The following is a 71,763-nucleotide window of genomic DNA, read 5'->3' as shown; positions in this document are numbered from 1 at the left end:
AGCACTTTGGGAGGCTGAGGTAGGCAGATCACGAGGTCAGGAGTTTGAGACCAGCCTGACCAACATGGTGAAACCCCGTTTCTGCTAAAAATACAAAAGTTAGCTGGGCATGGTGGCATGTGCCTGTAATCCCAGCTACTCAGGAGGCTGAGGTAGGAGAATCGCTTGAACTCAGGAGGCGGAGGTTGCAGTGAGCCGACATCGTGCCACCTTACTCCAGCCTAGGCGACAGAGCGAGACTCCATCTCAAAAAAAAAAAAAAAAAAAATCAGATTTAAAGATATTCTGGGGAGTGCCAGGATAACCTGGATAAAAGGAGAAAAGCAACTGGGAAATAGAGTACCCCTAGCCATAAAACTGCCCCCACCTTATAATACCAATGTAGAAACCATCCATGCTTAGTCTGCAAAGGAAGTTGCCTGTGTGACAAAGCCTGGATGCAGAGCCTGGGAAACATCATGGATGGGAAGGGCAGGACTTTGCTGCTGTAAGAAGTCTGGGGAGAAGAACTTCTTGCCCTGGGCCACTGGCACATTTAGCAACCTTCCAAAATTTAAAGAAAATTTATGAAACTTGGGACTCAAGTAGCCATGTGCCTCCATTTGCATGGATGGAGCCTGGGTATGGTGGATTTTGGATGATTTTTGTCAATCTATTCAATTCAATTTAATAAAAATATCCTGATCCCTTTTTGGGTGAGACATAGCACTAGGAGTTGGGCATCCGGGAAAGAACAAGACAAGTTGACACTCTGTGTTGCTTGCAGTCTTCTAGACTGATGTAGGGGGAGGTATGGATTAGAAACATAGGGTACTGACCCCTAGCTGGTGGTAAGGGGAGGCCCGACCTAAGACTAGAAAGATGAGAGTGTCTGGTGCCATTATGCTGTGCCAGGTGGGTCTATTTCCTCCATTTATTATTTACTTTGTCACTTATTAGCTGTGCTACTATAGGCAAATCACTGAATTTTTCTGAGCTTGTTTCCTTTTTTGTATAATGGAACTAGTATTAAAAACTTCCCATTTGAAATAGGTTTTGTGAAGATTAAGAGAGACAATGAGTATAACATATTTATGCAGTGCCTGTGTAATCACTGGACAGGTGGTGGTGGTAATGATAGTAGAGATTTGACCCTGAGAGGTCCAGGAGTGGAGGAATTAGGATCTCAGAGTGAATCTATAGTTGGTGCCTTATTATCTGCCTTCCTTTGGCCTTCTCAGACTTTCTATGAAGCTCACAAATTCTCCTTCCCTCTGCCATCAAATCCTGGCTATTTCTACACTTAAGTTCAATTCTGCCCTGATCCTGGTACTCCTCCCTGACAGGTGCAGAAAGAAAGAGATTCACAGAGAATAAACACAAGCACAATTATATTTCATTTCTAGCCTTGGCTTTGGTCCCAAATCCCAATGAAACAACAGTGAGTTGAACTGGATCTCTTTCGTGATCATGTCAATTCTTCATCTCTACAGAGAAATTAAAGTCTAGGAACCTCCTTTTCCTCATTTTATTTTTATTTTCCTCAGTCCCAGACATGAGAAGTCTTTCTCTGGAGCATCCAAGTATAGTCTGATTTCCCTATTTAACAGGGCTATGTTGTTAAAATCATCTCCTATGAGTATAGATTTTCTATTTCTCCTTATTTTTTCTGTTAGTCTTTGCTTTATGCATTTTGAAGCTATGTTATTACGTGCCTACAAGTTAATGATTGTAATAACTTCTTGCAATTTTTTCCCCATCTGGTTGTAAATATTTCCCTTTCCCCCTGCCTTACAACGCAGGGCTTTATACCATAGGGGAAGAGTTGCAATCGAAATCCCTCTCAACTAGACAAAATTCTTTGATGGCTCTATGAATGATTTGATTTAAGACAGTTAATTTTCCAGGTCTTGCAATTTCTGATGTAAAAGGTCTGTAAAGAGGATCAGAGCTAGAAAGACCCCAGTAAGATCTCAAACTGCTGAGAGAGTAAAATTGCAGAGAAGTCCACCTGATAACCCTGCTCAGCAGCGCTTCTCCCTCACTGTCCTTTATTTTTACTATTTATCTTATTTCTTCCTTATTAGTCTCTGAAAGCTTACAAAGCAGTTGGACTGCCATTATACCTCTGTGGATTGGAAAAATGATAATCCCCTTTTTATAAGTGAGAAAACTGAAGACCACAGAGGTTGGTATGACTTGCCTAGGCCTCCTCACTCAAAAATACTCATAATGGCAGAAACAAGACCAGAACTCATTTATCTTGCCCCAAATCACTGCACAGTGACAATTTTCTGCACTCAATTCCTTTGTTTCTTTTTTTCTTTGTAAGTAGTATGTTAAAAACAAATGTTGATTGAACCTCTTTCTGGTTTCATGCACTGTGCTAGGCATGTCCTTTTATGAGGCAGTTATGGCTCCTGCCCCCTCGAATCTCATATTCTGGTGTAGAAAGCATGTTGACACCTCCACACAAGTGCACTGGTGAGCATCACACCAGGAGTGCCCTGTTTCTCCCCAACTCAAAGGCAGTATCTTTGGATGTAGGAGTTGTGTCCTTTTTTTTTTTTTTCTCTGCATCCCTTTAGACTAATGAGTCCTAGTCTAGAACTCTGTGACCAAAGGGATCTCAGTTCAGACTGATGCCTAGTAGAGGTGAAATGGCCATTCCCCCAGTCAGAATTATAACATGTGCAGTTTGTTTCTGTTGCCCCTCTTCCTTATTCTGTCTATCTTTCTTTCCTCTCTCTCTCTCTCCTATCTTTCTTCTGATCTCTGCTACTTCCATATTGACCTGGATTTTCCAGTCTGCCAAACTCATCCCCTCATCTGAGGGTCTTGTGCTTCACCACCCCACATCTTCCTCCAGGCATGTGTGTTGTAAGGAAGGAGTCACCAATGGTGGCATCTCAGGCAACAGCTGTGAGGCAGAAATTCGGATGATGCCCTTCATGTCTTCCTATATATAAATCAAGAGGCATAAGATTATATCTGACAGGGACTGCACTTTTGTGTCTTCTGAGTTTCCTTCAAAATTCCCTGGGTTCAGGACTCTGACAGCTGCAAAAGACGCCTCGAATAACTACTCCTTCCTGAGTATCTTCTGGGGAAGAGTTTGGATAAACAATGATTTCACAGGATGTAGGTCAGGACATGGAGAAGAATCCAAAGTGGTCTCCTCTCCCGCATTCCTCCCACAGGCACGTCCTTAAGATGTCAGTCCTGATGGTCAGGAAGTGGTAAACAGTGAAGACACTGGGCCATCTCTTCCCACCGGATGGTGGGGATGACCATCCTTGGGACTTGACCAAACTGGACAGAAGTTGTCACATAAGAAAAATTACTGCTACCCATTCCTTGCTCCATGGATCACAGCCTCCTCAAATGCAGTCACCATTAAAGTAAATGTTCACATTTCTCATCCCCTGCTGCCGGCTGCCCTGGCCTGCCAGAGGATGAAGTTTCTGTTTCATTCTATAAACAGAGCAGAGGACATGGAAAATCTTTGGTGGCTTTCGGCAGAAGGATCAAAGCAGTATTCAGCAGCCAAATGCACAGTCAAAAAGGCTGAGATCAAAGAGGAAGGATTTGATTTGAGGGTAAATTCTCCTGTTCCTCATTACAGTCCTCACCAAGGCTGCAATCCTTCCATGTTGAAAGGAACAAGGATGAGGAATTTTGGCTGCTGCTGGCTGCTAAAGCCACGTGCTAACAGACAGACAATCCCAGCACAGCTGCAATGTAATTGTAAGCCTCAAAATTAAAATAAAACCCATTGATATATAAGAGGAAAAGAGGAACAACACCAGTGGGGTCAGAAAAAATATTTGCAAGGGCCCTTGGGTTGGCCTAAATCCTGCATATAAAATGAGAGGTGTAAGTGTTTGCCATGGAAGCCTTCAGAGGGAAGCTGGGGGAATTCAGGCCTTGGCAGGTGATTCCAGTCCTCCACTATGGCTGGTGCTCAGTGCACCAGGGAATATAAATGCCACCTCGATAAATAGAAAATCTGGAGAGACCGGAGCCAAGGATAGGGCGCAGTTTGTAAGAGGAAGGCTTTCTTGCCAGGATGGGGAATTTGCTTCCCAAACTGTATGGTCGGGCAACTTTGTGTATTTTTTGCTGAGGGGCTTTATTTTAACTTTATAGTGTGAAGCTTTAAAAACAAAACAAACATCTTTTACTAAGATGCCTACAAGGTATGTGCTTGCTGGCTTTATTTCCCTTCCTTTCTGGGAAAGGGCCTGTGTTAGTTTGTTTTCATGCTGCTAATAAAGATGAACCCGAGACTAGGTAATTTATAAAGCAAACAGGTATAATTGATTCATAGTTCCACATGGCTGGGGAGGCCTCACAATCATGGTAGAAGGTGAATGAATGTCAAAGTCAGGAGTCTTGCATGGCAGCAGTCAAGAGAGAGTGTGCAGGGGAGCCCCCCTTTATAAAACCATCAGATCTTGTGAGACTTAGTCACTATCGTGAGAACAGCACGGGAAAGACCCACCCACACGATTCAATTACCTTCCACCAGGTCACTACCATGACACGTGGGAATTATGGGAGCTACAATTCAAGAGAGATTTGGGTGGGGACACAGTCAAACTATATCAGGGCCCTGGTGTAGATACGAGAGAGGTGGGCAGCTCTCCTTCTGACTCACGCAAACCACTTCCTCTTTGTGCTTCAGTTTCCCTATCACACAATGAGGATGCGGGGTGGGATAAGCACCTCCCACGTGTGCTTTATAGACAAGTATTTGAATAAAACTTGGGCAAGGTACTGAGTGGATGAGATTTAAGTGTCCTGGTACTCAAAGGAGTGTGAGTGAGTTGAACACTGTATAAGTTGGCAGGTCCAACTGCCTACCGCTCCCTGGCTTTTGGCTGCAGAGCAAAGTAAGCTCGACTCTTGTTCCTCACCACAAATCTGCGTGGTGCACTTGCTTTTTTCCCCCTGGACGAGCACCAGGGGACTTCTCAGCCCTGACAAGCAGAGCTTTGCTGTAGGCTGTGGGTCTTCAGCCCCTGAAAGTGGCTGTGGCATCGCAATTTCATTTTTCCTGGAAGACAAGTTCCCCTCCTCTCTTTCAGGTCCCTGCACAGGCTTTACTATGGGATTCCCTGGACTCATTCTTTTAGAGTGAAAGGCTCCTTGTCCATTGGTGCAAAGCTATTATTCCTCTAGAGGAAAGCCCTGTCATTCCCAATGTGCTCCTCACATGCCTCTTCTGTCTTGATCAACCTCGTGGGTGTTAATCTTGCTTAGTTCCCTACAGCTGACCTTACTTTGCATGGGTGTTTGAAAATAAGGTTCTTTTGTTCCCATTTTCTTTCTTTTTAAGCAAACAGGTTTTCTTGTGAGTCTGAATGAATATCATCCCAAGTTTGTGATGGGAAACGACTCTCTGGGAAACTTCTCATGGGGCAGGGCACGAGAGCAGTAAGTGGGAAAGAAGCCATTTCCCGTGGTGGGAGAAATGAACCGGGGATGGAGGTCAGGCTTCTGTGTTGACAGAGAGGGTCACTAGGGATGAAGGGGGGTCTGCATTCAGGTCTGGATCCGCACTTGCTGCCCTGTGACGTTGGGAAATCCCCTTACCCTCTCTGGGCCACATGGCTGCCTTCTGTGCAAGGAGGGGTTTGGATTTGATTAATAGCTTGCAAATTTTAAAAATACTTCAGAATCCTCTCTTCAGCTGAAATCTATTGAAACTCAGTGTGAGTCATGGGAAATCACTGGGTGTTTTTGTAGGTCAAAATTTTCAAATATAGACAATATCATATGTTTAGCCAAGGGTTTCTCAGCCTTAGCACTATTGAGCTTGTGGGCCAGAAAATAGTGGGAGGCTGCCCTGTAGGATATTTGGTGGCATTTCTGGCCTCCACTCAGTAGATATCAGTACCTCTCCACTAGCTGTGACTACCAAATATCTTCAGACATTGCCAAATGCCCCTGGGGGACAAAAACACCTTGGTTGGGAAGCACTGCTTTAACATAGTAAAACTTAGAAGGTGAGATTCTCCTTTGAAGGAAGGTCCATGGAAGGAATGTTACCATACCAGAGCTCTTCTGATGAACCAGTGTTGCAGGAGACAGTTTGACAACAGATAGACCCAGAACCCTGAAGCCTCTCAGCTCAACACGACCATGTGAATCCAGGATCCTCTTTCCAAGTTGGATTTTTCATGGGGCCTCAGGAGATAATTTCAACAGCTTCCTCAGTGTTGCTGGCTCCCAGCTCAGAAGGATATGCAGCAGGGCAAGGTGTTTTCTAGCCATTCTCATTTGGAAACCTTCTCCAGGAAGACTTCCATTATAATGGCAACGAGAGTGCAAGCTCTTGACTTCTGTATCTATCCTGAAAGGGAACTGTCCATTCTGTGCTACCAATCAGAGCTGCTCTCCCCCTTCCTCTATAGGCTCAGGCATTCAGGACCTTTGAGATGCTAGCATCAGGACCTAGGGCAGGCACGTAAACAGGAGAGTCTCCAGCTAGGTAGGCCAGGTGCATGCTTTGCTGGTGGTAAACAAACCTGTGGTGTATTTATATCCATTCTGAGTCATGTTGTATGGGATTTTTAATGCTTACCTTAGTACCGCTGTCTCAGCCTCCCCCAGGTACTGCCACACCAGTTGTAGGAACTTGAGAAAACCTCTTCTTCCTCATCTACAAAATGTAACCATCAAGACTTCCATTATGAGGTGGTTGAGAAAAGTAAATTTGGCTGCCAACCCAGTGCCAGACACACAGTGGTCTCTGGGAAAGTGGTCATGAAGGTGACCATGCCTGTGATGATCCCAGGGTTGGGACCACCATATCCTGCCTGGCCAGATGATCTTCCAAGAAGGCCCTCAGCCTCTCCCATGGTGCTGGAGACCTGGATTGACTGTGGCAGTGGCCCCTGGGCCTCATATGCCTCCTAGTGATGCATCCTTTTATGAGGACAAAATCTTTCTTCCATAATTGGAGATGAGACTTTAAAGCACTTCTCCCTGAGTCTCAGTTTCCTGGTCCGTCGGAATGACTTCATGGGGTTGTTCATTCATTCTACAGATATTTATTGATTGTTTATGATGTGCCATTATACTTCACTTGAAGTCTTCCTTTTTAAAGATCTCTTCAGGGTTTTTTTGCTTTTATTTTACTTCAGTTATGTTTTTCCTCAAAATAAGCAGAACCAGCTTTTTTCCCTGATTCTAAAAACAGTGCATACCTATTGTAAGCAAAGTTTCAAACAATGCAGAAAATTGTGAAAAAAATAAAAGTCACTCAAACTCCTGTCTTGCAGATCTACCCACCCTAGACATCTTATGGCCACGTTTCGGTTTCTTGATGCATCTACACATGATTTTACATGTATGAACTAAAGAATGACCCACTATTGCTTTTACTTTTTAATTGAAGTATAATGTGTAGCATGTATATAGGAAAGCACACAAATCCCTAGTGCATAAATCAATTTTTACCAATTTTTACTCTTGTAGCCACATGACACAGAACAAAATTGAGAGCATCCTGAAACGCCTGATCCTCATAGTCATTGTCCATACCACCAGGGCAAGCACTATTCTGACTTTTATCCCTATAGATTAGTTTGACTGTTTTTCAAATTTACATTCTGGGACTTACTCAGTATATACGCTTTCATGCTTGGCTTTTTTAGTTTGACTTCATCTGGGAAATTCATTCATTTCATGGCATAAAGTAGCAGTTCATTCTTTTTCATTGCTGTATTGTGTTCCACTATATGTATATACCACAATTTATTTATCCTACTACTAAATTTCTTTATTCTACCAATGCTGGACATTTGAGTTGGCTCCAGTTTTTTACTATTACAAATAATGTGTTATGGATGGCAAATTAACTTTTAAAGTCTGATGGTAAAGACATGGTCAACTGTCAGTATTTCTAAAGGAAAATGAAAACATGAAGCTCTCTGTCCCATGTGGGATCTTAGTTTCCCCATTGTACATTGAGAGCTTTGGAAGAGATGCTGTCTCAGTGTCCTTCCATCAGGAACATTTGGGTATTCTGGAGGTGTGTCTCTGCATCCAGGCTCTCAACAGGTCATCTCTAGTCTGAGGCTGGCTTCCACAGGATTAGTCCCTTTTGGGTTGGGTGTTGACTGACAAGAAAGGCCAAGTATTTCCCAAGAAAAGCAAGGCAAATCTTCATCTTGGTCCCCTTCCAGGAGCCTGGGCCACTTAGAAGACCCTAGAACCATTGTTCCCCTCCTCTAAGAACTTTTGTCTTCTACTCCTGGGAGCATCTTGGAATTTTGGTGAGACTAATGAATAGATCACTCCTCCTGCCCCTGGCTTCCTGCTGGCCCTCCCACTAACCCTAGGCAAAGTGCTTTGTTTCCTACATAGGACAGCAGGGAATGGTTCTCTGGCAGAACAGCAGGGAGTGGTACCCTGGGGTTGGATGCTCTTGGCTTGGGTGTAGCAAATGGAATACTTAGCAGTCCCTGGAGACACAAGCTGGAGAAGAGCAGAGGGCGAGTTCTTTCCACAGCAGTGAGCAGGCCATGAGATAGGGGATGGGGGGATGGGAGAATGAGGGTTAGTCTAGGGGTGCAGAAATACTCCTGTGGTTCCCAAATGACAGAAAATCGACATTTGTGAATCCATTCCCTAGGATAAGCACTGCTCTCCTTAGGTAGGTAAAGTAGGAGTTAAAGGCATGGACTTCCGTATAAAGTTTTACTTTCAAATGCTGACGCTGCCATTCAGTATTCAGGGCCTTACACAAGATAATAACTTTTCTAAAGCAGTTTTGTGATATTTAAAATGAGGCTAAACCCTCCTTCCAGGGTTGTCATGAGGATTAAATGAGATAATGGATGTACCCTTTAGTCTACAGTGCCTGTCAGATTGTGAAGCCCTCCACCCTGGCAGAGGAAAGTGAGAAACCTCTACCATCTATATGGAGAAAGACACTGGCCAAGAGTCAGGAACCTCAGTTCTGGCCCCAGCCTTACTCCATCCTAACACTCAGTGTCCCCATCCCTCCAATGATGTCTTAGTCCATTTAATGTTGCTGTAACAGAATACTTAATGCTGCACAATTTATAAAGAAAAGAAGTTTATTTGGCTCATGATTCTGGTGGCTTGAAGGTTCAAGATTGAGCAGCTGCATCTGATGAGGACCTCTGGCTGCTTCCACTCATGGAGAAGGTGGAAAACGAGCAGGCATGTGCAAAAAAATGACATGGCGAGAGGAAGCAAGAGAGAGAAACTGATATGGTTTGGCAGTGTCCCCACCCAAATCCTGAATTATAGCTCCCATACTATTCACATGTCATGGGAGGGACCCAGTGGGAGGTAATTGAATCATGAGGGTGGATCTTTCCCTGGCTGTTCTCATGATAGTGAGCAAGTCTCATGAGAGCTGATGGTTATATATGGGAGAGTTCCCCTGCACATGCTCTCTCTCTTGCCTGCTGCCATGTGAGACGTGACTTTGCTCCTCATTCACCTTCTCCCATGATTGTGAGGCCTCCCAAGCTATGTGGAGTTGTGAATCCATTAAACCTCTGTCTTTTATAAATTACCTAGTCTCAGGTATGTTTTTATTAGCAGCATGAGAACAGACTAATATAGAAACTGAGGAAGATAGACTCTTCTTAAACGTCAGGTTCTCCTCTCTCTCAGGAACTAATCCATTCTCATGAGAGTGAGGCCTCACTCATCCCCTCAGGAAGGTATTAATTTGTTCATAAGGGATCCATGACCTAAACATCTCCCTCCAGACCCCCCTTCCAGTGCTGCCACATTGGGGATCAAATTTCAACATGAGTTTTGGTGGAAATAAACTACATCCAAACCATAGCATTCCACTTCTGGATCCCCCAAACTCATGTTATTCTCACATGTAAAATACAATCATTCTATCCAAATAGTCCTAAATGTCTTAACTTGTTCTAGCACAAATTTTTAAATCCAAAGTCCAGCTATGAGCTTGTAAAATAACAAACAAACAAACAACAACAACAACAAAACCAACATGTTATTTGCTTCCAAGATAACAATGGTAGAACAGGCACTTCCAAGATATAATGGTAGACATTTTCATCACGAAAGACTGAGACAAGAAGGTAGTAACAGGCCCCATACAAGTCAAAAGTCTGGCAGGGCAGATGTTAAATCTGAAAGCTCCAGAATAATATCCTTTGACTCCATGTGCCACATCTAGAACACACTGGTGTGAGGGTTGGGCTCCCACACTTTGGGACAGTGCTGCCCCCATGGCTTTGCTGAACACAGCCCATGTAGCTCCTCTCATAGGTTGGAGTTCATAAACGCATTTTTGGAAAGCTTGTTATTTGTTATTGTGGACATTTAAGTCTTCGGTTAGCTTAGTAGTCAGGTAGTAATTTGACAGAGATTTCTTTGAATTCCTGGGGGGAAAATAAAACAAATTCTTCCAATCTTTGCAAATGTACTCTGTGTGTGTGTGTCTTAAGGCAGGCCTTCTACACTGAGCTGGACAATTTACATCTCTGCCTTACCCTTAACCTTCTGTTTGGGCAGAGTCTGAAGGTCAGCCAGATGTGAGAGCTTAGGGCCCTCAGAGGTTTTTTCTGAGTATGCTCCCTACTTTTGGCAAGCACGTGGTCTTCTAGATTCCCAGGAATATGTGAGAGCCTTCAAAGCCCTTATCCCTTATGGTATCTCACTTCCCATCTTTCCTCCCAAGCTTTTTGGTATGTTTATCGTTTCCCCCAAGGATCCACAACATGGGACTCTTGTTTTCCATTGGGATATATTCTTTGTCCTAGGTGGCAGTAGCTAATGCATTTGTCTTGCATTGTAGGCTACCTCCGTCAAAACTGCCATGGAACTAAAGAGTGGAAGAGGGTGCCAAAAATGTGACAAAACTCTTCTGTTGAGATTCAGCAACCTTTTTCTGCAGCGAATGTTTGATTATTGTAAAGATTTTATTACCTTTTTGTGTTCAGATAAAGTTTATGCTGACATTTTTGCTAGTATATTTACTGTTTTTGTAGAGAAATGGGACCTTGGAGTCCCTTGCTCCATCATTTTCTTTGATGTCACCCACATCCTCTAAAAACATCACTTATTATTTCTATTCTTTTTTTTTTTTTTTTTGAGACAGAGTTTCACACTATCACCCAGGCTGGAGTGGAGTGGCATAATCTGCAACCTCTGGCTCCCAGGTTCAAGCAATTCTCTTGCCTCAACCTCCCAAGTAGCGGGGACTACAGGCACCTGCCACCACATCTGGCTAATTTTCTGTACTTTTAGTAGAGATGGTGTTTCACTATGTTGGCCAGGCTGGTCTTGAACTCCTGACCTCATGATCTGCCTGCCTTGGCCTCCCAAAGTGCTGGGATTACAGGTGCGAGGCACTGCTCCCGGCCTATTATTTCTTACAGTGTGGGTCTGCTGGTAGCACATTCTCCCAGCTTTTTTTTCTCTGCATATTTTATTATTTATTATTTTTATTTTATTATTTTATTCATTTTTGAAGAATATTTTCTAAAAATATTCTTTCTATAAAATTTTAGAAAAACATTTATTTTTCATTCATTACTTTTTCATCTTTTGGTTTCTATTACTTCTAACAAAAATAGCCACCATTTTTATTGCTTTTTTCTACAATCCGATGAGTCTTTTATTCTTTGGCTTTTGGCAAAACTTTTTGAAGCTTTAGTTTCAGCATTTGATTATAATATACTAAGAAGTGATTTTTAAATTGGCATTTAAATTTGTATTCATCTTGCCTGAGATATGTTGAGATTCTCAGATATGCAGTTTGGTGCCTTTTATCAGTTTTTCAGCTGATACCTCCTCAAATAGTTGTGCAACTTTATTGTCTTTCTCTGCTCTTTTGGATTTCAATTATACATAGGTTAGATCATTTTATATTATATTTTAAGTTATTGATGCTTTTATTTTTCTTATTTTCTTCTTTTCACTTTGTGCTTCTGTTTGACTCTTTGATATTACCCTCTTTTCAAGTTCACTAATAATTTTTTTCGACTGTCTAGTTTGCTGTTAAGCACATTTAAATAATGTTTTATTTCATGTGTTGTATTTTTTAACTTTAGAATTTTAATTTGGTTTCTTGCAGAGTTTTCATTTCTCTACTGAAATTCTTCATATTTCCATTTATTTTGTCCAATTTCCCCTCTAAATTTTTAAATGTGCTCATAGTAATCACCTTAAAGTTCTTGTCTGTTATACCAATGTTTTGGTCATTTATGGGAACTGATTCTATTGACCTTACTTGTCTTTTGATTATGGCTCACATTTTCTTGTTTCTTTATGATTCCAATTGTTTTTTCTATTTCACACAGATATTGAAAACAGATCTGATCTGATCAGTTTAAGCACAAATTAAGCTGAGTAAGGGTTGAGGCTTTGATTAGTTATGATTGACCTCTGGTTTCAAATGTCTCGAAGGTATAGAAACAAGTCCCTCACTTCTCTGGGGCTTTGATAGATAAGCATTGTGAATACACAAAATTTCTTTCTGTTTTCCAGCCCTTCCTCAGCTTCTCAGTGCCACTACCTACTCAGAAAAACGAAAAACTCCTGTGGAAGAGAATTGTCAGGCAGGGACCAGAAGGCTGAATTTGTCATTTTTCCAGATTTCAACCTGTCAGGCTAAACCACATTTGACTTTAGAAGCTTAGGTGATTTCTCCTTGTCCCTGAATAACTCCCCTGCCTCTGATAGGCTAATCCTTTTACCTATTTTTGACCTTAACTTGGCAACTTCTCCCAAAGATATAACTGTACTCATCTATATTCATCTGTACTCATTTAGGAACAAATTGTTCCCTCTGTGGAATTTAGCTCAATTAGGTTTCTCTGTGTCCATAGTTCTTTGATAGCTTTATATATACAATTTTTAAAAGTCTACCTACTATTTTTGTTGTTGTTGTTGTTAGAGTGGGAGCTGTAAACAGCTTCTATGTCCTAACTGGAAGCAAAATTCCATTAGTGCTCTTATAAGCAGACTTATATTTTGAAAAAAACTTTAATTTAAAAAGCCAAAATTATAATTGCTTAAGTTTTTTGTATTAAGCTAGGCATTTTTTATGTGGTAAACCACACTGATTGATTTTCAAATATTAAACAAACCTTGCACACCAATGTTGACAGAAAGAGTCAAACTCTGCAAAACATTCAAAGAGATTTATTCTGAGCCAAATATGAGTGACCATGGCCTGTGACACAGCCCTCAAGAGGTCAAGAGAACATGTACCCAAGGTGGTTGGGGTGCAGCTTGGTTTTATGCATTTTAGGGAGGCACATGACACTGATCAAACACATTTGAGAAATAGATTGGTTTGTTCCAGAAAGGGGGCAATTTGAAGCAGGGATGGTGGTGTTGGGGGTGTGGGGGGGCCTCCAGGCTATAGGTAAATTTAAACATTTTCTGGTTGACAATTGGTTGAGTTTGTCTAAAGACCTGGGATCAATAGAATAGAAATGTCCAGGTTAAGATAAAAGATTGTGGAGACCAAGTTTCTTTTGAAATCTCATAGTGGCTGCCCTTAGAGACAATAGATGGCAAATGTTTTCTATTCAGGCCTTTAAAAGGTGCTAGACTTTCTGTTAATCTCTTCAGGACTGGGAGCACCTGGAAGAAAAAGATCTAGCTATGTTAATAGAGATTCTTTACAGATGTAAATTTATCCCCACAAAGGATGGCTTTGCAGGGCCATTTCAAAATATGGCAAAGAAACATGTTTTGGGGTAAAATATTTTATTTTCTTCTTTGTCACGTATGTTACGCTAGAGTCAGATTAGAAAGGAAGTCATGACATAGAGGGTTAAATAAAACCCATCTGATGAGAATTTATGGTTTGTAGGGTGTGAAAGGGAAATATTGTGGGTCCCCCAAATCACTAAGCTAAAGGGAAACTCAAGCTGGGGACTGTTTAGGTAAACCTGCCTCCCATTCTATTCAAAGTCATCCCTCTGCTCACTGAGATAAATGCATATATGACTGCCTCCTTTGGAAAGGTTAATCAGAAACTCAAAAGAATGCAACTGTTTGTCTGTCACCTACCTGTGACCTGGAAGCCCCCTCCCCACTTTGAGTTGTCCCACTTTTGCTTTGAGTTGTTCTGCCTTTCTGGACTGATCCAATGTTCATTTTACATATGTTAATTGATGTCTCATGTCTCCCTAGGATATATAAAACCAAGCTGTGTTCTAACCACCTTGGGCACACGTCATCAGGATGTTATTAAAGTTTTGGTGCTGCAAAATAGCACTCGAATATAAGATTTTCTTTTTTTTTTCTTCTCAGCAAGGCAATTTGCTTCTATAGAAGGGTGTGCCCTCACAGATGGAGCAATGGTGAGCGCACACCTGGACAAGGGAGGGAAGGGGTTCTTATTCCTGACGTGTGGCCCCTGCTGCTGTGTCATTCCCCATTGGCTAGGATTAGACCACACAGGTTAAACTAATTCTGATTGGCTAATTTAAAGAGAGTGACAGTGTGAGTGGTTTGGCAGGAAAAATGGTTATGGCAGAGCAGGAAATTGGAATGAGTCAGGGTGGAGAATGAGCAGGTAATTGGAATGAGGGTGGAGCAGATAATCAGAATGAGTCAGGGTGAAGCAGGTGATCGAAAAAGTTTGCTTTACATGGAAGTTAAGTTTAAAAGTAGAAGGAAAAGAATTGAACATACTGACATATTGATTCTTTGAAGAGAAATTTAGAACTCATATCTAACAAGGACCTCCTGAGGCTGCGTCACAGGTGCCCATCCTCAACAGTGGCAAAATAAACTCTCTGAATTAACTAAGACCTGTCTCAGATTTTTGGAGTTCACAAGGGCAAGACTCCCCAGACCCCTCGTATATTTGGGCAAGATAAGAAAAAAACAGAGCTTAGTCCTCACCAGGAATAAGCCTCAGTTTGTTGTGATACATGTTTTTATATATCACTAGATTTGAATTGCTAGTATTTTAAAGGATTTTTTTTCACATAGGTTTATAAGATATATCACTAGTTAATTTTTATTTTTTCATAAAGTCCTTTGTGGGTTTTGCAATCAAGGTTATACAGGTCTCATTAAAGTAGTTTGGAAGTATTCCCTACTTTTTTATTCTCTGGAGGAGTTCCTGCAAGATTGTCATTGATTGATCCTAAAATGCTCACACAGAATTCTCTTCTATATTTGCCTCCACAAATTCACAAACAAAACAGTAAAATTAAAAAAATAATAACTCAAGTCCACATCTGGAACATTAAGCTGCCTCAATCATGTCTGAATATTCATTGAAATTTGAAATTAAGTAATGTGATTTTCTTTTTCTAAACTGGGTATTTCTTACAATTAAAAATTTCAGCTTCTTTCATTTTTTTTTCAAGTTGTCTTGGAATGCTTCTTAAGCTTTCTGCCTTTCTTTTGCCTTTCTCTACTTTCCCATACCTTTTCTCCCTTCTCAGCCTGATGGAAAATATGGAGTCCATCCTTCTTGGATGTTTGCAAGACCCCTACAGACTCAGCTTATGCTACTATCAAGGGCACTCAAAATTTCTTTTAGTGAGCGTTGACTCTGATCCTTTCCTGGCTGGAAGGTCACTATGACTTGGTTCTGAAATCCAATTGTGTGAGAGTCTCTAAGAAGCTTCTATTTTAAGACTAGCCCACTGTGATATTGTGAAATATATAAGTGATCCTCATCCTTCATTTCCTAACATAAAGCTCCTAAAACGTCTTACATTCCTAGAGCAATAAGAGTGTCTTTTGTATTCTAATGAGATGACTGATGGCTGGGGACTCCCACATAACCCAAGGATGGGAGCTGGTCACCAAGGGAACCAACCATGTGATTAGAAAGTAGGGGAGAGACATTGAAAGTTGGGTTAATTATCAATGGCCAATGATAGAATCAATCACGCCTACAAAATAAAACCTTCATAAAAAAAAAAAAAAAAAGGACTGGGTTGGGACAGCGTCTGGATAGCTGAACATGTGGAGGTTTAGGGTCAGGGGTGGGGCAGGTGGCATACCAGACAGAGCATAAGCATTCCATGCACCTTCCCAGATACCTTGCTCTCTGCATCTCTTCCATCTGGCTGTTCACTTGTATCCTTTGTAATATCCTTTCCAATAAATGAGTGAAGTGTTTACTTGAGTTCTGTGAACCATTCTAGCAAATTAATTGAATCTAAGGGGGGGTCATGGGAACCCCAATTTGTAGCCGGTAAGAGTCACAACCTACTACTTGCAACTGGCATCTGAAGTGGGGAGCAGGCTTATGGGACTGAGCCCCCAACCTGTGCGATTTGTTGCTATCTTCAGGTACATAGTGTAAGAATTGAATTGCATTAGAAGATACCTAGTTGGCATTTCTTGAAGAATGTCTTGGTGTATGGGGAAATACATACATTTGGTGTCAGAAGCATCGTGTTGAATGGTGTATGAGAATACAGAGGAAAAAATCTTTTTTTTTTCTATGTCTTAGGCCCACATCCAGTTTTGCCCCTTTAGAGTCCTAGCAGGTTTCAGGGTTGAATATTTTCCTGGGTTTAGGTCATTCTAGGCTACTTTTGAGTAAAGCTCCTCTTTAACTATCAAATTAGAGAGAGAAGCATATTCATAATTTTAAATGTAACATTTGTTAAAGTGCTGCTCTCAGGTTCTGAGCTGGTCACTGAGGGTGCAAAGTGAATCCAAAATGTCCCTGCCCTCATGCAGTTCATACCTTGGTGGGAGAGGCTGAATAGCATGATGGTTAAAGCTAGAGTCAGACAGAGATCTAGATTTGAAGACCAGCTCTGTGACCTTCACTTAACCTTTCTGTGTCTTAGCCTCCTCGTCTATAATTAGAATAACAATAGAATCAACTCCATAGCATTTTGTGAAGATTCAATGTGACATGCTTGCAAAATGCTTAGCACAGTGACTGACACAAGCAATAAATGAAAATGGAAATCTTAGTCTGGGTTCCCTGAAAAGCAGAACCTGAGACAAAGACTAAAGTTCAGGTAGTTTATTTAGCAGACAATCCCAGGAATAAGGGAATAAGGGAACATGAAACAGGGTAGTGAAGGAAAAGTGAATGTAACGGTCTTTTGTTGAGATTTTTGCTATCGTCAACTTGGGTCTTGGTTCCAGAGACCTATTAGACAATTAACAGAATACCTGCTAGAATTGTTCACTTGAATAACAGGAAGCTGGAGCCTTTATCCACTGACTCTTGCCCCATTGGTTAAAGGTTGTGCCTTCCTTCTGTGCTAACTTGTGCATGAGCCAGGTAGACTTTCCAACATCAGGAAGACCCTGGGGACAGTAAATGGAAAGCTGCATGGCCCCGTGATTGAGGTGAAATTTGTTAACATGAAGTGAATCTGTACTCCCATGGTACAGTCTACAACAACTGCAGCTGAAATCAGAGGTGGGCAGAGAGGACGAGATGTGGAACACTAGAGATACCTGTGGAGTCTTAATTAGAAAAAAGGAGTCGGGCTGGCAGGACTGAAGGAAAACAAAAAGAAAAAGCAGATAAGCTACAAGTTTGTCTTTCCTCATGGTCCAGGACACAGCCCTTCCGTGCAAATAACTCACAATATTCCTGTGCCCAGCTATCACCAGACCTTTGGCTGACAGAAAAATTGCAAGTTAGCACCCTGTAACCTTGCCATAATCAGTACTGCATGCAGTACGCTGCAACTCAAGAACCATCCTATACAATTTCCAGCAAGCCTTTGTTTCCTTGGAGTCATCTCCTTTCTTGCTGATTCTACCCATTGCTCCTTTGCAACATATTTTCATACTTTGTCTAATAAATCTGCCTTTTTTAACCCACAACTGGTAAAGTCGGCCTCAGAGAGTCACTGTCTCAGATAGTCACCGCCTCAGATAGTCACCATTCACCCGTGACAATATCTTTTACAGTCCACTCCTTGCTCCACTTAGATCTGCTCATACCCCACATTAAGTTTACACTGTCACATAGTCTTCATACTGGTGCCAGCTTCAATCTCCATAAAAGACCTAAGGCGGTAGAATTAGAAGAACAAGTTCAGTATCTATTGCTGCAACAGGGCCTGAGTCCAAGTCCACCTGGTGAAGTGCTCCAGACCCTTATCCCTGATGGATCTGATACCTTGGTTGACCTGGCTTGCCACAATGAATTTTCTGTAACTGAACAGAAAAGCACCCTTATATATAGCCACAGCCCTAGTTTTTAATGATAATCAGTGTAGTAACTTAGTACCTTTTTTTTTTTTTTTTGCCTCTGGTCCACTGGTAACAAGAGTCTGAAATCATCAGGGAGCAGTTCTAGTTTCAAGTTCAGTGGACTGTTTGCTGGGTCAACCAGTCAACTGTTGACCCGTGGAAGCATCCCTCCACCCCTAAAAAATGACCTGATATTCCACAGAGCCTAGCCTCTGGGGAACATGAAGCACAAATTCTGCAAGTGATGCAGAGTGATGGTGACAGGGGTCAATATTTCTTTCACCTCTTGATTCTCAGACTGGTCTGTTCTAGCCTTTGAGGCACAGTATCACATTTCAAGTATTATAGAGTGTATACTGCATCCTGTAGTACAACATTCCAACCCTGCAGCATGTTGATACCAAGTTTATTCCTTAGCAGATCTCCTAATAGACCTTCCATTGTTCTATTATGCTGTTTCCAGTGGATGCAGCATGTGGTAGGACCAGTGGATCCTGTGGCCATTTGTTCACAGACCCATCCTTGACCACAAAATAACTCCCTTTTGTTGATGTGATTACATCTTATGTAATCACGGGATTACATAGGATCCCATGATACAGATTAGGCAAGGGCCCTCAGGTGGTGATGTTGACAAAGGTACTGTGAGCAGGGAAGGCAAACCCATAAATCTATATCCTGAGTAGGTGTCAATTCTGGTAAGGATGAGTCTACCATGTCTCCTCATATCCCAGAGTTAGGAGTCTGACATAATCAACAAGTTACCAAAGAGAGTTTGATTCCCACTTAGGATAGTGCTGTAGTGAGGGCTCATATTAGTTTCTGCTGCTGGCCAGTGGGCATTCAGGAGCAGTATTGCCAAGATCAACCTTGGTGAATCAGAGCCCGTGCTTAGCCACTATAGCTATTCTGTTCATATTCATTCATGGGTTTGTTGTGCAAGCACTACACGGCTGAGGAGGGAGGCTGGTTGACATGACTTGGATGAGTTTTGTCCCTCTGTTTGTAGAGTTCCTTCTTGGGCATTAACATGAAACACAAAGATCTACACACTGTCCCACTCCCATAGATGAATCCTCATGATTCTTTCTCACACCTTTTTGTCACTGATTTAGGATCCTATCTGTTACTTCCCAGGCCCCTGAACAACTGGCGAAGCCATTCACCACTGTTCAGAAGTCATGTATGTCTTTAACTCTTTTGTGACTATTTAAAGTGGTAACCAAGTATATTGCTTAAAAGTGGACACAAGGAGGATGTTTTTCTCACCACTATCTTTTGAGGTCACTCCTGAGAGTGGCTGTTGTGTAGCAGTTGAATTTTAGCCCATCTTCTTAGGGCAGTCCATATGTAAACCAGGCCTGTTTGCCTCTTCCACCAGCTAGCCATAGGGAATCTGCCATGAGGTAGTGGACGGATGTGATTGAGGGGAAGCACTGGTGCAGTAGAGGGAGACAACGTGGGGTCAGCCATGTGTATGTAACTTTCTTGTGCTAGCCAGACTTGCTCAGTCACAATTTCTAATGTACCAAATGTGCTTGCCTCATCTTGTTGCTGGATCTGAAAATACTCAGCTCATAATGGGCAGCTCTGGTTGCCTACTCACTTGATATCCCATAGTAGGTAGTGGCAATGAGAATGAACCTTGTGGGCTTCTGACTATGGCTTCCAATCATTGAACCAGGGCACCAGCTACTTGCTGCTGAAGTCTGTCACAGCATTTACATCAAGGCCATGCTTCCCACAGGCTGCTCCCAGCTAACAACTGAGTGTAGCAGGGATACAAGGGCAGACCCATTTCTGGGAGACTCAAGACTCCTCTGGTGATTGACATAGGCTCTCAGTCTCCCTGAAACACTTGCTGGACCGTCTTCAGTCTTCATGGTAGCTAGATGCTTTACCCAACCTTATTATCTCTCCTTTGCAGATTGTATCACAGTCTGGCAGCTCTCCTGGACTTTCCTGGCTCCTTCCCCACTTCCCATCCATAGGCATCTCCCCTAATGAAATCTTTGCGTGTTTAATCCTGTCCTGGTGTCGGCTCCTTTGCATGTTTAATCCTTCTCAGACCAAGAAAGTGGTCTTAGAAGACAGGTGGTAAGATGGGGGTCTGGGACTGGATCACCTAGTAGGAGTGGAGGATACCATCTTGGGTGATTGATGAGGCACAAGGTGATGACTCAATTGTTAGATTTTGCTGGTGGTGATCTGAAAAAAGTGTCCCACATTAGGGGGAATGCTGTAGGAGGGGCGATGATGTAAGTATTTGAAAAATACATGGAGAACAAAGCCTACAAAGGCAGTAGAGTAGGCCAGGTATGGCTAAGCTGCACACTGCAGAAGGATAATGAGAGACAGAGAGCTGTTAAAGAGCAGATAATGGCTAAGTGTGAGATCAAAGCAGCCTTGGGGAGAGATTAAGAAAAGGCCCTTATCAGCAGTAGTGGGAGGGCACACACAGTTGAACCATAGGCTGAAGACTTCACCACAAATGTGCTCTTGAAAGGAGCACCAGTATCACTAAGAAGTTTAGTTATAAGGCTGGGCACAGTGGCTCCCTCCTGTAATGCCAGCACTTTGGAAGGCCTAGGTGGGAGGATCACTTAAGCCAAGGGGTTCAAGACCAACCTGGGCAACATAAGGAGGCACTGTCTCTACACAAAATTTAAAAATTAGCCAGGCATGGTGGCATGTGCCTGTAGTCAAAGCTACTTGGGAGGCTGAGGAAAGAGAATCACTTGAGCACAGGAGGTTGAGGCTGATGTGAACTGTGATCATGCTATTGCACTTAAGTCTGGGCAACACAGTGAGACCCTGTCTCAACAAAAAAGGAGGAAGTTTAGTGGTGGCGGTGGCGTGGCCCTCTTCTGCAGGCCAGGGGACATGGCAGGAGAGGTGGCCATAGAGCTGAGTTCATTAACACTGATAGAGAAGAGGGAGTCTCAAAGTCACTCATCCTGAGGCTGGGTAGTGGCATTTAACTGCCAGAAGGCAGGAGGCTGCAATTACTTTAATGATCACCAAGGCCAGAGGATCAGACAAAGGGACTTGACCTGTAAGGAGTGGTGGAGATGGTTAAAGGAGTGTGGTGTCTATAGGGGAACATAGACAGACTATTGACATAGGTGCTGCTTTGCATCCATGAAAAAGGATAAAGCAAGCATGGAGGAGTAGCATAAGGCTGACAGGGGCTGCCCCAGTAAAACGCTACAAATTTCTGCTCAGTTCCCAGATTTGTGCCAATTGTCAGATCTTGAAACCACTGAAAGAAAAGGTGGCCAGGTCCTTAGAAAGAAGGACTCTGCACAATTGCAGCAAGTATATACCATGATAATTTTTCTAGTTCTTTTCTGAAGGTGCATATGGTTATTTATTCGGGTGACTATGTACTGAGCAAATATTTCCAGGACTAATGGACACAGAGTCTGAAGTGACAGTGCTATGTAGAGACCTAAAGTGTCACCATGACTCCTCTGTTAGAGTGGGGACCTACGAGAGCCACGTAGTGAGTGAAACTTTAGCTAAAGACTAGCTCACAGTGGGCTCACTGTGCCAATGACCCAGCTAGTGGTCATTTCTGCAGTGCCCAGGTGCATCAATTGGGAAGGATATACTTGGAGTAATCCCCCATAAGGAATCCATGGTCTGTGAGGTAAGAGCTATCACAGTGGGGAAGCCCAAATAGAAACCTCCGAAACTGCCAGAAGCTAGTAGGCTCCCACTTCATGGCCAAGTTAGTAAAGAAAAAACAATATTGTATCCTCAGAGAGTGATATAGCAGAGATTAGCACCACTGTTAAAGACCTAAAAGATGCAATGGTGGGCCGGGTGCAGTGGCTCATGCCTGTGGGAGGCCAAGGTGGGAAGATCATGAAGTCAAGACGTCAGGACAATCCTGGCCAACATGGTGAAACCTCGTCTCTATTAAAAAAAAAAATACAAAAATTAGCTGGGCATGGTGGTGCACACCTCTAATCCCAGATACTCTGGAGGCTGAGGCAGGAGAATCACTTGAACCTGGGAGGCGGAGGTTGCAGTGAGCCATCGTGCCACTGCACTCCAGCCTGGTGACAGAGCGAGGCGAGACTCCATCTAAAAAAAAAAAAGATGCAATGGTGGTGGTGCCTTTCACAATTCCATTCAGTTCATCAGTTTGGTTGCTGCAGAAGTTGAACAGCCCCTGGAGAATGACCGTAGACTACCGCACACTCAACCAAGTGGTAACTCTGATCATAGCTGCTGTGCTAGGTGTGGCATTGCTGCTTGAGCAGGTGAATAAGGCTTCTCCTGTAACGTATACTGCAGCTATAGATTTGGTGAATTCAGTCTTTTCCATTCCAACTAGAAAAATTCGCATCTACATGGGATGAAAAATACTCAGTTACAGTGATAGCTGCCTCTCACAATATAGTCCAAAGACATCTACCCTGCCTGGTTGTCCCAAGAACATCACACTCACAGGTTCCGTTTACCACTTCATGTTCAACGGACAAGAAGAGCAAGAGGTGGCCAGCCCTCTGGAGGCTTTGTGCTCCAGAGGGTGAGAGATGAGCCCTTTGGAAACTCAAGAAAGGGACATATCAGTGAAGGCTTGAGGAATTCCATGGGCAGAACATGCTAGGATTTCTCCTCTAAAGTAGAAGAAAAGTCTAAGGTGCAGGTGGAGCTTATGGCAAGCTCCAGTGGGAGGATCATGATCTGGTCCCTGCAATTCTGGTATAAGGCTATGTCTACCATAGTAGGGAATTAAACCCCTTTGAGAATTGTCTCTGTGCATTAGTGGTTCCTGGTATCAAAAAAATGCTAGACCACGGGCACCAAGTGACTGTGCATCCAGAACTTTCCATTAAGAGATAAGTCCTGGCTATAAATCACTCTTGGGAAGGATTGGGGATATGTTTATAGCCACTATATCTATGGTGACATTGCATAGTCCTCTCTTGAAGGACTCAGACTCCTTAAAACAATGAGCTCAGTAGGTTTGAGAAGTGGTTCAGGTCTGGAAGGATCTAGTAAGGGATTGTGATTTTTCACTGTTATGGCTGACATAAACTTCTAATCATCATCTCTTGACTTTCTCTGATTTTACAAGTTAAACAATATTCAAATTGGCTGACTGTCTACTTTACTTCTAGGAACACCATGATCTATTAGCCATTGTCATAGATCTCTGTTGGACAAGGCATCTTGGTTGCCACTGTTTTTTTGCCCATTAAGGTAATTATCTCCACCTTACCTCTGGTTATGCAGCACCACCTGGTCTCTGCTATTCCAGACTCATTCACACTGATACCAGGGAGCCCATTTCTATGGTAGCTAACGAGGATTATCACCACTGAGCTTCTCAAATAATTCCTTCCTGCTTAGCAAATTCCTTACTGCCCTAGTGAAGGGATCCTCTGTCACTCTCGGGAAACATTATCAGATAGTGCGTCCCTATTCTAGGAGATGTATTTATTTTAACAGTTCCACATCCCTGAACCTTCTCATCTCTTCATCAATACTTGACCATTCTAACTGGCTAATTCTAACATCTCCATCGCATTTGCTGTAGGCTGTCATCATGTCCATGCTTCATGGGTCCACTCTCATAGTTTATTAGCATCTACCCGAGGCATTCTCTGAGGACAGTAAGTCCTGCACCATGAGAATGTGTTCTTGTGCTAATAAATTCTCTCTACCCAGTCTTACCTTCTGCTCCACCCCTCAGGCTCACCACCATCCAAGACCCACCTCCACGCATGATTTTCTCTCTTCCTATCAGGACGTAATAGCCACATCATGCAATTCATTCAGTAGGAAAGCCCTTTTCTTCTGGGGAAGGGACTCATGTTCTTGTTTAAGCTATGCGTAAGCTTGGCCCTGGTTACCGGCCTGGAACAATGAGTGGATTGGGTGATCTTGATGAGGAAAAGCTTTATCTTGGGAAGTATCTATCACGGGGCAAGTCTATGCATTGTTACCAGAGTACAAGTGTCTGGTGTCCCCTAGTAAGAACAGGCCTGCTTCTGCCAGGCTGGAGAGTTTAGGAGAAGCCAGGTATTCATTGTTCTCAAGTGCATCCATCCAGATGTCTGGGGTATCAGACATTCCATGTCTCAGGGTCTCAATCATTCCCTGTTGGTGTCCTAACTTTAGCTTAGAAGATTTTTCAAGGGTATAGGCTCAACCTTAACCTTATGAGTAAACTCTGGGTCTAATTTTCAGTGTTGTTTAACTATGGTTCCAGGAGACACAGCTATCTTTAAAAGCTGCTAAGAGACCTGATTTTCACAGTGTACTCTGTGTTAATAGCTGATTAACTGAGACTGCCATTTTCTTCAAGATTTCCAAGGCAGTTAACAAAAGGCAGTGAACGCCGCAATAATTGTGATTACCCTTGCCTCTAGACCTAGAGGTGCTAGCGTTAATGCACGCCTCAGTGCAGCCCACCCCTCTGAACCACATCCCGGTCCACCACTGACAGTCTTAGTAGTAGGATGCTGTCTGACTAGCGGGGAGATCCAGTTTCAGAATCTCACTGAGGGTTTGCTCTCTAGGTCTCCTTCTCATACTTATCGACTGACTTAGTTTGTGTGCCTGAAAACAGAGCCTGAGGCAGGGATTTGGGTAAAAAGGTAGATTTCTTGGGAGCAAGGGTGGAGGGGAGGAGGGAAGGTGAGACGAGGGGATATTCCTGAGACTGCTGCTGTGAGCAATGGGAGCCCCACTTCCTAGGACTTTCATGCAGCACACAGAATGCCTCTGAGCTCCCTCAGCTCTCATGGCCCTTCTGTTGAGGGTTCCTCCTGGGGGACTCCACCTGTCCTGTAATTCTAATCTCACTTGAGCAAAGACAGAAGGGACGTTTCTGCCCTGGGGCAGAAAATAGAAAGCCAGGGGCCCACCCATGCTGCAGGTGGTATGCTGTCAGTGCAAAGGGAGGCTGGGCCTGCACACTACGGTCCACTGCAGCTGTGGCTTAAATCCGAGGTGGGCTGAAGTTTTGTGACCTGCATGAGAGATCACATGGTCCTTGTCATAGTCATCATCATCATTATCATTGGGTATACCACCTATAGAACAAGGGCAGCGTATTGTAAATAATAGAGTCATCAAAAAGTGCATGAGTGGGAAGAGGAGAATGAGTCTAGCATTTGGTAATGAGGAGGTCTACATGGAGGAAGTGGTTTTTCATGGAATCTTTAAGACAAGTAGGATTTCATCGGGTAAAGAAGTCACCTGAGTGTGGTGGGCCATGCCTGGCCACACCCCTGTAATCCCAGAGCTTTGGGAGGCAGAAGCTGGTGGATGACTTGAGACCAGGAGTTGGAGACCAGACTTGGCAACATAGTGAGACTCCATCTCTCCAAAAATAAAAAAATAAAAATAAATTAGCCAGGTGTGGTGGTGTGCACCTGTAGTCCTAGATACTTGGGAGATGGAGGTGGGAGGATTACATGAGCCCAGGAGTTTGTCATGCCACTGCACTCAAGTCTGGGTGACAGAGAGACACTGTCTGGGAAAAAAAAAAAAAAAAGGAAAGAAAAAAAAGAATTCAAGGCAAAACATTCCAGGGGAGGAAAATATAACAAACACTGGATATAGTGATGGGGGTGCAGTGATGAGATGCAGGAGTGGAGGTACAGTGATGGGGTGCAGTGATGAGGTATAGAGATGGGATGCAGTGATAGGGCACAACCATGGGCTTGCAGGGATGGGAGGTAGTGGCCTGCAGTGGTGGGGTAGAGTGATGAAGTATATTGGTGAGGGTTCAGTGGTAAGTGCAGTAATGGGGGTACAGTGATGTAGTACAATGGTGGGGTTGCAGTGATGGAGTGCAGTGATGCAGTGCAGTGGTGGGATGCAGTGATGGGGGTAGCAGTGGAGCTGCAGTGGTGGGGTGCAGTGGCAGGGTACAGCAATGGGATAATGGTGAAGGTGCAGTGATGGGGTGCAGTGGTGGGATGCAGTGGTGGGGTGCAGTGGTGGGGGTGCAGTGATGGAGTGCAGCAATGGGCTATAGAAATGGGGAGCATTGGTGGAGTACAGTGGTGGGGGTGCAGTGATGGGGGTAGCAGTGGAGCTGCAGTGGCAGGGGTGCAGTGATGGGGTGCAGTGGTGGGGTGCAGTGATCAGGTGCAGTAGTGGGGTACAGTGGTGGGGCACAGTGATGGGGTGCAGTGGTGGGATGCAGTGGTGGGGGTGCAGTGGTGGGGTGCAGTGATGGAGGTAGTGGTGGGGGTGCAGTGGTGGGTGTAGTGATGGAGTGCAGTAGTGGGGTGCAGTGGTGGGAGTGCAGTGGTAGGGTATAGTGATGGGATAATGGTGGAGGTGCAGTGATGGGGTGCAGTGGTGGGATGCAATGGTGGGGTGCAGTGGTGGGGTATAGTGATGGGGTGCTGCAATGGGGTGTAGTGATGGGGTGCAGTGGTGGGATGCAGTGTGGGGGTGCAGTGATGGGGCACAGTGATGGTGCACAGAGATGGGGTGCAGTGGTAGAGTGCAGTGATGGGGTGCAGTGGTGGGGGAAGTGATGGGGGTGCAGTGATGGGGTGCAGTGGTGGGGGTAGCAGTGGGGTTGCAGTGAGGCATTAGTTTGGAATCATAGAATGGAGTCAGATGAGAAAAAATTTGAAGGTCAAGTTAAAGTGTTTGGGTTTAATATGAATGTGTGAGAGGTTTGAAGAAACAGGTTATGAGATGGAAGCTTTAAGGCTTTCTAGCTGTGGGTCCATATGTGGTGTATGGGGCATTGCCTAGTGACCTGATTCCAGCACCAGAGCACCACTTCTTTGTTTTGTCCACCTACAGGCTGGTTTCCACCCTGAGGCAGCTGCCATTGCTCTCGTACCTTCAAGGTTCCTTTAGCCTCTCTTTATGAGGATCCCAAAGTGGGCTTTGATCTTTACCACCTATCGGCAGAGGTAGATGAACCTATGTTTTAAACCAAGCTGCTTAAAGAACAAGTCCTTAGCCCTCATCTTGGTTTTCTCCCTCAGGGTTTCAGCAGAGTAATCTGGGAGAACAGGGAGAGCCTATCAAAGGTCTGTGTCTCCCAGGGGCCATCCAGGCCACTGACCTGTGCTACTGATGGGGACATCAAGGTCCAAGGTGGTTATTCAGCTTTCTAGAAGATTAAGTAATTTTTCATGGCCCAAGAACTGCAGAAGCCGGCCCATCCTCCCAGATCTTTCTATTGCCTCTCCTTTCCTACTCCCTCCTCCCCAAATTGCAAAGCCTGCAGCTCAAGGGCAGGAAACCTGAGTTCTAGTCCCAGCTGCTGCTTCTCAGCTTTGTGATATTGGACCAGCAATCCCATCTTGCAAAATCTCAGTTTCCTCATCTACAAAATGAGACTAATCACATTAAATTAGGTAACAGATGCAAAGAAAGCATTTAGCCCAGGGTCTGGTACCTATAAGGCATTCTGTAAATGAAGGCTAGTGGCATTGATTCCTGACATTATCAGTATTCCTCACAGAGTAGGTCCTGTGCATTAGGGGATGCCTGCGACAGAGGCGGTACCTAGAGAGAACAGCAAATAGAAGATGTTTCATTAGGAAACCATTTCCTCTATAGTTCTCTTTGCATTCTGATTTTGTGGAAGAGAAAGACTCAGTTTGGTGGTATTATAGCATGTTATATATACATACACACACACATATATATACACACACACATATATATACACACACACATATGTATGTGTATATATATAATGCTTGTTAATTTCCATTTTTAGCATGGAGAATTCTTCGCCCCTCTGGTTAATGATAGATAATTACATCTAACTCAGTCTGGTAAAGTCCTATTCAGTAACTTAAACGGTCTCTTTAGATAGCATAATCACTTCAAATAAATCCATAGCCTCTCAGATTTGCTCCCCACCCCACCCACACTCCTTGCCAAGATGGTGTCAGGCTGTGTAAGTCAAGGGATGCTAATAGGACCACATGAGTGAGAGGGCAGAGGGAGCTTGGACCCACCTGCAGAAGTCCTTGCGTTGTTGTGGTCTCCACAGCAACGTCCCGCTGCCCGGGCTCCTGGGAGGAGGATGAATTCTCACGTGGTGAGCTCATGGTCTGTCCTCTCGTCTTGATCAAAGCCCACTGACCCTCCCTGGCTGGCTCAGTGCCCCACCTCACCGTGCATAGTGCTCAGCACTGTGCTCCAGCACAGGCCAGGCTGTGGTTTCACTCTGTTATCGAGTCCATGAAGCGCATCTGTAGCCCCCTGCCCTCCTCCTCCTCCTCTAGCTCCCAGCCAGGTTGGTAGTCACCTCTGAGTTTTCTTCAAAGCCACACAGTGATGTCTGGATCCATTTCAAGGAATTGGGGATCCAACGGAAGTGGGAGCACTCTCTGAGATCTCTCTTGGCCCAACCACTTCTGCTCTGCTGTGGCTGCCCCAGGTTGGTTGAGATGTGGAACCCTTCTGTCAGTATCCTCCTGGAGAACCCTTCACTGCTTAGCACACATTTCGTCCTTGGCACACATTTCAGCCCCTCACTGCACCCCATCACTTTCCCCTATTGCTGTACCCCTTTAGGACCTATGTCTAAGAGGGGGAGTCAGGGCACTTTGCATCACAGGTGCTTTCCCTACCTCTCTTCCCTTCTCCTTTCCAAAATCCACTGTACAGAAGGGCTGGATTTTCCTGTTTGTCCTATTTTGGGGATCTTCTCCACCATATACCTCCCCTTCATTGTAATGGTTGCTAGAGGTAAGGGAATGGTTTTGTGGTATAGAAATGCAAGATATATTGGCTTGCTCTTCCCAAAACACTATCCTAGTTGCACTAGGTAGATACAATTTTCTTTAATAACAGCTTTTAAAAAAATCTCAATTTAAATAAAAAAAATCAAGTAAATTGATAGTGAATTTGGTAGTGGCAATGGAACAAACTGTGAAGACAAAAGGTCTAGAGCTGAGCTTTGGGAAGCCACAGGGCACATGTAAGACACTGTGATGAATATGCACCTGGAAAAGTCCAAGGTGTACTCCAAGGAGGAAGAGAGTCATGGCTACGGTTTATTAGAAAATAAGAGACGTTGGAAAAGCAAAGCACTGAGAAGTTCAGGAGAATCAGGGGAAGGTTCTTGGAAGAGGTGGCAGTTAAATTGGATTTTAAAGAAGAAGCTGGAGAAGAAAGACATCCACACTGGGGGTGGTGGTGTTGGCAACAAGATAGTTTGTGTGAAGTGCTTTAAAACAGTTGAGTGAGCAGTGGTGTAGAGAATTGATAATATTTCTGGTCAGATGAAGGGACAGATTTGAAGGCCAGGGAGAATCTTTTTGGTGGCAACCATGAAGGGCCAGAGGGGAAATAATATAATCTAAGAGGCCTCAAGGTTGCCAAGGAGGCTGTAGACCAAATGGCCATTGAAGACTCTTGTTGGCAGGGCCAGCCGGGCTGCCAGTCTGAGCTGGCAGTGTTTGTGCCTTCAGAGCCACTGGCTTGTCCCAGCAGCAACCTTCTTCCTCTTCTCAGAAACTTCTCGGCTTCTCCAGCCTGCACTGTGTCCCACAAGCGGGGCTGGAAACCACATTCATCCTTGGGCCTCTGGCACTCGTAATCCTAAAATGTCTTGCCTGGTCTGGAATGTCTTTTCTATTTCCCCCATCCCGGAAGTCCAAAGCTGATCAAATTATCTTTCCCCAACTCAAGAGTTAATCATCAGCTTCTTATGTAAATCAGAACAGGAAAGTCTTGCTTGGTCAATTCCTTTGAGAATATTGTTCTGATGCTGTTCTTCAGTAACTCGGCTGCCTCTGCCTGCCTATTCAGCACTTACCAGTTAACAAGAAGCTCTTTCTGGCTCCCAACTGAAGCTCTCTGAGGTCAGCAGCAGCCGTCGATGTTCACGGAGTTCCGGCAGGCAGCCAAATGAGTGGGAATTGGGTGCACCCAGGCCAGATCCTATTTTGGGCTATCTGGGTCCTTGCAGCCCCCACCAAGGGTGAGATATCCAATGGGGGAGAAGGGCTCTCAGAAGATGGGGTGGGAGAGGATTTTCCACTGGTAGAAACGAGGTTATTTTTTAGAGGTCTCTGAGGGTCTGTGGAGAGCTATGCAGTACTTTGATGGCATCAATGTTCTGGTGTTGCCGAGAACCTAGGACCAGAGCTTCCTTCTTGGGGTGGGTAGAGCACAAAAGACCCTGGTTCTGCCCTTGGATTGCTCACACGCTGCAAGGGGTTTAGAGGGACACTATCCTGAGCACTGGGGAGGTGTGAGGAGCAGAGCCTGTGCTTCTGTACTCCTGGCTGCAGCGACAGGACTTTCAGTAATGAAATGAAATTAGAAACAGTGCTAAGACACCCGGGTCTTGCTAAGTAAGTAGCCGGGCAGTTTCCTTCCCAGGCCTCCACGTTCTGTGTGGTGACTGAGACTCCTGCATGCCCAGTCTCCCAAAGTGCCATGCTGCTGGAAGTAGATGGGTTGATTTCAGGAAGCATCTGCTTGAGAATTTTAAATTTTCATCCATGAATATTCATGTGTATTCAGAAGCATATACCTAACTCACCAACCACAATTCCATAAATGTCATTACTTGGAATTCTTCTAGGTAAAATGTTAAAAGGAGTTTATTGAAATTAAATTTTAAGAAAAAAATAAAAAGCCAGTAATCATGCAGGTGCTGCACAGATGTGCTGGCAGTGGTGCCAGAGGGTGTGGAGTGACAGAAGTGTAGGAACCCCTGGGAAGATGAGTTTGTGGCATCCCAGGATCTACAGAGTTTGGTGTGTGTCAATCCTGTAGAAAGAAAGAGCTCTCAGCAGAAGGGAGATGGGTTCCTGAGTGAATGGGGGAGATTTTGTGGCTAGGTGTTGCTGGGTTCCTAGGAGAAACTAAGTCAGTGGTCTCATGGGGTGACTTCTACAGCAATCTTGGAAGAAGCCGTGGACCTGGATTCATGGAGAGGGAACCTGGATACCGTCAGCTGCACAGCCTCTGGGTGAAGGAAGCATGTCCCCACTGGGGAGCCACAGGCTGGGTGGGCCATGACCCTGCCTGTCCCCAGCCTGCTCCTGATTCCTCCATGTGTTCCCCCAGGGCCTTCTGCTGAAGGGCCACAGAGGAACACCAGGCTGGGATGGATTCAGGGCAAGCAAGTCACTGTGCTGGGAAGCCCTGTGCCTGTGAACGTGTTCCTCGGAGTCCCCTTTGCTGCTCCCCCGCTGGGACCCCTGCGATTTACGAACCCTCAGCCTGCATCGCCCTGGGATAACTTGCGAGAAGCCACCTCCTACCCTAATTTGTAAGACCAGGTTCGGGCCCACGGGTGGTTTGTGGCTCTGGGAGTGGCAGGAATGCAGGTCATGCAGCCCAGTGAGAAAGAAGAGGGATTGGCGTGGATGGGGGAGAAGGGAAAGAGAGGGCTTGAGACTCGAACCAGTGGTTCGGTAATCTCCTGACTCCTAAACCGACTGATGGCCAGGATGCTGGAGGCATCTTTAAAAATATGCCGATTCTCCAAGCTCCCTTCTGAACTTTCTGAATCAGAATATCCCGAGCCGATCCCAGGAAACTATTATCTGAATGTTCTCTAGAGACTGATCACCAGCCAGGTGTTCTGGAAGTGCTGAGATGGGTTTACTGAGTCGTTTGATCAGAAGGGACTGTCTAGGTATCTTCTTGTGACCTCTCACCCAAGCCTGGCCTCTGTGGTCAGACTGGGTGGGGCTTTATTGAGAAGAACCACACTAGAAGGGTGTCAGCTCCAGCTGTCAAAACTGTGCCTGATGCAATACCTGGCCCATGGTGAACTCCATAAATACCCGTGGAATGAACATGTGGACGTGTCTCTGTGACACAGGGACTCTGGGAGGTAAGGAGCTCCTGGTCACTGCAGATTTTCAAGCTCGGGTAGGTAAGCAGTTACCAGATTAATTGTGGAGGGGTGAGGTGAGACTTACTGGGTGGGCAGTGAGACTTGAAAATCCCCCTAGAATCTTCCACCTCTTTAGATTCTGTCAAGCTCTCAGGTTGGGCCACATGGGTTCCTGGTAGAATAAATTTTGGTGGCAGGATATTCCCTAAGCCACAGAAGATGACCCGATGTGGTCCAAGGACTGAGGACATCAAGCTGAAACTCATTTGTTGTGTGCATTCATTCATTCACCCAACTAATATTCATTGAGAACCAACTTGATAACTGGCTCTCCATTAGGCCTGGGGACACGGCAGGGGATGAGTCACCGCTGTCCTCAGGCAGCATGCAGAGGGGTGATGGTGGCAGGAATGTAAACAGTAATTGACAGTTAAAATATAAGATGGGAAGGGCAACCATTAGGGTGTCAGGGAAGGGCGCTGAGGGGAAACAAAAACCCACCTGGCCCAGCTTGGATGGGAGGTCAGAGATGGCTTTTCTGAAAGCACTGAGGCCTGATCAACAACATACAAAAGGGGCAAGGAGGCATGAACACCTGTCAGGAGAAGACGAGCAGCGATATTGCGCACTATTCTGTTACGAAAACAACTAGCATTGATTGTGCACACAGTATGGTAGAAACATTCACATGACAGCCTCACTTAATCTTACGGTGTATCATGCTCTGCTGGTGCTCTGAGGTACAGAGGTGACTAAAACCTCTGTAGAGTCGTAGGCTTTCCGGTGCTCAGAGCTGAGCTGGGGATGATGATAATGCACACGAACAAGCTTAGGACAAGTTCTGGGAAAGAACACAAAGTAGGTGGGTGTTTCCAAAGAAGAGATATAGTAGAACTGGAGAAATCTCAGAAGGCTTCTGGGAGGAGGTGGCAAGTTAGAGTGAATCTGAAACAAAGGGAAGAATGTGAGCACGCAGATATGGGGAGAGAGCAGTCGAGGCAGAGGGCCCGGCTTGAGCAAAGCCTGGGTGCGGGAGTCTATCCCGGTTTGTTCCAGGTACAGAGGACTGGAAATGTTCCTTTGCTCTTCTGGGGACAGAAGAGGGAGCCGCAGGGGCAAAGCCCTTGTTATTCGACTGTGTCCTGCCCTCTGTGGTTTAGGGAATTGTTGGGCCAGCTTGGTTTGTTATGTGTGTCTATATTATCGTGGTGGCATAGGAGGGTGGTGGGTGGTAATGGTGCAATTATTCTACACCATGTGCTTTCCTAGCCAGGAACCAGATCAAAGAGAATTATAATTTGCTTGCTTGTTTGTTTTGGAAACCATGGGGGTTTGGGTATGATTGGACTTTGTACCAGTAGCTGCCTCTTCTGCTCAGGCAGAGGAGACGGCCAGGCCTCCCTGCTCTCAGAAGAACTGGCCCTTCCCAGGCAAGTTTGCTGATAACTTTTTCTGAGGGTTTTCTCCTCTCCTTCTCCAAGGTGCCTCCAGAACTCAGAGTGGCTGCGCTTAGATCAACACATGCTCAAGGTGCATTACCCCAATATTGGCGCATCAGAAGACTGCCTGTACCTGAACATCTATGCGCCTGCCCACGCCGATGCAGGCTCCAAGCTCCCCGTAAGGCTGCCTGCTGTGTGTGCTTCAAGCTCCAGCTAGCAGGACCTTGGCCTGGGATCCAGGCAGTGCAGCTGCATGTCTGGAATCGGAACTACCCCCTGTTGGGTAAAAGGGAAATGTAATCACATCAACAATTTTTAAAAATCATTCGAATGATAGATTCACGTGATCAGTTTTTCTGATTGATTCTTTATTGGCAGTGCCTTGACTTTTAATTTTTATTTTGTTCTGTTTTTCCAATCTGTTGCATATTTAGTGACCTGTAAGCTTTCAGAAAAGACACTACTTAAAAGGAGTCTGACTTTTTTTAAAATTTGAGGTATCTTTTTTTTTTTTTAATTATACTTTAAGTTCTAGGGTACATGTGCATAACGTGCAGGTTTGTTACATATGTATACATGTGCCATGTTGGTGTGCTGCACCCATTAACTCGTCATGTACATTAGGTATATCTCATAATGCTATCCCTCCCCCCTCCCCACTCCCCACAATAGGCCCTGGTGTGTGAGGTTCCCCTTCCTGTGTCCAAGTGATCTCATTGTTCAATTCCCACCTATGAGTGAGAACATGTGGTGTTTGGTTTTCTGTCCTTGTGATAGTTTGCTGAGAATGATGGTTTCCAGCTGCATCCATGTCCCTACAAAGGACACCAACTCATCCTTTTTTATGGCTGCATAGTATTCCATGGTGTATATGTGCCACAGTTTCTTAATGCAGTCTGTCACTGATGGACATTTGGGTTGATTCCAAGTCTTAGCTATTGTGAATAGTGCTGCAATAAACATACGTGTGCATGTGTCTTTACAGCAGCATGATTTATAATCCTTTGGGTATATACCCAGTAATTGGATGACTGGGTCAAATGGTATTTCTAGTTCTAGATCCTTGAGGAATCGCTGAACTGTTTTCCACAAAGGTTGAACTAGTTTACAGTCCTACCAACAGTGTAAAAGTGTTCTTATTTCTCTACATCCTCTCCAACACCTGTTGTTTCCTTATTTTTTTAATGAGTGCCATTCTAACTGGGGTGAGATGGTATCTCATTGTGGTTTTAATTTGCATTTCTCTGATGGCGAGTGATGATGAGCATTTTTTCATGTGTCTGTTGGCTGTATGAATGTCTTCTTTTGAGAAGTGTCTGTTCATATCCTTTGCCCACTTTTTGATAGGGTTGTTTTTTTTTTCTTGTAAATTTCTTTGAGTTCTTTGTAGGTTCCGGATATTAGCCCTTTGTCAGATGAATATATTGCAAAAATTTTCTCCCATTCTGTAGGTTTCCTGTTCAGTCTGATGGTAGTTTCTTTTGCTGTGCACAAGCTCTTTAGTTTAATTAGATCCCATTTGTCAATTTTGGCTTTTGTTGCCATTGCTTTTGGTGTTTTACACATGAAGTCCTTGCCCACACCTATGTCCTGAATGGTATTGCCTAGGTTTTCTTCTAGGGTTTTTATGGTTTTAGGTCTAACATTTAAGTCTCTAATCCACCTTGAATTAATTTTTGTATAAGGAGTAAGGAAAGGATCCAGTTTTAGTTTTCTACTTGTAGCTAGCCAATTTTCCCAGCACCATTTATTAAATAGGGAATCCTTCCCCCTTTCTTGTTTTTGTCAGGTTTGTCAAAGATCAGATGGCTGTAGATGTGTGGTATTATTTCTGAGGGCTTTGTTCTGTTCCATTGATTTATATCTCTGTTTTGGTACCAGTACCATGCTGTTTTGGTTACTGTAGCCTTGTAGTATAGTTTGAAGTCAGGTAGTGTGATGCCTCCAGCTTTATTCTTTTGGCTTAGGATTGTCTTGGCAATGCGGGCTCTCTTTTGGTTCCATATGAACTTTAAAGCAGTTTTTTCCAATTCTGTGAAGAAAGTCATTGGTAGCTTAATGGGGATGGCATTGAATCTATAAATTACCTTGGGCAGTATGGCCATTTTCATGACATTGATTCTTCCTATCCATGAGCATGGTATGTTCTTCCATTTGTTTGCGTCCTCTTTTATTTCACTGAGCAGTGGTTTGTAGTTCTCCTTGAAGAGATCCTTCACATCCCTTGTAAGTTGGATTCCTAGGTATTTTATTTTCTTTTAAGCAATTGTGAATGGGAGTTCATTCTTGATTTGGCTCTCTGCTTCTCTGTTATTGGTGTATAAGAATGCTTGTGATTTTTGCACATTGATTTTGTATCCTGAGACTTTGCTGAAGTTGTTCATCAGCTTAAGGAGATTTTGGGCTGATATGATGGGGTTTTCTAAATATACAATCATGTCATCTGCAGACAGGGACAATTTGACTTCTTCTTTTCCTAATTGCATACCCTTTATTTCTTTCTCTTGCCGGATGGCCCTAGCCAGAACTTCCAAAACTATGTTGAATAGGAGTGGTGAGAGAGGGCATCCCTGTCTCTTGTGCCAGTTTTCAAAGGGAATGCTTCCAGTTTTTGCCCATTCAGTATGATATTGGCTGTGGGTTTGTCATAAATAGCTCTTATTGTTTTGAGATACGTTCCATCAATACCAAATTTATTGAGAGTTTTTAGCATGAAGGACTGTTGAATTTTGTCAAAGGCCTTTTCTGCATCTATTGAGATAATCATGTGGTTTTTATCTTTGGTTCTGTTATATACTGGATTATGTTTATTGATTTGCATATGTTGAACCAGCCTTGCATCCCAGGGATGAAGCCCACTTGATCATGGTGGATAAGCTTTTTGATGTGCTGCTGGATTCGGTTTGCCAGTATTTTGTTGAGGATTTTCGCATCAATGTTCATCAGGGATATTGGACTAAAATTATCTTTTTTTTTGTTGTGTCTCTGCCAGGCTTTGGTATCAGGATGACGTTGGCCTCATAAAATGAGTTAGGGAGGATTCCCTCTTTTTCTATTGATTGGAATAGTTTCAGAAGGAATGGTACCAGCTCCTCCTTGTAACCTCTGGTAGAATTCAGCTGTAAATCCGTCTGGTCCTGGACTTTTTTTGGTTGGTAGGCTATTAATTATTGCCTCAATTTCAGATCCTGCTATTGGTCTATTCAGGGATTCAAGTTCTTCCTGGTTTAGTCTTGGGAGAGTGTATGTGTCCAGGAATTTATCCATTTCTTCTAGGTTTTCTAGTTTATTTGCATAGAGGTGTTTATAGTATTCTCTGGTGGTAGTTTGTATATCTGTGGGGTCAGTGGTGATATCCCCTTTATCATTTTTTATTGCATCTATTTGATTCTTCTCTCTTTTCTTCTTTATTAGTCTTGCTAGTGGTCTATCAATTTTGTTTCTTTTCAAAGAAACAGCTCCTGGATTCGTTGATTTTTTTGAAGGGTTTTTTGTGTCTCTATTTCCTTCAGTTCTGCTCTGATCTTAGTTATTTCTTGCCTTCTGCTAGCTTTTGAATGTGTTTGCTCTTGTTTCTCTAGTTCTTTTAATTGTGATGTTCGGGTGTCAATTTTAGATCTTTCCTGCTTTCTCTTGTGGGCATTTAGTGCTATAAATTTCCCTCTATACACTGTTTTAAATGTGTCCCAGGGATCCTGGTATGTTATATCTTTGTTCTCATTGGTTTCAAAGAACATCTTTATTTGTACCTTCATTTCGTTATGTACCCAGTAGTCATTCAGGAGCAGGTTGTTCAGTTTCCATGTAGTTGAGCGGTTTTGATTGAGTTTCTTAGTCCTGAGTTCTAGTTTGATTGCATTGTGGTCTGAGAGACAGTTTGTTATTATTTCTGTTCTTTTCCATTTGCTGAAGAGTGCTTTACTTCCAGCTATGTGGTCAATTTTGGAATAAGTGCAACGTGGTGCTGAGAAAAATGTATATTCTGTTGACTTGGGTGGAGAATTCTGTAGATGTCTATTAGGTCCGCTTGGTGCAGAGTTGAGTTCAATTTCTGGATATCCTTGTTAATTTCTGTCTCGTTGATCTGTCTAATGTTGACAGTGGGGTGTTTAAGTCTCCCATTATTATTGTATGGGAGTCTAAGTCTCTTTGCAAGTCTCTAAGGACTTGCTTTATGAATCTGGGTGCTCCTGTATCTGTATTGGGTGCATATATATTTAGGATACTTAGCTCTTCTTGTTGAATTGATCCCTTTACCATTATGTAATGGCCTTCTTTGTCTCTTCTGATCTTTGTTGGTTTAAAGTCTGTTTTATCAGAGACTAGGATTGCAACCCCTGCCTTTTTTTGTTTTCCATTTGCTTGGTAGATCTTCCTCCATTCCTTTATTTTGAGCCCATGTGTGTCTCTGCATGTGAGATGGGTCTCCTGAATACAGTAAACTTGACTCTTTATCCAATTTGCCAGTCTGTGTCTTTTAATTGGACCATTTAGTCCATTTACATTTAGGGTTGGTATTGTTATGTGTGAATTTGATCCTGTCATTATGATATTAGCTGGTTATTTTGCTCATTAGTTGATGTAGTTTCTTCCTAGTGTCGATGATCTTTACGATTTGGCATGTTTCTGCAATGGCTGGTACCAGTTGTCCCTTTCCATGTTTAGTGCTTCCTTCAGGATCTCCTGTAGGGCAGGCCTAGGAGTGACAGAATCTCTAAGCATTTGCTTGTCTGTAAAGGATTTTATTTCTCCTTCACGTATGAAAGTTAGTTTGGCTGGATATGAAATTCTGGGTTGAAAATTGTTTTCTTTAAGAATGTTGAATATTGGCCCCCGCTCTCTTCTGGCTTGTAGAGATCTGCTGTTAGTCTGATGGGCTTCCCTTTGTGGGTAACCCGACCTTTTTTTCTGGCTGCTCCTAACATGTTTTCCTTCATTTCAACTTCAGTGAATCTGACAATTATGTGTCTTGGAGTTGCTCTCCTCGAGGCGTATATTTGTGGCGTTCTCTATATTTCCTCTAGATGAATATTGGCCTGCCTTGCTAGGTTGGGGAAGTTCTCCTGGATAATATCCAGCAGAGTGTTTTCCAACTTGGTTCCATTCTCCCCATCAGTTTCAGGCACACCTATCAGATGTAGATTTGGTCTTTTCACATAATCCCATATTTCTTGGAGGTTTTGTTCATTTCTTTTTACCCTTTTTCCTCTAAACTTCTCTTCTCGCTTCATTTCATTCATTTGGTCTTCAATCACTGATACTCTTTCTTCCAGTTGATTGAGTCAGTTGCTGAAGCTTGTGCATTTGTCACCTAGTTCTCGATTCATGGTTTTCATCTCTATCAGTTCGTTTATGGACTTCTCTGCATTGATTATTCTAGTTATCCATTCTTCCATTATTTTTTCAAGGGTTTAATTTCTTTGCTCTGGGTACTTAGTTCCTCCTTTAGCTCTGAGAAGTTTGATTGTCTGAAGCCTTCTTCTCTCAACTCGTCAAAGTCATTCTCCATCCAGCTTTGTTCCATTGCTGGTGATGAGCTGTGTTCCTTTGGAGGGGGGGATGTGCTCTGATTTTTTGAATTTCCAGCTTTTCTGCACTGCTTTTTCCCCATCTTTGTGGTTTTTATCTGCCTTTGGTCTTTGATGATGGTGACATACTGATGGGGTTTTGGTGTGGGTGTCCTTTCTGTTTGTTAGTTTTCCTCCTAACAGTCAGGACCCTCAGTTGCAGGTCTGTTGGATTTTGTTTGAGGTTCACTCTAGACCCTATTTGCCTGGGTATCAGGAGCGGAGGCTGCGAAAGATAGAATATTGCTGAATAGTAAGTGTTGCTGTCTGATTCTTGCTCTGGAAGCTTCATCTCAGAGGTGTACCCAGCTGTGTGAGGTGTGAGGTGTCAGTCTGCACCTCGTGGGGGGGGTTGTCTCCCAGTTAGGCTACTCAGGGGGTCAGGGACTCACTTGAGCAGGCAGTCTGTCCATTCTCAGATGTAAACCTTCATGCTGGGAGAACCACTGCTCTCTTCAAAGCTGTCAGACAGGGACATTTACATCTGCAGAGGTTTCTGCTGCTTTTTGTTTCGCTATGCCCTGTCCCCAGAGGTGGAGTCTATAGAGGCAGGCAGGCCTCCCTGAGCTGTGGTGGGCTCCACCCACTTCAAGCCTCCCTGTGGCGTTGTTTACCTACTTAAGCCTCAGCAATGGCGGCCGCCCCTCCCCCAGCCCCGCTGCTGCCTTGCAGTTAGATCTTAGACTGCTGTGCTAGCAACGAGGGAAGCTCTGTGGGCGTGGGACCCTCTGGGCCAGGCGTGGGATATAATCTCCTGGTGTGCCATTTGCTAAGACCCTAGGTAAAGTGCAGTATTATGGTGGAAGTTACCCCATTTTCCAGGTGTTGTGTGTCTCAGTTTCCCTTGGCTAGGAGGGAATTCCCTTCCCCCTTGCCCTTCCCAGGTGAGATGATGCTTCGCCCTGCTTCAGCTCTTGCTGGTTGGGCTGCACCCACTGACCAGCACCAACTGTCCGACATACCCCAGTGAGACGAACCTGGTACCTCAGTTGAAAATGCAGAAGTCACCCGTCTTCTGTGTCGCTCACACTGGGAGCTGGAGGCTGGAGCTGTTCCTATTCGGCCATTTTAGGCGCACTCTCTTTTTTCAAAAAGGATAATTTTATCCTCCAACTTTTCTGTTTATAATGAAGACAGTCAGGTAATCATGTTAAGTGTTTCATTTAAGAATATAAAATATCCCTATGTCAGTGAGTGGGGGAAAGGCATATTCTATTTTTTTAGCCAAACCCTCGCATCCTCTTCCATTCCCCATGCCTCTGCCAGGGGAAGATGGCTGTCTTGTATCATAACAGTAATGTCTATTAAATGCTCGCTGTGTACCAGGCACAGTACATCACCTGATTTAACTGGATAAGGACGATTTGGACCCATTCCACAGATGGAGAAGATGAGGCCTAGGAAGGGCATAAATGACTTGCTCCATGTTGTACACACAGTAGGCGCTAGATTCTGGCACCAAAGAAAGCGCTTTGTCTACCTCCCCTTTCTTCTGTGGCTTTCTTCTCTTTACCTGCCCCAAAGGCTGTAATCTCTAATATGACCTCAAGAAACAGAATGGAAGGGATTTGTTATTAAATGTATAAATAGAGATAATGCCACTTGAATAATGTCTTATGTTTCCTGGTCCCAATTTTTCTAATCAATACAATTTTTACTCTTCCCGGTTTTTTTTCTTTTCTGGGGGGAGGTGGGGAGTGCAGACAGAGTCTTGCTCTGTTCCCAGGCTGAAGTGCAGTTGTGCAAACTCGGCTCACTGCAACCTTCGCCACCCAGGCTCAAGGGATTCTTGTGCCTCACCCTCCTGATTAGCTGGGATTACAGGTGCCTGCCACCATGCCCGGCTAATTTTTGGTTTAGTAGAGACAGGGTTTCACCATATTGCCCAGGGTGTTCTCAAACTCCTGAGCTCAGGCAATCTGCCCACATCAGCCTCCCAAAGTGCTGGGATTACAGGCATGAGCCACTGCGCCTGACCTTTCTTCTTTCTCTTCTTTCTTTCTTCATTTTTCATCCTTTCTCCTTCTCCTCTTCCTCCTTCCTCCTTCTCCTTCTCCCTTCCTCCTCCTCTTTCTTTTTCTCCTCCTCCTCTTTTTCTCCCCTCCCCTCCCCTCCCCTCTTCCATTCTCCTTTTCTGCCCTCCCCTCCTTTCCTCTCCTCTCTCTGAGAGCTTTTCTCTGAAACACCTTGAGCTGCTTTTGCTCTTATATATGCTTACAATGGTTTCCGTCTTCCTGTGGGTCACAGGCTCACTGGTATTTAGTGAGCTATTTCTGAGCACTTGAAACTTGAAATGTGCTATTGCTCATTGTTCTATGAGCTTTAGATGCAGAATTTTGTTTAAACCTCATGATAACTTCATTAGTGAGATACTTTCCTTCTTCACATTTTACAGATGAGAAAAATGAGCTTTAGGCTAAGTAATCTTCCCAAGGTCACACAGCTAGTCAGTGGCAGTGGGAGTCAAACCCAGGCACTCAGGTGCCAGAGCCCACATGCTTAACCCTGGGCCTTCTTCAAAAGACAAAACCTCGTACCCCGCTTAGCAAGTGGGACATTTCTATTTGGTGTTAAGAACGTGTGCCTCACCTGCATGGCGGGGGAGGTGGTGCCTCCTGGTTGACTGGACACTCCTCTCCCCACCTCAGGTCTTGGTGTGGTTCCCAGGGGGTGCCTTCAAGACTGGCTCAGCCTCCATCTTCGATGGGTCCGCTCTGGCTGCCTATGAGGACGTGCTGGTTGTGGTCATCCAGTACCGGCTGGGAATATTTGGCTTCTTCACGTGAGTCTCTCCAAGTAATCGACACCCCAGATCCCCAAGGAGCAGGCATGCAGTAGCTGGAGACAATGCCGAGCGACCTAAGAACGAGTGAATCTTGAATGCCAGGCTGTACATAGAGTTTGGGCTTTATCCAACACAGACTGAGGGGCCAGGATTACCTTTCTCAGAGTAGTTTACCAGGAATCTCACTCTGAAGCAGAGTGGAGGGTGAGCCAGGGGTGTCCAGCTGCAGATGGGGAGCCCCACTGGGAGGCGCTGTCTTGATGCAGGCCATGGGGTCATTCAAACACAAAAGCAATAGCTAACATGTATATAACATGAGTGTATGACATGCTTATTGTCTGCCTGGCGCTGTCAATCTTCACAGCCATGTGGAGTGGGCACTATCATTATTCCCATTTTAGATGTGAGAACCATTGAGGCAAAGCAGGTTAAGTGACTTGCCCAAGGTCACCCATATAATAAGTGACCAGACTGTGAATCCTGTGCTCGAGGCTGAGATGGTAACCATTAAGGTATAATGCTTCTCAGGATAAACAGAGATGAAGAAACGGGGTCCAGGGTGGGAGCCACAGTAGAATGGAGGTGAAATTGGCGGGGCTTGACTCTTGACCAGATGCAGGGTCCTGGAAGAGAGAAGGTGGAGTCAGAGCCAGCTCAGTGGTCACGGACAGTGGAGGGGACCAGGGGAAGGAGCAGTCTGGGGAACTGGAAAATGGAGGGGAGTAGAATGTGCCCCAGGATGACGTGCATATATGGTGTGCACTGCATGCATGCTTTCAGTCTAGACATTTCTTTGGTTCTATGGCATTTCCACTTGTTTCATTTGTTCTCCCATTAATTCCATCCTGGAAAACATACAATTGGCAGGGGCAGCAGCATTGGGGGGTGGGATCCCAAAACTGCAGCTTTCTAGCTTTTGGGCAAGGGGGTTTAACCTCTCTGTGCCTGAATTAAAGAGTTGATGTATCCATTGGTGTCCTGACAGCAGGCTCCAGGTTTAGTGGAAGGGAGTTGGCATGAGCTGCTACTGTGGAAAAAAGCAGCCTCTGCCCAAACACTTCCCATCAGAGATGGAGCATGGGGTGGTGGGATAAACATCGCAGTCTCTCTCTAGCCCACCCTCATGGCACACAGCTGAGGCCTGGGTGATGCCATTCCTAGAGGTCAGCTTTTGGGGGGCAGGGCAGAGAAGGGTGGAGAAGACCCAAAGAAGCAAAGGAAGAAAAACCAGCACCACCTACCTCATAGGTGTGAGGGTTGTAGGATTCTTAGCCTTAAAGTCTTTCGAACAGTGTCCTATACTTGCTGCAGCTGCTGTTATTGTGTTGTTTTGTTTTGAGACGGCGCTCTGTCTCCCAGGCTGGAGTGCAGTGGCACAATCTCGGCTCACTGCAAGCTCCTCCTCTCGGATTCATGCCATTCTCCTGCCTCAGCCTCCTGAATAGCTGGGACTGTAGGTGCCTGCCACCACTCCCAGCTAATATTTTTGTTTTTTTTTGTTTTTTGTTTTTTCAGTAGAGATGGAATTTCACCATATTAACCAGGATGGTCTCGATCTCCTGACCTTGTGATCCGCTCGCCTCGGCCTCCCAAAGTGATGGGATTACAGGCGTGAGCCACCGCGTCTGGCCTGTTATTGTTATTATGACTAGCATTAATTTAGTTTCATGGAAAATTCTGTGCCCAGGAAACCCTTGCTTTCTAGTACAGACCAACTCTCAGGATCGGATTCTTGGATTCCAGACCAGCCTGGGCAACATAGGATTCATGGATTGGGATTCATGGATTCTGAGGAGCCCATGAATACTTGAAATTGCACCTACAATATTGTATGTGCATTTCTTCTCGGGTGCATAGCTTTCATCAAATTCTCAAAGAAATCCAAATCCCAGCAAAGCGTGAGAACTGAGCCCAGTTTCCCCAGCTTCTCCAGGCCTCTGACTCTCAGTCCCCTCCCCACTGATGCCTGCCCACAACCTCTGCTGAGAACTTCCAGGGCTGTGGGAAACACACCATGGCTGACTGAGAATTCTCACCCTGCCTCTTGTCCTCAGCACATGGGATCAGCACGTGCCGGGGAACTGGGCCTTCAAGGACCAGGTGGCTGCTCTGTCCTGGGTCCAGAAGAACATCGAGTTCTTTGGTGGGGACCCCAGCTCTGTGACCATCTTTGGCGAGTCCGCGGGAGCCATAAGTGTTTCAAGCCTTGTGAGTTCTCTGCTTTGTGATTTGAATGAATCTCAGTGCAGGAGTTTCCAAAAATGATGATGAATTATTAACATTTGATTGGTGCCTTCATGTTGAGCAAACACTTTAATACACATTGTCTTTTTCAAGCCTCACACACACATTATGAGTTAGGGGCTCAGTCTAATTTCACAGACAAGACAGTGTCATTGGGAAAGTTTAAATAAATCACCTGAGGTCACAGAGTGAGTAATAATTTGAGGGAAAATCCCTTGTATTTGTAGAGGAGAAACCCTAGTATTCAATTACCAGAGTGGTAATTACTTGTTTAATAGGAAACTCAGCTATGTCATGAAATGCCAAAAGATGCATATAAATATTTTATTTTAATTTAAACCATAAAATGTATATTCCCTCACCAACAGTTTGATATGGAGCCTTATGTTTGCAGAGTTGGTGTGCCGACTCGAGTTCCAACATGGATTATCTTGCATAAACCACCCGCAAAATTCGCTGTCCTCAAATTGCAGTTTCTTTACAGTGGGTGCAAACTTAAAGATGCATGCAAAGCCGCCTGATTTTACTGCATTTGGGATTTTTATACTTTTCCTGCAAATATTTTACTTCTTTCTTGTCCACGCACGATTTGACAGTAATATATGTATTATATATCTATATATCTATATATATAGATACATAGATATCCGTATAGTATATATATATACATACACACACATATATGGATTTTTGTTTTGATTTGTTTTGAGATGGAGTTTCGCTCTTGTTGCCCGGGCTGGAGTGCAATGGCGCAATCTAGGCTCACCACAACCTCCGCCTCCCGGGTTCAAGCAATTCTCCGGCCTCAGACTCCTGAGTAGCTGGGATTACAGGCATGTGCCACCATGCCTGGCTAATTTTGTATTTTTAGTAGAGATGGGGTTTCTCCATGTTGGTCAGACTGGTCTCGACCTCCCGACCTCAGGTGATCCACCTGCCTTGTCTTCCCAAAGTGCTGGGATTACAGGCATGAGCCACCGTGCCCGGTGACAGCAATATATTTTTTTGGGACAAGGTCTCACTCTGTTGCCCAGGCTGGCAAGCAGTGGGTGATCATAGTTCATTGCAGACCAAACTCTGGTCACAAGCAATTGTCCTGCCTCAGCCTCCCAAGGAGCTAGGACTAAAGGCATGCGCCACCTCGCCCAGCTAATTTTTTTTTTTTAAATTTTTTTAGAGATGAGGTCTAGCTGTATTGGGCTATATTGCCCAGGATGGTCTTGAACTTCTGGGCTCAAGTGATCCTCTTGTTTTGACTTCCCAAATTGCTGGGATTATAGGCATGAGTCACTATGCCTGACCTGACGCAATATTTTTTAGCCATCTTTTATCAAGAATTTTTTTCCAGACATAATTAGATTTTCTTTTTACACATACAGTTCATTTGTTCTCATAGTTCATTGATTATGTAATTACAATAACAAGTGCAAATGACAAAACAGGTTTGGAAGCGAACAAACCTGATTCTTGCCAAGAAACTGGTGAGAAGAGAAATGTACAGAGGTGCTAGAAAAAGGCCCACTGGCTCAGTGGTCAGCATTTCCTTGGCATCAGTTGGCAAGTTAATTGCAGCAATCAGTGACATGGTGGTGAGTTAAGAAAACTTCTGCTGAATAGCACTTGACAATATCTGTGGTCTTTTTACATCTTCAAAATTACCTTCTAAGGTGGATTATATTAACCTAACTTTTCATATATTATAACAGCCTTTATTTCATGATCAAAATTGGACCAGACCCTGTGTGAAGAGTTCTATGTTGATTACTTCCCCTGCTCCTCACAACAGTTTTGTGATATGGGCTCAATTTTTACTCCAGCTTTACAGGGGAGTGAACTGATACTTAGAAATATTAAGCAACTTGGCCGGGTGTGGTGATTCATGCCTGTAATCCCAGCACTTTGGAAGGCCGAGGTGGGTGGATCAAGAGGTCAGGAGATTGAGACTATCCTGGCCAACATGGTGAAACCCCATCTCTACTAAAAATACAAAAATTAGCTGGGCATGGTGGCACGGCCCTGTAATCCCAGCTACTCTGGAGGCTGAGGCAGGAGAATTACTTGAACCTGGGCATCAGAGGTTGCAGTGAGCTGAGATTGTGCCACTGCACTCCAGCCTGGCCACAGAGTGAGACTCCATCTCAAAAAAAAGAAAAAAATAGATATATTAAGCAACTTCTCCGAGGTTACCTAGCTAGGAAGTGAAGGAGCTAGAAATCACGTGCCTGAACATTTGACATCAAAGTCCATGAAGAACCAGGGGTTCAGAGAGGTTAAGTAAGTTGCCCAAACCTTCACAGCTAGTCCTTTAACCCCCAAACCAGGGCTTTTTTCCCCTCTAAGCTTAGAGCTTTTAAGGAGGCTTCCTGGGAAGGTTTCTTTGAAGAGGAGTGAATGGTATGTGTGTCGCTGGGGAGTAACTTTTCCTGGGTCTTCTGTGTTCTCTCTCCAGATACTGTCTCCCATGGCCGAAGGCTTATTCCACAAAGCCATCATGGAGAGTGGGGTGGCCATCATCCCTTACCTGAAAGCCTATGATTATGAGAAGAGTGAGGACGTATGTATACTGTTAACACCTTGCCAGCTTCCTCTCCTCAGTTAGCAGAGAATGTTTCGGGCACCTTCTCACCATGTGTTTGGCTTTCCTTAGTGACCATGCCCAAGGAACCTCATGCTGGCCCAAGGTGAACCTTGTTCCTCCATGAAATCTCTGGTTCAACAGGAAATGGAACTAGCTACACAACGCCACACCACTGGTGTGCACAAGTGTGTGTGTATGCGTGTTATGGTTCTTACATCTTACCGTGATTCTTTGCTTGTGATATATAACTCAGTTCCCTGTATCCTATACAGCTCTTCTGTGCCTACGCTACTCTGCTGGGAATGGATACCCAGGACATTATGTTAAGAAAGATTCAGAGGCTGTTTCCAGCTCAGTGGGAAATAACGCTGTGACTGATTAGTGTTGTCTGGCTTGGGATTATAAGGGGCATCTATCACACGATATTTCTCATCTGTCTCTTGTCTTAATTATCTACTAGATCGTGAGGCCCTAGAGACCAGGATCTCTCGGTCCTTCAGGCCCCCAACATAATACTTGGTATATATCAGGCAGCCATAAGTGTTCTGAATGAATGAGTTAACAAATGAGCTGTTTCATTCAATGCACATTAATTAAGCACTGGGCTGTGGAGCCATCTCTTGAGTATTCATCATTTTTGTGGTAAATTTTCTTAAACATCTTACAGAAAGTAACAGTGTATACCAAGAGCAGTAACATAGAGTTATAAAGTTGTAAAAAGAATACCCTCAATACACAGAAATACTGATTTTGGTAACATTCTCCATAAAACTGTTTTCAGTTTGGGCATATATTTATTCATTTGACACACATCACTGGGTGCCCACTATTTTCCCTGCTCTGTTAGAGCTTTGGGACTTATCAGTGGAGAAAGCACATTCTAAACTTGAGGGCAATCTAATCTTTTTATCACCTATCCATGGATAGGATTAAATCCTGGAATCCATGGATAGGTTTGGGAAGTGGTCCCACAATTGTGCCAGACTCCACATGCTTGCACGTTTTCCCAGGGAGAGGGTCTGTGACTTTGATTGGATTCTCAGAGTATCCATGACTCCCAGAAGATTGAGAACCATCACTTTCAGGGAGCGAGTTCTACAAATGTGGAAGGTTCAGTGACAAGGAAAGCAGGTGTTCAGCAATGGGCCAGTCATGGAAGGTGGGGAACATCGAGCTTATAGGAGATTGGATGAGGAAGGGGTTTCTGGGGGGTGCAATGCCCTGAAAGGACATCGTGGAGGGAAGGACATAGGCCTTATAGAATGAGGAGGATTGGTATAGAGGCAGGAAAAAGACAGGTAGGAAATTCCAGGCTGTGTGTGGGCCTGGGGTTTGGGCAGGGCTGACAAGCTAAGAATCTGATCTGGAGCCCTGCCTCTACTGACAATGAAGGAGCTTGCAAAGCTGCTCCTCGCTCTTGGTGTTTCTGTCTTATTTAGCACCTTAAGATTGGGCTTCTAGACTCCGGAGGGGCCAAGTACCAATGCAGCCAAGCTCACAGGACTGATCTCTTTGTGACCATGAACCTTGATTCCATTCCACGGTCATAGACTGGCAAACTTTCATCCCCAGCTGTGGTGTTCACTAAAGATGACAGGGGGAGCCAGGCAAGAGAGTGAGGGTGATGCAGTGGCAACCTGTCCGCCATGTGCACCTTCCATTATAGGGGTGTGGGGCTAGGCAGGGGTAGCAGGATGGACTCATGTATGGAGGACAAACCTGTGTCTGATTGGAGGACATTTTCCAGCTTCCATTTTCCTAGATGCTTCCAATGTCATGCTCTAACCTGGCCCTTTCTGCAAAATAGCTGCAGGTGGTTGCACATTTCTGTGGGAAGAATGCATCAGACTCTGAGGACCTGCTGAGGTGCCTGAGGACAAAATCCTCCAAGGAGCTGCTGACCCTCAGCCAGGTGAGGACAGAGGGGGCAGTTTTGGGGGCGGGCTTGTCCTTTGAATGGAGAGATGAACTAATCCTACCCCTCTGTTATTTATTTGGATTTGGAACATAGAAAAGAGGAGGATTGGGGATACTTGGTAACAGCTGTAAAAAAAAAATAAGTAGGGGTATAGAACCCTTGTAGGTAATTTAAGAAAATTGTTGGGGCAGGGGTGCCACTTAGCCTGGAGAAGATTCAGCAAAGTACAAGGCTTGTCTCTAAGTCCCTGAAAGCATCTCACTGGAGAGAGGGACCACCCTTGTTACGCATGCTTCCAGAAGCTGAAGTCAAAATCAGGAGCTGGAAGTTCTATTAGGAAGTCATTTTAGTTCTGCATAACTGAAAACTTTTCAAGATCTCAGGTGTCTGGAAAATGACTGGGCTCCTTTATAAGGTGGTGAGATACCCACCTCTCCAGGTATTCAAGCAAAATCTAGCTGACCTCTGACAAACTTTCAGTCAGTGACAGTTAATTGAACCGGGTGATCTTTATGTCCCTTTCAATCTTGAGAGCCTTTGATGACGGTCTTTGAACGATCAAGATCATTATCTTTCAGATTTTAACATTTGCTAGTTATGTGGTATGTACTGAATGTCACTCTGAGCCATGCTGGACTCAGTGAAATGGATAATAAATCCTGGACCTGATGTAGTGTCAAACTCTTTCTTTCATATGCTCCTTTCTACCCAAATTCCAAAAGAGAAACCTAAGGAAACCATGATTAGGGCTGAGTGTTGCTTTCTGAGACCCAAAATATATCCAGGCATGTCCAAGACACTGTCGCTCAGGGAGACACTTGAGGAAGATGTTCACACCAACCCCTACAGTCCTGACCACTCCATCTACCACCATTTTTCCCTTTGCATTTGGCCAGTAATTCTCAAACTTGAATATGCATTAGGATCACCTGGAGGACCAGCTACAAGAAGGTTCCTGGGCTACGCCCCCACCCCAGAGTTTCTTATTGAGGAGCCTGAAGTGGGCCTGAGAATGTGCATTTATAACAAGTTCCCAGATGATGCTGGTGCTGCTGGTCTAGGAATCACACTTTGAGTATCTCTGGGCTAGGCTGTATTAGTCTCTTCTCATGCTGCTAATAAAGACATACCTGAGACTGGGTAATTTATAAAGGAAAGAGGTTTAATAAACTCACAGTTCCACGTGGCTGGAGAGTCCTCATAATCATGGTAGGGGCTGAAGGAAGAGCAAAGGCACATCTTACATGGTGGTTGCCAAAAAAAAAAAAAAAAAAAAAAGCTTGTGCATGGGAGCTCGCTTTATAAAACCATCAGATATCGTGAGATTTATTCACTGTCATGCAAATAGCATGGGAAAGACCTGCCCCATGATTCAATTACCTCTTACTGGGTCCCTCCCACAACATGTGGGAATTACGGGAGCTGTAATTTGAGATTTGGGTGGGGACACAGCCAAACCATGTCACAAGCCACTGTTTTTCTTGGTAGATATTATTGTTATTCCCATTTAGCAGATGAGAAAATAAGGTACAGACAACTTTAGCCACCTTGCCCAAGTACATGGCAGAGCTGCCAGGGACTGATATATTCAGCTGGGCCCGTAGTGTTTGTTTTTACTTTTTAAGTGCATTTAAACCAGTGCCAGACTGGGTTGGCTTTGCTTGGCCAGGATTTGGGACAGCAGATTTTGTGAACAGAAATAGTTGATGATTTTTTTTTTCCTTCCTTATTACAGAAAGCAAAGTCTTTCACTCGAGTGGTTGATGGTGCTTTCTTTCCTAATGAGCCTCTAGATCTATTGTCTCATAAAGCATTTAAAGCAATTCCTTCCATCATCGGAGTCAATAACCATGAGTGTGGCTTCCTGCTGCCTATGGTAAGAATTCTGGTTGTTCACACTGCCACTCTCTCAAATCATGATGCAGCTCTTGGCTTCAACAGCTGGGCATTTCCACAGATGACAGCAGGTGTTGTAAATGCTGAAGCCCACCAGCCAAGCACACAGTGATCACCTTTCCTCTCTCTGAAAGAGGGCAAGTGAGGACCGGTCAAGTCACAACAAGTGTCTGCCTTCCTCCTCATGTGATGAGGCTTAGGGTGGAAGAAACAACTATATAAAAAGGAAAGAAGGGATGGGTCCACTTCGTCTTTGTTCAGACAATGTTATAAATGATCGTTTCCAAAAAATGCAGTTACCACTTCAGAGCTGACATTCAGATAGGTTTGAAAAACTTCAGTCCTTTAAACTGTTCATGTCCAGCCTTGGTTCTGGCATTTGACATCCCAGAATGCTAAGGTTGTATAAGTTGCAAAATTGTTAAATCATTTTATTTATTCAACAAGTATGTACTGAGCATTTATTAGAGACTTATAAAAACTGAGCATATGAGCTTTCTGGGAGCTTACACTCTGGTGGGGAGAGACAGATGAGACACAAGGTTGAGAAGACGATTTCAGAGAGTGATAGATGCTATGAAGGACACAAGTGGGGAGAGAATGTATCTTTAGGGAGGTTAACAGGTGGTCAGGAAAGGCTCTTCTAGGGAGAGATTGTTGAGCTGAGGCCCAGGTGCTGGGAAAGACCCATGATTTTTTTGATTCCGTGGCTTAGCAAGACTCTATTCATTGGAAATAAACTTTTCATCTGTGGATGAGTGGAGAGTTCAAATTCCTAATACTGTTGAAGCTCATTTATATAGATTGACCTCCTCATTTTAAGCTGGACAAAATAGGGTTAAAAAATAAAGAAGATCAGATTACAAAGCCATTCAGTGGCTGTCTGGAACCAGAGTCCCAGTTCATTGAGTTGTGAAAGCATGTTCTGCCATTATTAATTTGTCCTCCAGGGCAATGTTTTGAAGTAGGACTAGGAATTTTTGTCCTCACATTGCAGACGAGGCCACTGAATCACAGTTCATGGCTTTAGTAAGGCATTTCAGTGATTTCTGGGTGTGTGTTAGAAAGAAGAAGGCAGGTGCTAGTGATGACAACCAGCACTGTAACTACTGTAACCAGTTCCCCAGTGCCTTCCAGTGCCAAGCACAGGCCATCCAAGCAACAACTTGAAAACAGGCATGATTTTCCCTATTTTAAAGAAACTGAGGATCAGAGCAGCTAAAGCAGCTTTCCAACATCTCCCGGCTAGTAAGGAGACAGTGGTGTATAATTTTCATGTGTTTAGGCTCTGCCTTTTAAATTAAATTAAATTAAATTTTTGAGTCAGAGTCTTCCTCTGTTGCCGAGGCTCGAATGCAGTGGTGTGATCTTGGCTCACTGCAACTTCCACCTCCTGTCTTCAAGGGATTCTTCTGCCTCAGCCTACTGAGTAGCTGGATTACAGGCACCTACCACCATGCCCAGTTAATTTTTTTTTTTTTTTTGTATTTTCAGTAGAGACTGGGTTTCACCATGTTGGCCAGGTTGGTTTCCAACTCCTGACCTCAGCACTTTGGGAGACCACCTGTTTCAGCCTCCCAAAGTGCTGGGATTACAGGCATGGGGTGGTGCCCAGCCTAGGCTCTGCCTTTAAATGCTGAGTTCTCTGCTTACCTGCTGTGTGATACTAGGGGAGTTGCCCACCCTCTCTGAGCTTCCCCTACTTCATTTGTGAAATAGGGCTAATCTTAGCACCTGCATCACAGGTATACATCAAGCAACCTGGCATACTGTCAGTGCTCAGTAAATGCTAGATATTGGAGTTATTCAAGTAACAGAATTTGCAGAGCTCAAAAGCCTGTGTGGGTGCTCAAATTCCATGTGAATTTGCCTTTAAACCCATTGCTAGCTGTTAGAGACCACAGGAAATCCCTGAGAAACAAATCCCAGCTCCTTAATGTACAGAGAAGTTTTTTGTAGTTAAAATATGCTTGTGGGTAATTTAAATGACTTGAGGGTTCCCTGAGATTCTAGGAGACAGGTACGGCCCTAGTATTCATTTAAGTATCTGCCGTAGTGATTCATTACCCCAAGATTTTCAGCAGAAAACATACCAAGAAAATTCATTTGCCACGTGGATAGTGTTTCTGACGCCTCACGTTTTAAAGCTGTGATTTTGCCAGAAAATGGTAATTTAACAAATAATCACATGAAGTGCTTACTACGTACCAAGTACCATTGTAAGAGCTTTACAATTATCAACTCGCTCAGTTCTCATCACCACCCTTGCAGGAGGTACTCGTTGCAAACTCCACCTTACAGATCAGGAGCCTGAGGCAGGAAGAGTTGATTCCCTTGCCAAGTTTTCAGCTGGTGAGGGCAGTGCAGGGAGCCTGTGTTTTCAGCCACCAGCCTCACCGCCACTGCCTGACCTCCCACTGTGGCTTCTTAGAGGCCCTACCCACAAAGGTCTTGAGAAGGAGAACAACAAACACCAGTTTGGAAATTTTCTGGCTTCTCTTTGAACTTGATGTCCAAGCCAAGTTGGGGCCTCTTAGGCAGTCAGGGCTGCCATAATAAAATACCGTAGACTGGGAGGCTTAAACCACAGACATTTATGTTCTCACAGTTCTAGGGGCTGGAGGTCCAAGATTAAGGTGCTGATATCGCTTTGTGTGTCTAAACTTTCTTTTCTCATAAGGACATCAGCCAGATTGGATTAGGGCCCATTCTAACAGCTGCATTTTAACATAATCACCCCTTTAAAAGTACTATCTCCAAATAGTTGCATTCTGAAATGCAGGGGGTTAAGGCTTTAATGTGTGAATTTTGAGGGGGCCACAATTTAGCCCATAATGGGAGCCTTCTCACAAGGTAACCACTCAGGCCCCACAAGGCTGCAGGTGGAATGACAGGGAACAGCTGCCTTTTATCAAAAGTGAGAAGAAATTAACTATCTGACCAGGACACTGAGGCCACTTCCACATGTGGCTGCCTGGGCTTCAGGGCTCCTTATCCAGCTTCCCCTGTGAAAGTTGGCTGCCCATGCCCTCAGGGAGATGGGTTTACCTTCTGATGACCAGATGGCTTACAGAGGGCACTGCTTCTCTCCACAGAAGGAGGCTCCTGAGATCCTCAGTGGCTCCAACAAGTCCCTTGCCCTCCATCTGATACAAAACATCCTGGTAAGTAACTTGGGAGGCTGCAGTACTCCAGAGACACATGCACTTAACAGATAGCCCTGGGTCACACTCAGCGGGAGAGGCCAGGGGCACAGACACTCCTCACTCACTCAGTCATTCAATAGACGTTTCCTAAGCACAGGTGTATTAGTCCACTCTTGCACTGCTATTAAGAAATACCTGAGACTGGATAATTTATAAAGAAAAGAGGCTTAATTAGCTTATGGTGCTGCAGGCTGTACAGGAAGCATGATGCTGGCATTTACATAGCTTCTCGGGAGGCCTCAGGAAACTTACAATCTTGGTGGAAGGCGAAGGGGAAGAAGGCACGTCTTACATGGTTAGAGCAGGAGGAAGGAGAGAGGGATGAGGTGCCACACACTTTTAAATAACCAAAACTCGTGAGAGCTGTATCGTGAGAACAGCACCAAAGGGATGGTGCTAACCATTCATGAGAAACTGCCCCTACGACCCAATCATCTCCCATCAGGCCCCGTCTCCAAAATTAGGGATTACAATTCAACATGAGATTTGGTGGGGGACACAGGACCAAACTATGTCAATAGGCCCATAAACCCAATCCACAATCCCTGACCTGGAAGAGCTCCAAAAACCCAGAGGGTTTTTGTAACCTACCCAGGAGCAGAACTGGACCTCAACTGATTTGTGGCTATCAGTCATTTTCATTCCCACACATTTATCATGTTATTTATCCCACTCTTCAGATGTTTCTCTGTGGATGCATTAATGTGGGTTTTGGGGTTTTGCCCCTACCCCGAGCCTGTGTCGTAACATGCAGCATGGGTGCTACATTATCTACCTACAGTCTGAAAAGCTCTGAATGCTGAAACACACACAGGACTAGGGACCTGTATTCACCACACACCAGCCAGGCATCAGGCCAGGCTCTGGCAAGACCAGTCATTTACTCATTCATTCACTCATTTATTGTTCCATCACTCATTCATTCGTTCACTGCACAAACTTAGCAGTATCTGGTCTTACTCTAGACACTAGGATATAGAGATGGATTGTTTTCCTTCCTTTCTTTTCTCCTTTTTCCATCTTCCTCTTTTTCCATAAACGTTTATTCAGTGTGGACTCACTGCCAATATTCATTTTGTTCACTTGTCCATGGAACACATGTTTAGTGAGAGTCCACATGCCCCTGCATTCCCTGGGCACTGGGGTGCAATATGGGGTGGACGGAGATGACAAGACACTTCAATACAGTACACACGAAGCACAGCAATGTCCAAGGCTCTGTGGTGCACACAGAAGGGGACAGGCAGCTGTCTTGGGGAGAAGCGTTATGGAAGATTAATGGAGCTTGTCTGGTGATGGAATGGGTGGGTGGATAAACTGGGAAGAACCAAGAGTACCAGCTGGGAGCAGAGGGTGTGAAGAGATCAGCTGAGGGTTGGCTGCAGCAGGAGAGAATGCTTTCATCTGTTGTAAGCTATGTAATGAGCATACACTTCGTCCTAAAGACTGAGAACAGAAGGAAGAAGGACATGATTTGATTTCTATTTCAGGAAAAGCCCTCTGAAACTGGGCACGGTGGCTCACACCTGTAATCCCAACACTTTGGGAGGCCAAGGCAGGAGGATTGTTTGAGCCCAGAAGTTCAAGAATAGCCTGGGCTACACAGGGAGACCTTGTCTCTACAAAAAGTAAAAAAAATTAGGCAGGCCTGGTCGTATGCATTTGTGGTGCCAGCTACTTGGGAGGCCAAGCAGGAGGATTGTTGAGCCCGGGAGTTTGAGGCTGCAGGATCTCGCCACTATACTCTAGCCTGGCAACAGAGTGAGAGACTCTGTCTCAAAAAGAAAAAAAAAAAAAAGAAGAAGGAAAACAGAAAGAAACACTACAGGCGGAGATCCCTCAGGCCCCCCCCGGTGGAGGGATGTTTGACAAGTTGCAGCTGTCTGATGACGAATTGGGACTAAGGTTTGAGAGATACTGATGTTATAAATCATACAGTGGAATTCTCAGGTGGACTGGAGATGGCCTCATGGAGAAGATGCTCATTGATCTGATCCTTAGGGGAGGGGAACAACTGAGCAGAAGGACATTTCTAGTAGAGTGGGAAGTAGGTTGTGTGGGAAAGTGCAAGAGGAATGGAAGGGCGTGTGTTTCTCCTAGGCACGGTAGCATGCTAGGGGCTACTTTTTAAACAGTAAGTAGTTCTCTGATGCAGAAGGCATAGCCTTACCCCAGAACCCTAGGACTTTGCACTCTGACTGTCCTATGGGGACTCACCTGAGACTCCACACAGCATCTATACCCACCTTGGACACCTCCAGCACTATGGGTTCTGCTGGTTATATGGCCAAAGAGGCCAGGCCCTTACGCCATAAACTGGACCTACTGCAGAGGCCTCCCTTGCTGTGGCCTGATTAAAAACCACCAGCCTCCTGAGGACCCGATAAACGAGTCTGAGCAGCATTCTCCAATGTGGTGTACACTGCCTCGCCTCCAAATTCCAAAGAAACCCATCAAGGGCTGTGGCTGCTGTCTTAGTGGTACGGGTTTGAGCTACAACACCTTTCCAGCATTTCCTACAGCACCAGATCCCTGAATCTTCATGGAATTTACCATGCACTCTTTGCCATTAGTGCCTGGGGGAAGTTGAGAGGGAGAAGCCTGGGAGGCAGGCTGTTGCCAGGTCAGAGAAGCATCGAATGTCCTATTAAGGCACTCAGCAATGGGGCCTGGGGGAACCAACAGGACTGAATACCTGCTCTGGGCCAAGCAGCATACTTCTCTCTTCACATCTCATATAATCCTCTACATCCCTACAGATGAGGAAACTGAGGCTCCAAGAGACCAACTAGCTTAGGTAAGATAATAGCTAAGGGCTGGAGGCAGTGCTGGTACCAGGAGCAGGGCTGATTTCATGGATGTTCTGCCTGTGTAGTCACAGAGGACCTTGTTGCTCAGAAGGGTCCTACATTTGGTTTAATGCTCCGTTGTCACCATCTTGAAATTCTTAATGATTTTTTTAACAAGGAGTTTATGTTTTTACTTTGCACTGAGCTCCACAGATGATGCAGCCAGTTTTGCCCAGGAGTGACTCATTCTGAGACATGAGCGAGAGAGGCCTGTGGGATTTGGATGCAAATAGACTTGTGAAAGAATCATGGTTCTTCCAGTTGGGGCCCAACCACTTCACCTCTCTAAGCCTCAGTTTCTTAATCTGTGAAACGGGGCTAGTTTTGATACTTGCATCATAGGGTTGCTGTGTGGATTAAATAAAGCAATGTGGGTAAAGCATTCAGAATCATACCTGCACAGGTGAGTGTTTAATGTGTTGGCCACTGTGGTTGATCTGGATCTCCTATGACTAAGATTTTTTTTTACAGCACATCCCGCCTCAGTATTTGCACCTTGTGGCTAATGAATACTTCCATGACAAGCACTCCCTGACTGAAATCCGAGACGGTCTTCTGGACTTGCTTGGAGATGTGTTCTTTGTGGTCCCTGCACTGATTACAGCTCGATATCACCGAGGTGAGTCTCTGGGCACCCCGCTCCAGGACCACAGCCCAGCGAGGCTGGTGGCCACGGTGCTCCATGTTGTCTACTGACTGGCTGCCTCCTCTGCCTCTGTTCCTTCACAGAGAGGGTGTCTGTGTCTGGATGGGAACATGCCATGGGGACCTGTGTCATTCACCTGCCTTTCAGAGTTTGGGAATGCTGATCAGTTGTTTCTGTTTCTTCCCCTTCTTTAGGACCATGTAGAAAATTCTCATCTCCCTATAATTTTCTGGGCACTGTCCCCCGGGATTTCTTCTTTCTAGAAATGTCTTCCTCAACATCTTAGCCATACATAGTAATGGAACAAACATTTTAGCTTTAAGGAGTAATGGATTCCTAAAGTAATAGACTTTAATTCAACTATTTTAAAGGCAGACAAATACTCCACCCCGTAACATTAGATTCCACATTCTTCTCAAGTGCACATGCAACATCCTCCAGAATCAACCATATGTTAGGCCATCAAACAAATCCCAATAAATGTAAAAGGATGGAAATCATGCAGAGTATCTTCTTCAACCACAAGGGAATGAAATTAGAAATCAATAACAAAAGGAAATCTGGAAAATTCGTAAATATTTATAAATGAAATGGCATACTCTTTTTTACATTTTAAAAATTGTAAATATGCTTAATAAAAAATTTCCCATTTTAACCATTTTAAGTGTGTAGTTCAATGGTATTAAGTACATTCATATTGTTGTACAACCATCACCGCTATACATCTTCAGAACGTTTTTATCATCCCAAACTGAAAATCAGTACCTATTAAAAATAACTCCCCACTCCTCTTTTCCCCAGACCCCAATAACCACCATTCTACTTTCTGTCTCTATGATTGACGTTTTAGTTACTTTAGTGACTTTAGTTACTCAATGTAAATGGAATCATTCAATATTTGTCCTTTTGTTTGGCTTATTTCACATAGCATAAGGTCTCAGGATTCCTATATGCTGTACTATACATCAGAATTTCCTCCTTTTATAAGGCTGAATTATGTTGCATTGTATGTATATATCACATTTTGTTTATCCATTTATTCATTAATGGACATTTGTGTTGTTTCCACCTTTTGGCTATTGTGCAATGAACAATTGGCTATTGGCTACAATTGGCTATTGACTATAATGCTGCAATTAATACAGTTGTAGAAATATCTGTTCAAGTCCCTGTTTTCAGTTATCTGGGGTATATGGCAGAGGTAGAATTGCTGGATCATATGTAATTCTATGTTTAATTTTTTTGAAGAACTGTCATGTTGCTTTCCACTGTGTCTGAACCATTTTACATTCCTACCAGCAATGCACAAGGGTTACAATTTCTCGACATCTTGACCAACATTTGTTATTTTCTGTTGTTGTTTTTTAAATAATGACTATTCTAATGGGTTTGAGGTAGTATCTCATTATGGTTTTCATTTGCATTTTCCCAATTATTAGAGATGTTGAGCATCTTTTCATGTGCTTATTGGATGTTTGTATATATGTTTTTACAGAAATGTCTGTTTAAGACTCTTGCCCATTTTTGAATTGAATTGTTTTTTGTTGTTGGGTTTTAAGAGTTCCATATATATATATATATATATATATAGTAGAAATCAATCCCTTATGAGATATTATGATATATATGACTTGCAAATATTTTCTCCCATTCTGTGGGTTGCCTTCTTACTCTGTTGATAATGCACCAAAGTTGCACAGTAGTTTTTCATTTTGATGAAATATAATTAATCCATTTTTATTGTTGATTGCGCTCTTGGTGTCATATCTAAGAATCCACGGCGAAATTCAAGGGTGTAGAAATTAACCACTATATTTTCATATAAAGGTTTACAGTTTTAGTTTTAAATATAGGTCTTTGATCCATTTTGAGTTAGTTTTTCTATATAGTATGAGGGAAGAATCTACCTTTATTCTTTTGCATGTGTTATATACTAGGGTGGCTATAATTTTTTTAAAAAAGAAAAGGAATAAGAACAAGTGTGAAGGGTATAGAGAAACCAAAACTCTCATACACGGCTGTTGGAAACATAAAACAGTGCAGCCCCTGTGGAAAAATGTTGTGGCTGTTGCTCAAAAAGTTAAACATAGTTTCCATATAACCTAGCAAATCCAGTCCTAGGGGTATACTCAAGATAACTGAAAACTGATATTCAAACAAAAATTGTATGTGAATGTTCATAGCACCCTTGCTCATTATAGGCCAAAATGGTAACAACCCAAGTGTTCATCAACTGATGAATCAATAAACAAAATTCAGTACATACTTACAATGGACTATCAGTTTGCCATAAAAAGAAATGAAATATGAATGCATGCTACAATACAGATGAGCCTTGTAAACATTATGCTAAGTGTAAGAAGTCAGGCACAAAGGGCCACATGTTGTATGATCTCACTTATACGAAATGTTCAGATTAGGCAAATCCATAGGGACAGAAAGTAGAACTGTGTAATGACTGCGAAATGGGTCTGAGGTTTCTGTTTGGGGTGATGAAAATGTTCTGGACCTAAATAGTGGTGATAGTTGCACAACATCCTAAATGTACTAAAAACCACTGAATTATATACTTTCAAATAGTTAAAGTGGCAGATTTCACTTATGTACATTTTGCCTTAAAAATATTGTTAGGAAAACGAGAAGGCAGACCACAGACTGGGAGAAAATATTCATAATACAATTATTTGACAAAATCATCATATCCAGATAGAAGAACCCTTACAGTTCAGTAATGAAAATAAAGTATTTTCCAAGAATGGGTAAAAGACTTGAAGTTCGAGAGAAAGTTCCAACAAGGTAGATCTTGGTTGAATATGGAGGACTTTTTTTGAGAAGCAGAACTACTGACTTCTCAGACGTGAGCTCTTCATCACCAGGGATATAAGCTCTGCTGTAACAGGAAATTCCAGCCTCAGATGAGGAAGGGGGAAGTGAGGCTGGCTTAGGTAGCCTCTTGTCTCTGAGCTGTCCCACCCCTTGGTCTATACATCCAAGACTTAATAGATGGGGACACAGAGCCAGCCCCCTGCTCCACGCTGCCTGCATGTCTGACCTTCCCTGACCTTTGTTCAGATGCTGGTGCACCTGTCTACTTCTATGAGTTTCGGCACCGGCCCCAGTGCTTTGAAGACACGAAGCCAGCTTTTGTCAAAGCCGACCACGCTGATGAAGTCCGCTTTGTGTTCGGTGGTGCCTTCCTGAAGGGTGACATTGTTATGTTCGGTAAGGGACTGGCCACTCCCCACAGTTCACATGAAGCCCCCTGCTTACCCCACCACTATGCAAGAGCCCGGAGGACTTCGGGGTTGGCATTTAATCACCTCTGTGGTTTACAGGCAGACGCAACCTTTCTCTGGAAAATGCCCTCACTTCCATTTTTAGAAGCCAAGATGGAAAAGCACCGTGACAGTTGCTTGATGAGGGCTTCTCTTTGTACTGAAACCTACAGGTGTGGCCACTTCAGAGTGCTCAAGCAATCTAAATAATTTTAAATAGATATATATTAGAACCATTTTCTTCCTTTTCTTTAACCACGGGTCTTACCCTCCCTCCCCTTCCCAGAAATCCCATGAGGCCACAATCTGAGGCTTTAAGAGGCAAGGACCATGTTTTTCATAATTCCAGCTCCAAGTGGTCTGCACTCCGAGGAGCTCATGTAAAGGCTTGTGAACTGTTACTTGTGATGTTAGCTCGTTTATTCTTAAATTTATGACATATTTGGTGCCTAAAATAAACCAATCAGATGAGGTTATCAATAGAAAAAATTTGCAGGGAAAATTACACACAGGAGCTATCACTAAACTATTTAGTTAGAAACATTACACAATGCAGGCTCTTAACTTATTCACATTGGCCTCCTGACAAAGAGGATAGAACATTCCATATAGAGTGTGTTTGTGCACTGTGGTTTATTCATTATTTCAGTGTTTCATCCTCATCTTACAACACAGATAATAAAGAACTTCCTCCTAGGTTGTCATAAGGACTAAATAAAATAAGCCCCATAAAGTAAGAGTGAATAGCTAATAAATGTCACTGTTATTTCTCAGCAACCATTCCTGAGCCCATCCTGTGTAATGGCACAGGGACTCCCTAAACTGGAAAAAGTGAACAACATATGTATCAAAAGGTGAAATTCCTTGATGTCTAAGGAGCTCCTAAAATTTGTAAGAAAAGAATAACCTAATTGAAAACTGGGTAACAGATACAAACAGACAGTTCGTGGAAAAGAAAACACAAGTGCCTTCTAGACATATGAACATCCGCTCAACCTCCCTCATAACAAGAAAACTGCAGACCATCCTTAGCAAGGAATTATTCTTCATCAATCAAAGTTGAAAAAAACAAAACACTTAAAATAATGTATTCTAGCAGGTGTGAAAAACAATTTTATACATTAATAGAGAAATCTATCAACATTTAAATGCATGTAAGGCTGGGCATGGTGGCTCACACCTGTAATCCCAGCACTTTGGGAGTCTGAAGCGGGAGGATTGCTTGAGTCCAGCAGTTCCAGAACATTTTGGGCAACATAGTAATACCTCCTCTCTACAAAAAAAAAATAATAATAAGAAACACAATTAGCCAGGCATGGTGGCACACACCTGTAGTCCCAGCTACTCAGGAGGCTGAGGTGGGAGGATCACTTGAGCCCAAGAGTTTGAGGTTACAGTGAGCAATGATCATGGCCCTGAACTCTAGTCTGGGCAACAGAGTGAGACTCCTGTCTCAAAAATTGTTTTTATTTTATAAAATAAAAAAATGCATGTAGTCTTAGCCAGGTGTGGTGGCTCATGCCTATAATGCCATCACTTTGGGAGGCTGAGGCAGGAAGAATTGCTTGAGCCCAGGAGTTGGAAGCTGAAGTGAGCTATGATGGTGCCACTGCACTCCAGTCTGGGTGACAGAGTGTGACTCCATCTTTATAAAAATAAATAACGTAGATTAAAACGCGTATAGTTTTTAGCCTGTCAATTCTACTTCTAGAGTTTTTGTGTAAGTATACCTCCACATGTGCAAAATATATATGCACACTAAAATACTGCTTTTACCAGCAAAAGATCGGAAACATGACACATACATTATATATTTATATATAATTGCATGTAAATATGTATTTACATATTACATGTTCATAGAACAACAAATGGCAGTTTGATAAGTGACAAGTCCTATCTATGAGATCAATTTTAATAAAAAGAGCAATATGTAGAATACGTGTCCAGTCTCCGGCCAGATGTGTAGAAAGGTGTCCGTTTATACCCTGGAACCTGCAGAGCCTGTCTTTGGGAAGGTGCCGCTGAGGCTCGTCACTGGGTGTCTGCAGGGAAGAGATGAAAGGGAAACATTTTCATTGGATATTAGATGCTCTTTCTGCATTTTGGATTTTCTACTTTTTATATAAAGAAATACAAAAATTAATTGTAAAAATGTGTGTTCAAGGACAGAGGCAGAGGAAGAGAGAGAAAGAAAAGAGAGGAAAGAGAGAAGCAAGAGAGAGGGAAGACAGGGAGAGAAGGAACAGAGAGACAGGGAAGAAAGAAGGGAGAGAGAGAGGGAGAGAGAAGGAAGACAGAGGGACGAAAGAGAGAGGAGAGAGAGAGAAGAAAAAGAGGGAAGAGAGATGGAAGACAGAGATGGGGAGAGAGAAGGAAGAGAGGATGGAGAGAAGGAAGAGAGAGAGAGGGGAAAACGGAGACAGAGAGAGGGAGCAAGCTGGTCTGTGTCCCCAGGGAACCTGCAGCATCATGGGACTGGCTGCAGGAACATGGGGTGGACAGGGAAGATGTGTGTTCAGCTTCCACCATTCAGAAGCCACAATTCCTTGGGCAGGTGCCCATTTCTCTGAGCTTTAGTATCTGCATGTGTAAAATGGGTACAGTGACTTGGTAGGCTTGTAAGGTTCCAGTGGGAGGAGGGGTGTGAAAGGGATTCATCAAATACAAGGCACCCCGGGCTTTCCCAGCCTCACCGAGAGCAGCAGCATTTTGTGATTATCTCCTTCAGAAGGAGCCACGGAGGAGGAGAAGTTGCTGAGCCGGAAGATGATGAAATACTGGGCTACCTTTGCTCGAACTGGGTATGTAAACTTCCCAGTCTCCCCCATGCCAAGGCCTGGGGTGTGAGGAGGAAAATCTCACTCCTGTTTCTGCTCTCCCTTCCAGGAATCCCAATGGGGACGACCTGCCTCTGTGGCCAGCCTATAATCTGACCGAGCAGTACCTGCAGCTGGACTTGAACATGAGCCTCGGACAGAGACTCAAAGAACGGCGGGTGGAGTTTTGGACCAGCACCATCCCCCTGATCCTGTCTGCCTCCGACACGCTCCATAGTCCTCTTTCCTTCTTAATTTTCCTCTCTCTCCTCCAGCCTTTCTTTTTCTCTTGTGTTCCTTGGGAAGTTATCTTTCCGTGATTTTGGTTTCCCTTCTCCTCCTACAATTTTTCCCCGCAATCATTAGCTTCTTTCCAAGTTCAGCTGCTTTCTATGGGGATCTTTGCAGAACAAGCTGCTTTTGCTGATATTTTACGGACTTAGGAATGATCCTTATGGAATTCTTTTCAACATCAAAAAGTGCAATTTGTCTTGGAAGGCAACACGATTTCTTCAATAAATTTGGAAAAGAACTGACCTATTAGTTGTCATAATAATGATTTTATAACTCATATGAAATAAAATCAGAATGTAAAATATGGATAAGGGGGCAGAATTTAATTCTGTGCTGATAACACTCCCCCTGCCCCCAGCACCCACTTTCTATCAGAGAAGATGTCTGTGAATGTTACCCAAAATGTGAGTCCACCACCCCAACCCATCGCGGCTTCAGCCACAAGCCAAATATGGATGTCTTGTACATCATGGGTTTGAGCTGGGTCTCTTCTGTGGCTCAGAGGGACGTGTGGGTGATGGGATATCCTCAGCCATAGAAAGCTAATGTCATCCAAAATAAAAAAACCTAGAAGTCAAATTCTAGGCATCAAGGGTCAGATCAGCAATGTCAAGAAGAAATGAAGCTTCTGTGATGGGGTCGAGATGAATCTATAATTCAGTAAATCCACACTGGCTGGGTGTGGTGGCTCACGGCTATAATCCCAGCACTTTGGGAGGCTGAGGTGGGTGGATCACTTAAGGTCAGGAGTTCAAGACCAGCTTGGCCAACATGGTGAAACCCCATCTCTACTAAAGAATACAAAAATTAGCTGGGCGTGGTGGTGTGTGCCTATAGTCCCAGCTACTTGGGAGGCTAAGGTGGGAGAATCACTTGAACCTGGGAGGTGGAGGTTGCAGTGAGCCGAGGCCGCACCACTGCACTCCAGACAGGGTGACAGAGCAAGAATCCTTAATAAAAAAAAAATAAATAAATAAGATAATAATAATAATAAATAAAAAATAAATCTACACTGAGCGTCTGATATATACCAGGCGTATCCCCACCGGGATACAGCAGTGAAGAAAACCTGGCTGCTACCCAAGAGTGAGCAAACAGACATTAAGCAAACATTCACCCAAGTGGATATCTCATACTGTAACTTCGATAGGTGTTACTCAGGAGAATAAGGTGTTTTCAAGAAAGTGTAACAGAGGCAACCTAAGTTAGATTAAAGTCTTAGGAGGCTCTCTCTGGAGAAATAGCATTTACATTAAGAAAGGACAAATCACAATTAGTCACAGGGTAGGGAGAATGTTAAATACCGTCATTCAAAGGATGCACTCTTACTTTGTATAGTCACATAATCCATATTATATCCATATAATTCACCAGGGTCATTATTTTTTCTTCATGATTGCTTCAAGATTACATAAGATGCATAGACTAGGAGGGTTTCTGAGATGCCAGCAACTCGTCTGGGTGAGAGATCTCCAACTCAGAGCCTGAATCTGACCCCCTGAAGTGTTTTGTTTGGCCCACACAATGTTAAATATGTTTTGGAATTTGTGGCCAGCAAATTTAAGTTAGGGAAATTTCACATTAAATGCCATATTTCCAGCTTCTTCAGGAAACAACAATAACAAGAAAACCCAGAGGATACTATTACAGAGCTGCATTCGCACATGATAACCAGCACTTCTGGCGGTCCATATTACACCTTTTATGCAAATTATAGGGTGCCCCTTCCTCAAAACCTTCTACAGACATCTTCAGAAACTGCCATGGATAAATGTCTGCATCTATGATGCAATGACACCTTCTGTAAAGTGTTATCCTTCTGCAGTGCACTCCCTGTGCAACCATCCTCAGCAAAGATAGAGTAATCTGCAGGAACTGAGTGGTGGCTGCCCCCTTTACAGAGGTATAAGTTCTCCACTTTTCCCAGTCTGCACCATTCCACTTTGTGCTGTGCCTGGTCCATTTTACTCACTGATATTACCCAACCTCTGAAGGTGTTAAAGTTTGGACTCTTGACCTCTCATTTCATAGTGAACCTCAGAGAGGTGAAAGGATTCAGCCAAGATCACTCAGCAAGTTTGCAGTGTCAGCAAGTTAGCAGTAAGTCAAAACTAGACCTTAAGGCTCTTGTCACTTCAGAGCAGGACTCTTACTGCCACGCAGCTACCTCTCTCACCAGATGGTCCAAGGCATTCTCTGGATTAGGTGGTTGTGGGAGGGGTGGATCAGAGATGCTCTGGGCCACTTTATGGCTGTAGGCCACATGAAAGCAAGCTGGAAACTGAATTGCCTCTGCAGCTGCAGAAGACTAATTTCTATATTGATATTTGGAAAAACTAACAGCTAGAAAACACCACTCAACTCATTTTTAAAAATATGATCATATTAAATGACATTACACGCATCATTTATATATTGCTCGCAGTGCCAGCATCCTCAAATACAGTTCTAATTTTGGTAGATATCTTGCTAGGGGGAGCACATTTCTAAGTTATCCAGATATAGGGCCCTCTTTCCTTCTCTTTCTGTCCACATGCAATCAGATGCTTTGTGGAATTAAAGTTGACATTTATTTAAGTGCCACTTGGTGTCTTTTTTTCCCCCTTTAATTTAGAATTTTCTATCTGGGGTGGAAGTAAAAGAATCACTTGGAGGACTTTTCCAAAATACCGATGGCCAGGCCACTAGCCAGTCAATTGGAAGCAAAATCTCCTTGGATGGGACCTAGAAGTCTTTTTCAGTTTTCTGCCATTTTAATGAACACAGCTGATTAAGAACCACCAGGTCTTAAGAGTGTGGCATATGTATTTTTCAAGTTCCTAGAGGCTCTCCAAAACAAACAAACAAAAAATCTGCTTTATCCTCTGCCTGGTGTTGATGTGTCATAGTCTCTTTAGCCATTAGTTTAATCCTGTATATTTATGGTTATAATTTGATGAGCAATGTTGGGAATGACTTTTTTTTTTTTTTTTTTTTGAGATAGAGTCTCACTCTGTCACCCAGGCTGGAGTGCAGTGGCGCAATCTCCACTCACTGCAACCTCCACCCCAGTACTTCTATTTTCAAATATTATTTATGGCATCCAGATTTGCATAAGATGCACTGGGTCAACGGCCATGGCCTTTATAAATCAATATTCTTAAGTTCTACAAATTCACTTTCCTAAAGCGCCAAATCACATCCTGCTCACCAGCATGATGGGTACACACCACTTTCATAATCACTTCTAATTTTCCACCATTGTAAAAAAAATAAAATATTTAATCACTTTCTTATTGTAAAATAAACAATTTACTTTTCCAGGACCCACTGCCTCCCCCTCCCCCCCCCCCCCCCCCGCTTTTTTTTAAACAGTCTTGAACCCTTTCCATTAAATTAAATCAAAGCAGAAGCAGGGACAAACATTAGTCTTCACCTGTGAATTTCCTCATGTCCAGTAGAGGGCAGCACTACCACAAAGGAAAGACACTTCTCTCTATTCTGAGGTTCCTGAGATGCTGGTAGTGTTTCATCGCTGAAGATGCCCCTACAATAAAACCACGCAAAATAGTTAAATTATATAAAAACCTATACAATATAGTGTTATCCATTCCCTCTGTAACATTTGGAAAGAGGAAAAGGTACAATCCACTCCCTGAAAAGTCTGACTGAAAAGACTAAACTCACTAGCAGAACAGAGGTTGGGGCCAGCAGTGTTTCCCTTTTCCACTTCTTGGACTTTCCCATTAAGTCTCCAGGGGCCTACCTCAGAGGGGCATAAGGGATTTCCTCTCCTTGGATGAACTCAGTCCAGATTCCCCCTGGGCAGAGCTGCAGGGGAGGGTGGGAAGCGGGCTCAGGCCCTGCACCTGGGTAGCTGCCCCACCTGGTGCTGCCCCAGGTAACGCATCTACAAGACTAGCTTCCCTTTCCCCAGCAGGGAAAGATCCCACTCAGTCCTGCCCCGTGTGCTCTGCTAAAAGTTTCTATCAAGAGTGTGGCTCATTATTCCCCAGGACGGGAAGGGCTGGGGAGAGAAAATCCTACCTTGCCACTTGATTGTGTCAAGATACAAGGGAATTCACTGCAAAGAGCTCACTGTGCTCCATGAATGGGCTGGAGCTCAAGTCTGAAATTAAAGGATGGGTAGGAAATGGGATGGCCAGCCACAGCGTGGAGGAAGTGTAACCCAGAGCAGTGGTGGCAAGGGGGCCAGCCCACGGGCAGCAGGGCTTGTGTTGGCAAGGTTGCTGGAGCACACCGTGGATGCCTGGTGTGTAGAAAACAGACTTCTCTCTTTATAGGAAGATAATGCCATAAAATATCTGTCTATCTATTTATCTATCTATATCTATCTACGTACCTATTATCTATCAATTATCTATGATCTATCTATTATCTATCTAACCTATTTATTTCATTAATTACACTTATTTATGAAATTGTATTTCAAGTTCTATTTACCTCCTGAACTCTTCATGTGAGAGACCAGAACTCTGGCTGATACCATCAGTATTTTTAGGAGGATTGGTACACTTTGATTTTTATTCATTACTATATAATTCCTCCATTAGTTAACCTGCATGCAACAATTGAGTTACAGAAGCACATTTCTGAAAATAAGTTATTCAATGGGAAAAATGGACTGTTGATGGTCAATTAGTAATATGAAGGCAGGGACAAACTTGTCCACCATCATGAGAGCTTGTTTGGTGGCCAGGCATTGACTTCATCAAGAGTCATCATTACTGCAGCCATTACTTGAGCTTTGGGAAACTTCTTCCTTTTGACACGCAGATCTCTGTGTGTCAAAAGGACGGATATTACCTTATGTTGGCATCTGGCAAGGACCTTCCGATATTCTGTTGTAATTAGGTGGTCAGAGTTCCTGGGGTGAGCCCAGTTCTAGGACTGGCAGAGGCAGACAGTGTTCAGGAAACTTTGGCCTTGGGGTGGAGCTCAAAGGGGAGAGGTGCACTCCCCATGGGCATAAGTAGGGGATACCTATACCCCAACTTTCATAGGTATCCAATACCCCTAAACCCCAGAGAGTCTTTTCTGTCTCTATTCTGATGGCATAGGTACATGGTGGTGTCTTTCTCTCCATGAGTTAACGTCTCCTTTTTCTGTTCTAAAACTGGTTCTCATCATTCCGTTGGCCTTCCAGTGTCCAAAATGCTGTCATCTCTTCTTTTGCAGTTTGTCTATGTGGATTTGTAGCTTTAAAAACTTTATTTCACTGTTTTTTCGGATGATTGGAGGAGGGAAATAAAAAATTTTGGATCCCTCTTCCTTCACAGGAAGTGGTGAACTGTTTTTCCTTTACACAAACATTTAAAATCAACTTTTCTACCTTTTTGACAGTTACATTGCATCCCATAGTATAATACTCAATAAACTATATAACTCTCTACTATTGTTAAAATATAGTTATATAGTTATATATTAAATATTGCATGTCAATCATTCGAATGATTTCCTATTTTATACTATTGTGAACTTCACTGAGGTGACCATCTGATATGTATATCTTTGGGCTCATTCAGAATTATTCCTAGAGAATAGTGCTTTAAAATAAAGGTTTTATCATTATTTAGGTATGGCAGTGCCAACAGATCAGATGTCAGCCATTGAAAAAGCAATTTGGGCTGGGTGTGGTGGCTCACGCCTGTAATCTCAGCAATTTGGGAGGCCAAGGTGGATGGATTACTTCAGGTCAGGAGTTCGAGAGCAGCGTGACCAACCTGGTGAAACTTTGTCTCTACTAAAAATACAAAAACAAATTTAGCTGGGTATGGTGGTGGGCACCTATAATCCCAGCTACTAGGGAGGCTGCAGAAGGAGAATCGCTTGAACCTAGGAGATGGAGGTTGCCGTGAGCCGAGATCGTGCTATCGCACTCCAGCCTGGGCAACAGAGCGAGACTCCATCAGAAAGAGAGAAACAGAGAAAGAAAGAAAGAAAGAAAGAAAGAAAGAAAGAAAGAAAGAAAGAAAGAAAGAAAGAAAGAAAGAAAGAAAGAAAGAAAGAAAGAGAAAGAAAGAAAGAAAGAAAGAGAGAGAGAAAGAAAGAGAAAAAGAGTAGTTTGTTACTCACATGTTACTCACACACAGATCCCAAGACAAGACAAGGGGGAATTCCATGCTATGGGAGCAGGAGGCTGCACAGACATTGCTGGAGTCCGTCAGAAGGTGGTGGTGATGGGCATGTAGCAATAGGTGTTCCTGTGGTTTCCATGGGAAAGAAGAGGTGAGGCAGGGTGATCAGGTTTAGGATTGGTTAGTTTGAACATTTTCAGTGGGCTCTGCGGCATCGGAGCTGTTCCATCTGGTACCTAGCCCTGGGGTGATGAGGGTGTGAGGCTATTAGTCCAGAGTGGGAGAGCCCCATAAAGGAGGTGGTTGGGATGTGGGCTCTGGATCAGTGAGTTTGTATATGAAAGGCACACTAAGAGACAAGTGGCTTATATCTCTAGGAATTGGCTAACTCTGGGAGGTGCAGTCCCTCTAGGAGCAAAGCCCTGGATGTCAAAGTATCAGAATGGAGAAAATAAAGAACACGGTTAATAAAAAATAGCTAGCACAAAAATGATGCCTTTTTGAAATGTTAGGATAGATTTTGCCAAATTGCCCCCAAGAAAACTTGAACTAATTGATCTCTCACATCAGTTGTGAAAGTTCCTGGTTTTCTATATTGTTGCCACTAAAGAGGAGTGGTAAAAATCCTTGCAAAGTCAGTAAGTGCCATTTGGGTATCTGGTTTGAATTTGCATGTCTTGGTGTGTGTGCTATTGATCTGTGAAAATGGTATTTTGTGGATGTGAAGACCCCTTGGCGCCTGATTGGTGGGATGGAGGGGGACTGTGAACAGTACCCACCCTGATGTGCTCCTGGCCTCCGTAGAAGCACAGCTATGTGGGAAGTGTCAGAGGAGCTACAACTTCCCCACCCCAGCTGTGACCCAGCCCATGAAGGATTCTAGAGATTTTGTCCCTTGCATGACCTTCTAAAGTGAGAACACAGGGCCAGCATCAGTAGCTCCTGGGATTTGGGCAGACCTTTGTGCAGTCCAGCTTTTTGGAGAAGCTTATGTCATTTATGCTTGCTGAGTCCTGGGTAAGCCCCAAAGCCAAGCTTTCACAAGCATAGGACTTAGGCACCTTTGAAAAGGAGAAGATTATCTTTTACCCTCCCGAAGAGTGTGTAAGAGGTTCCCCTTGAGGGTAACCATTGATCCCTCCAGATGGCTTGGCTGCTTCTGCCAGGCTCTACTTTCGGAAACGCCCTTCATTGTGCAATTCTCAGAATTAAAGTCTTTTAGAGTCTCCTTATTGTCCAGGGATGAAGTCTGTTCTCCTTGGCTTGGCATTGAAGCTTTCTGTCCTCCATTCGCCCTTCCAGTCCAACTGGCCTCCCCAAGAAGCCCCTGAATCTGCGTTGTACCAATGCTAATTTCTTCTCTGTCTCTCCAAATTTTGCCCATCTCTCAATACCTAGTACCATCAAGAGACATCACAGTTTTAGGCATTAACATATATGAATATTGATAGTTCTCAGGGCAGGAAAACACACAGAACATGCCTCTCTGTGGAGGCCAATCTATTCACCTGGATGTTTATTATGTAATCTATAGTTTGAGTTTATAGGACTCTTTCGAGATTATAATTCAATCTTAACTTTTCTGTGTCTAAATTTTTACATGGCTTTCTGAATCATCTTTCTTTCCCCAAATTATTCCTAACAGGCTAAAGGAAGGCTTAATAGAGTAGCCCTAATGAATAGGGAATGGGTTTATAAACAGGCTTTTGTGATACAAATCAAAGAAATACAAAAACTTAGTGTTTACCAGAGTGTAGTGCACTTATTCCTGGAGTTATGCAGGATCATTTTAGATGGCGCACAAACTAGAAACCACTTATATAATGGTTGTGTATTTATTTTGCTGTGTATTAGGGAATAAAAACCCTTTACTATCAAGTCCATGGTTTAATGGATATTACCTGTGACAAGGATTGCTGGCAGTGTGTTAAAATCTGTCCCACCTTCCTTGGTACACAGCCAGATTACATTTTCCAGCCTTGGTTGCAAGTAGATTGATCGTGTGAATAAGTTCTCACCAATGTCCTCTGAGTGGGAGTGCAGAGTGCCACAGCCAGGCCTGGCCCACACAAATGCTCCATGGTCACACTTCTGCTCCTGCCTCTTCCAGGTGACAGGAAATTGACACCTATGGCAACTTTAGAAACCATGAGTTAAGGAAGGTAAAGCCACCATAGCCTAGATCAGGA

General features: G+C 43.9%; 1 protein-coding gene across 3 annotated transcripts; it reads left to right on the top strand.

Moving 5' to 3' along the window:
• Positions 1 to 29,878: 29,878 nt before the first annotated feature.
• Positions 29,879 to 63,801, top strand: LOC105494112 (carboxylesterase 5A). 3 transcript variants are annotated; one of them, XM_071084558.1, is made up of 13 exons: positions 29,879 to 30,103; positions 31,201 to 31,405; positions 33,460 to 33,598; positions 41,636 to 41,769; positions 43,827 to 43,980; positions 46,466 to 46,570; positions 48,402 to 48,506; positions 50,248 to 50,388; positions 53,504 to 53,572; positions 56,935 to 57,082; positions 60,182 to 60,331; positions 63,116 to 63,188; positions 63,274 to 63,801. In XM_071084558.1, the coding sequence occupies exons 1-13, from the start codon at positions 30,031 to 30,033 to the stop codon at positions 63,521 to 63,523; spliced, it is 1,746 nt and encodes a 581-aa protein (XP_070940659.1). In that variant the 5' UTR covers positions 29,879 to 30,030; the 3' UTR covers positions 63,524 to 63,801. The 3 variants fall into 3 exon arrangements, with proteins under 3 accessions (XP_070940659.1, XP_070940660.1, XP_070940661.1); XM_071084559.1 differs by having other exon boundaries at positions 29,935 to 30,103; positions 33,460 to 33,508; positions 63,274 to 63,732; XM_071084560.1 differs by lacking the exons at positions 63,116 to 63,188; positions 63,274 to 63,801 and adding an exon at positions 60,445 to 60,863 and having other exon boundaries at positions 29,935 to 30,103.
• The last annotated feature ends 7,962 nt before the right edge of the window (positions 63,802 to 71,763 follow it).

Source organism: Macaca nemestrina, chromosome 18 (assembly GCF_043159975.1).
Source record: "Macaca nemestrina isolate mMacNem1 chromosome 18, mMacNem.hap1, whole genome shotgun sequence".
NCBI classification, from domain to species: domain Eukaryota; kingdom Metazoa; phylum Chordata; class Mammalia; order Primates; family Cercopithecidae; genus Macaca; species Macaca nemestrina.
This window is presented reverse-complemented; position numbering and strand designations above follow the sequence as displayed.

Excerpts from the sequence above, each read along its gene's own strand:
- LOC105494112 (XM_071084558.1), top strand. The coding sequence starts at position 30,031 with ATGAGTGGGAATTGGGTGCACCCAGGCCAGATCCTATTTTGGGCTATC. Across the intron at positions 30,104-31,200 it reads CCTTGCAGCCCCCACCAAGG|GGCCTTCTGCTGAAGGGCCA; the intron begins GTGAGATATCCA and ends GTGTTCCCCCAG. Across the intron at positions 63,189-63,273 it reads GCTACCTTTGCTCGAACTGG|GAATCCCAATGGGGACGACC; the intron begins GTATGTAAACTT and ends TCTCCCTTCCAG.